Source organism: Streptopelia decaocto, assembly GCF_964273445.1.
Source record: "Streptopelia decaocto genome assembly, contig: HAP1_SCAFFOLD_150, whole genome shotgun sequence".
In the NCBI taxonomy this organism is placed as follows: domain Eukaryota; kingdom Metazoa; phylum Chordata; class Aves; order Columbiformes; family Columbidae; genus Streptopelia; species Streptopelia decaocto.
Window position 1 is genome coordinate 72846 of NW_028115833.1, and position 71826 is coordinate 144671.

Genomic DNA, 71826 nt, shown 5'->3' on the forward strand with positions numbered 1-71826 from the left:
GTTCAATGTCTATTTCCAGGAGACAGTTAATCCAAAGTGCCATGTTGGTATTATTACAGTTTGTTGCAATGCCTTTATGCCAACCACTATTTTGAAACAGTTGTGTGATGCTGCTGTAGTCATCAAGGGCGATGCCAACCAAGCATATATGGAACGGTCTTACCGGAGACATCGTAGTTAGGCATATAGAGTCCTGGTCAGTCACGTTGGCTAAAGTAATCCACATGTTAGTCCTTGTCTGTGCAGGCATTCAAAACACAGTAGCTGGAACACAGGTTTCACGTTTCGTGCCAGCAACCATTGCGGCCCTTGATCTGTAAAGACACAAGCACAACCTCTCCCCCAGGTTATCAATTGATGTGGCCTTTTTCATTGACTACTGATTTGACCATAACTAATGTAGGTTCTTTCTGATTTAGCATGGTTTTGGGTCACACTTGCAAAGTATTTCATCACATACAATGCTTTTGATAATTGGTTTTGTGATGTTTTCCCTACTTCTCCCCCCTTTTTCTTTTAAGAAGGAACAAAACTAAAACAAAAGCACAGTGCAGAATCAGATACGTGCATTGGATTTTGACTACGTACTCAGAATCACAAATCAAATTCAGTGGTTCCTCCTTAAAAAGCTCTAAGTAATTTAAAGCTGTGCCAAGTTCTGTTAATTGGGTTGAGCCTTCAATAATTTTTACAGAATGATGTCAATTGTTATCTTCACACCTCCCAGAATCATCAACAAAAACTTTGCAAGTATGTAAGATCAGACCAAATACAAGTATGACCTATGACCTGATGTTAAAGACTTTCAGGTTCTGCAGCAATTTACATTTTACATGCATGCCAAAAGCTGTGCTGTTAAGAAAACCAGGTAGTGCAATTTATAAAGACATAGATCACAAACTAAAGAAATCAGAATTACATTTCACAAATGGTACATATGGCCTATTAAGACTTAAAGTCATTTCCTGCATTTTCTTGATCAGAGTGACAATTGGCATATAACAGTGAGTATATCAGTGTGCTAGCAGTCTCATCATACTGTCCCACAATAGCCACAGGTTGTTTCTAGGTGGTAACTAGAAATAGACAAATCTGCAAGTCCAATCGAATGCAGTCAGCCTGTAAGGTTGTCATAAATTCATTCCTCAAAGTTCCTAACTCCATTTTGGCTGTCATAGTTATTGGATATTGCTTTCCCTTACCAGATCGAAGTCCTGTTTCAGATTTCTCAGCGTAGTATTTGCTTTATCGAAACATTGGCTGTTAATGCTAGTGGAAATACAGCATTCGAAATTTCCTTGGAGATTTCTCACTTGCAGCAAGCAGATCTGCATCGTCCCAACAGCTTCTTGTAGGCCATGCAACTAAACAGAATTCTCAGAAAACGTTATTGGAGCTTACAATTTACTTAACAAATCTTAACCTAAGAGAGGTATAGGACTTTCTGGCAACTATAAGTATTTATGTATTAAAACTTTGTTCCAAATTTGACATTCCATTTGTCTCAAAAAACAGCCTTTCTTTCGTTTTCTCCCATGACCTCAAACTGCACCCTCGGACTGCTCCATTCAGTACTACATCGCCACAGTGGGGGGGGACACCCCCTTTTCACTGCTTCAAAAGCAGGCAGCCAGGTTTTTCCATTTTTGTTTTTCTTTCTCTTCGTGCTGCAGTTTAGAGATAACCAAGGTCACGCAGCTGGCATAATGGCTGGTACGAAGTAGGAGGCTCTGGGAAACTTCTCAGTTACACATTGCTTAGCTCCATGTACCTTTTACAATTTAGAGATGTTAAAAAACAGTATAAACCAGTACAATAAACATCAATCCATTATTCTATTGTCCTAGATCCAAATCAGTTCATATTCCAGCAACCTTTAAATACAACTTCATACAATACCAAGTTCACATCCATTATAGCATTTAAAGTATCATTTCAAGTTTGTCTTTTTTTTTTTTTTTTTTTTTTTTTTTTTTTTTTTTTGGCAGAGTTTCACACTTTACACTAACACTTTAACACTAAGCAAGTACTCTAATGTGTAAGGATGCAATCCTAAGGTGAAGCAAGGCGGAATTTTAGCAATGGAACTGGTTCCCATTATAAATATGCAAATTAAAATACTGAGCTCAGACGTGAAAACCAAATACTGAGGCCAAATATGCAGATAGATCACAGTCACACTAATTTAAGACAATAGCTCAATTTTTTGCATTGCACCTTTGGACCGCTCACTGCTCAGGCAGGTGGAGGTACCTCTGGGTCTCCCTGACAAAACGGGTCAGTGGCGCCGGAGCCCATTAGTACTCGCCCCCCCGCCATCATAATGAGCTGAACCGGGCAAGGCCTTCCTTTTTGCTTTGTTTTGTTTTCAGTGTCTCATCTGGTGCGCTATAACTGTTATTCCAAAACCTGGATTCTTTACTTGATGTGCATATGAAAAAGCCAAATTTAGTGTACCGAGATGAGAGACAGCCTGTCACAGAGTTGTGCAAGTCTGGATATTGGAATAAGGCTAGTACGCTACAGAGAAAAACAACAGCTACTACACGCAAAATTTTTACAACCACATTCACGCAGCAAGGAATCAAATCACTCATGATCTTCCGAACCATCACAAAATGCACATTTTGAGTCAACGGATTCTCACGATTTAACAGAGTACGAACTTATCATACTATATAGCACAGACCTACCAAAATTGCAACATACTTAAACAGATACCCTCAAAGATAACAGGTTAATGTGGAGAGAATCTTGCCGACTTTAACAAGGTTGCTGTGACCTGTGTGTTATCAGTTAACGCTCTCAGCTGTCCGAAATGATTTAACGATCTCTTGTAGGGATTCATTTTGTCCTACTCTGCTGGCCTCAAAAACAACATTAATTGCAACAAGATTCTATCCTCCGGACACTTTTCCCAATCATTTAACTTATACAGCAACAAACACCGATGTCAACATTTAACAAGATCTTCCTTCCTCACAATTCCGAATGTTTTCCCAAGCCTTAAAACACCTTCCAACACTGATCTTCTAGGAACACAACTGAAAGCAATCATTCCTGACCCCATCTTGCAAGTAAAACCTTGAAAAGAGGGAGGGAGGGAAGGGGGGGGGAAGGGGGGGGGAACGCACATTCCTCACAAGCTGCTTGATTTTCAAAGAGGCAATACACAGGAGCACATAATACGTACTGTAAAACTTGCAAATAACATGTTGATAGCAAACATTAGCATTCTCTACTGCTAATCTCAACACTCGTGCTTCCTCAGCTTCTAAGTTTTCAACCTGCTTACTGACGGCCTCTTGGAGATAGTCAATAAATTGCGTGTAAGTCTCATTGGGACCCTGATTACGGTGTTTCAATTAGTGTCTCTTCCAGGAGTTGTGTGATACCTGCCCCTTTCAACGAATCCGCATAGTTCTGTCCTAAATGATCTATAGCTGTTACCTTTCACAGAGTTCTTTTGCCCAGTTCTCATCCAGCGACTCCTTCTGCTCTCTCGTAGGGGTTAGAGGGTTGAAAAACAGTAAAAGCAGACTGGTAAAATTGGTAAAAGGATTGACAGTACACTTGTTTACGACTTTAGCATTCTCAGCTTTCACAGGTCTTTTAAGCAAATTGTCCGACTCCAATCCTCCGGACTGGTTGTTAGATGATGGTACAGGAGGCCACCCGCTCGGCATTTTTCCTCCCCCCGCCCCGGACTGCAACGCTGCAAAAATTCCGGCAGCAGCAGATCGTTCAGCCTTAAGATCTTCTAAGACAGTCCCATGATTTCCATTGCTGACTCTATCCCATTTTTTCTGCTCTATATTGTCCCAAAGTTCAAATTTTGAATCACTAATGCTCATAACAGTCTTTTCAGGTTTTAATTGCTTCATTGTAGTAATTATCAGTTTCCAGGCAGTTACAAGGCCGAGAATATATCTTTCACGGTGACTTACTGCCTTCCACAACACAGTTCCCATGCCTCTGCACCAAATTAATAGTCCTTTGAGGTTCTCCATTGATTTATCATCATCTATAACCATATTCTATAACACATCTCCTAGTTTTCTCTACTCTCCCTGTTGCTACTAGACCAGCTAGCTGTTTAACGCAACTATTATTGACCCCTCGCTTTTCTGAAAAGCTCCGTAAAAGATCGCTTTCCTAAAAAGCTCCGTAAAAGATTGCTTTTCTAAAAAGCACTGTAAAAGATTTAGGGCTACTTCCTTTTATCCATGTTCCTTTTATCCGTGCCACCTTTATCCATAGTACTACTGGCACGGTCCCCTTCTGTATCCCCTTATGTATCCCCTTATGTATCCCCTTATGAACTACTTACAGCGATATCCTTTTTTGCCCTGCCCTTTAGTAGCCCCTCAGCAGCGAACTTTAATCGGTTCAGGCGTCGGAGACGACACACCGCAGCACAGTGTTCGGTCGCTCTGGCCCGCCAGTCGCTGTTTGTGGCGCCGCTGTCGTTTCCGTCGCTTTTGGGCCCGCGTGCGTTGCTAGTTCTTGTAAATCCCCGTTAATCCTTGTAAGTGCCTGGTAGTCCTCCAGGTCCCCGCTAGGTCTTCAGGTGCGGGTTCGGCCTTCAGGTGTTTTGTTCGGCCTGTTCGGGCGCCAAATGTCGGGGGTCAAGACCCCCGGCATGGGTCCGGGCCTACGGCGACGGAGGAAGAAATGTCACCAATTCAATGTGAATTATAGACATGCTTCCTTTATTGACACGAGCCACTGGCTTTTATAACAATTCTATTAATTATGCCTACTTGTCAAACACCGATTTGATAGCATACGTAATGAGCACATCCCAACATACATAATGAATCCATCCCCTTGAGTCCATCCCCTTCTGTGGCCCCCCCTGGTATGTGAGTTCCCTCGTTATCTCGGAGCTGCCTCCTGGTACTTGTTTATCCAGGCCTTTCTCAGGAGCTGCCTCCTGAGACTGTGAGACTTGTTTGTGCAGGCCTTTCCCAGGCAATACCTTCTCACCCACCCTTGCTCAGCTCATGCTAACTGAGGCCTACTCATGCTAACTAGAAGAGATCCTCTCCGTAGAGAGGGTCTCATGCCCTTTCTCTCTTGGCCATTCTCCAACAGCAATGCATTGGAGAGCTGGCAGGATGAAACTGGGAGTTGGATGAGGCCACCTCCTTTAGCAAGTGAGTCAGTGAACAGCTCACAAGTACTGTAAAAGCGCACCTTGGGAGAACCCTGGTTGTCACTAAAGGGGGAAACGGTAGATTCGATTGCTGAAAACGGACTGTGTGGTTTTGTGGATGTGGCTTCAGCCTTCTTCTTGAAAGGAGGCTCATACCTACTTAAGAAAACTCATGACGATCGTGTTGAAAACAAAGTATCAGTGTGGTGAGGCTGTAGAGTGGCCCTTGGTTTGTACTGCAAACAAGCTCTGAATGCGGATTCTTGCAGGTGCAGCGGAGCAGGCAGCAGCATCTGAGCAAAGCTCTGGAGGACGGGGTCCTGTGTGCTGGGGACAGCTTCCCTCACCATTCTCTGCTCCCTCCTCCTTCAAGCAGGGGCTGCCCCACGCCGCGCACAGGCAGTCCCAGCCGGGCCCGCAGGTGGGTGTCTCCGTGGCGACTGCCGGGCTCTGTGATGTGGGCACCTCGTCATAGCCAGAGGCCATTGTGACACGGGGGTCCCCGCCCTGACCGTGGGGGTATTTAAGGAGCGAGAGCCCTGGGGTGCTCACTCCCAGGAGAGCAGCTTCTCAGGAGCAGCAGCTTCTCAGGAGGCAGCATCTCCCCTGGGTGCCCGTTGCAGCTCTTTGGTAGACGAGACCCAAGATGCCCATCGACGAGGAGGCGAATGCCCACTCCCAGCCCTTTGGGCTTCCCCCCTTGCTCCACAGGCCACAGGGGAGGGACGGGACAGGGCAGGAGGGAAAGGCCGGTGGTTGGACGGGGCCGCAAGCAGCTGCTGCAGTGCCGGGACTGCCACCTCCATCCCCTGTGTCCTGCTCCTCCTCCTGCTCGGAGGTCAGACACAGCCTGGGCCAGCACAGCATCCAGAGCACCTCGGTCACCACCTCGGTCCGGGAGCGCGTCCAGGACCACCGTGAAGGTCCCCAGGAGGGGTCTGGCTGGCCTCGCAGCACCAACACCGAGGCAGCAGCAGAGGCAGAGTGCCCAGCACCTGCCCCACAGGGCCCCACAGCCTATGACGCAGCTCTGTGGGACACAGCCCAGCGCATCTTCAAGGAGAGCTTGCGCAGGGCTGTGGCTGAGATCATGGGAGCTGGCCAGGAACCGGAGGAACAGCAGGACCTGGCCCAGCGCATGGATGTGGAGGATGAGAACAACAAAGAGGGGTGCGAAGGCGGAGACATCTTCATCCCCAGCATCTGGATCAACCCCTTGTTCCAGGAGCACCTCCAGGACACCCCTGCAGGTCCCCAGGAGGGGTCTGGCTTGCCCAGCTGCACAGACACGGAGGCGGCAGCAGAGGCAGAGCGCCTGGAACCTGTCCAGCAGAGCCCTGCAGAGGACGATGTGGACCTGTCTGACATTGTGGAGCACATCATCAGTGAGGCCGTGCACAGGGCTGAGGCTGAGATCCAGGGACCTGGCCAGCAAGCGGTGGAACAGCAGGACCTGGCCCAATGCGTGGATGTTCCAGTGGCAGCACCAGCACCTGCAGGACTTGAAGCCACTGAGGCTCGTTTGGCAGGAGACAATGAGGGACAGGCCAGCACAGCCCCTCTCGTCCCAGCTGCAAAGGACGAAGAAGAGAACACAGTTTCTCCAATGTCTACAGAGCATGGAGGAGAGACCAGCACAGACATGGCCTGTCCAGCGCAGGGCCCAGCTCCACGGCGACGGCCTTCCCGGTTCCGGAGGGCGCTGCGGGCTCTGCGCAGGGCTTTCCGCTGCAGCTGCACCGCGGGACAGCAAGAGGAGTAGAGCCCGGCTGCCAGCGCCACGCGGGTGCCTGCACAGCGTCCACGCCAGGGATGGGTGCATGGACAGTGACCGCGGGATTCATCTGCCCTGAGGACATGGTGCTGCCAGCCTCTGCTCGGCCTTGGATTGTTTTTAGAAATCATTAAAGCCAATTAAAAAAATGACAGTTTTCCCCCTGTGCTCATCTGTTCCTGCTCCACCTCGGGACAAAGAAGGCTGCAGGAAATCTCTGTCCTCGGGGTGTCCCGGCATTGGTTACGGGAAGCCCTGGGCTGGTGCTGCCGCAAGCCGGCGGTTTGGCTGGATCCCCCTCAGGCTCCCTTCCCAACCACCTGTCTCCAATTCCAGTCAAGGACTTGGAACATTTGAGATCTACTGCCGACTTGGCCTGGTTGACCTGCACCGTACGGCATCCCCTTCGTCTAACAAGGAACCTCCCCATTGCGGGGGTGTTTCGGAGCACCTACATCAGCTGATACCGTTGAGACCCTCCAAACCCACACGTGGTCCCTCGCCTCCACTGAGGGTCTTCCAGGTCAGGAAGAGGTGGCTGCTCGCTCCCTTGCTGGAAATCTGAGCCATGATCCATCTCTGCACAAGGCTCTGATGCACAAGGCTTCCAGCGTCACGAGAGCACGTTCAGGCCTGAGAGACCGGGGAGAAGTGCCGCAAACAGTGCTGGTCTTGACAAGAAATCCACCCGCTCAGAGCTTCGTCTCAGATGCGAGTTACTCTGCCCTGGGTTTTTCTGGGGCCCAAAAATGGAGGGAGGCTCAGGTATAAACCCAGTTAGCCAAGAGCCGCAGCAGCTGCTGATCCCTGTGTGGCGCATTGCAAACCAGCCAGGGCTGTCTGTGGCTGCTGCATGCCCCGGGCTGCAGCCTTCGCAGCATCCTCCTCTTCCCCAGCACCCCCGTGCACTGCACAGAACCAGAGCTGATTGCAATGACTGGGTCAGCACCGGGCAGCAGCAGCATCTCTCTTCCCAGCCTCCAGCTGCCGAGTTGCCCTGCGGGGAATTTCTGCCTGGGAAGGGCACAGTTGATTGCGATCGGCCGAGGGCTCAGGACAAAGCACAGCACCGCCACGTCCCCGGAGCAGAGCCCTTCTTTTCCTGGCTTGGACTGGAGTATTCCTCCTGCTCACAGCGCGGTCCTTCTCTGGGATAAGGTGACGCCAGTGCTTTCAGGGAAATTGGAACGTCATGATGGAGTGGACGTGAAACAGCCACACTTCCCAAAAAAGCCAAAGGAGTAAAATCGACATGGAACAAAGCAAGTAACTTGCCACAGCTGTCCAACCTGCGCTCCTCAGGCGGGAGGTGACCGGCGACATGTTCTGGTGCTGCGGGGCTGTGCCGCAACAAGTCATTTGGGGCCGTGGCCAGAAAGGTAGTGATGTACATCTAGAGATGCCCCTATCGTTTTGTGGGAAGCATCTGTTTCCTCGGCATGATTTTGGAACACTTTTGGCACACGGGACTTGCTGGGCCCCAAATCACAGCTGCGTTGACTCCTCTAAGCCTCCCAGCTCCAATTCAGCAGGTGCCCAGTTCAAGGTGTTGACACAGCAATGTGTACTTCTCTTGAATCTGTATTATATGTTCTCTCTGAAATCAACACTTCCTTCCTAGGAGCAATCTGGGTCCCAATGTAGGCTACTAAGCCATTGGACTTGTTGACAGTAGTTTACCAACAGTAATTTGCCAACAGGAGGAGTTCTTGCTAAATTAACAGCAAAAGCCATGCTGAAAAGTGCAAGGGAGCAATCAGGGAGGGCTGGAGTCGTGCTCGGGAGCTGTGTCCGTGCGTGAAGGTTTACGTGTCTCGCTGGATAGTGCCCAGAGAGTTGGTCTGATCACGCTGCAGAGCTCCAGGAGACATCAATCTGTTTGCTTCTTTCCTACACCAAGCTTTGAAGGCTGGTTTGGATAGTCCAATGGGATTCAAACGTAACGTTCCTCCAAGAAGGCCTTGGGTAACTCATTTCCCAAAATTCAAACTTCTTTTCCCAGGGAGGCTGAATTTCCTCCATAGCAATCAAATGATCAGGTTTTGCACAGAAGAGCTGCTGTGGTTCCAAGCGTCTTTATTTTGTCTATGCTGCCTTAAAGAAGCAGGCTGTTCTGCCTTTTGCTTTTGGTGATGGAAGTCGGGAATGGCCAGCGCTGTGCTTCATGTCAGGATGGTTTCGTTCTCGTCTTATTGAAACGTTTGCTGGATGCAAAGAAAAGAACAACCCCTCCGTCTCTTCCAGGGCCCTGCTCTTTAGTCCGCTCTCAACATCACCGGCAAAGAGCTGCTGCTTCTCTTCTGCACTGGATGTTTGGACATCTCTTTGCTAGAGGGACAAGGTCCCTTCGCTCAAGAGACTGAAGCAGAAGCATCAGAAATTGACATTCCTCCAAGTTTTCCCCCAGTGCCTCAAGTTCCAAAGCAAAGAGAAGGGCATGGCGATGGTGCCATTTTCTACCTCAGGGATAAAGTCGTGGCAGGAATCGTAGTATGGAACATCTTCTACAGGATGCCTATTGGCGGCAAGGTCAGTGCAGGACTGGTGTGCTGAACAGTGAGTCTTGCTTAGATTGGGGATATTCTTGTGGAAAAATCCATCTGCCCATTTAAAATGATGAAAAAGAAATAGACATGCTCTGTGTGCGTTGGGACGAGACTTGCAAGAAACTTGTAGGTTGGTTGTGCTTTAGTTGTGTCGAGGGTTAAGATTGCGGGGTGACAATCAAACCCTGGCAGATGTATTGTTAAACTCCTCTCCCCCACGCACTTCCCCCTTGTGCCCCTCCCTCTCCCCTTTTCCCACTCAGCACAGGCGATCGGGAGGGAAAGAAGGACAGGGAGAAGTGAGTGGGAAAAATGAACGATGTTTTACTAATGCTACTAATAAGAATAGAGAAAATAATTGAAAATATACAAAACCAATCTTGAAAGTCTCAGCAACTGCAGAGCCGGCACCCCATGTCCTGGACTGGACTCTGCAGCCAACCGGAGCTGGATTCAGTCTGTCACTGGCCTCAGTTCGCAGGGACGACTTGCAAGGTCCTCTCCTAATGTCGGTCATAAGCAGAAGGGAAAAGGCAAAAAAAGGGACGAGATCCTCGTGATTTCCCACTTTTATATGAAGTATTCATGTGAATGGAATGTTATACACAGTGGGTCAGTTTCTTGGTCACCGGTTTCTCGTCGCCACTCTTGCGAGATGTCCATCCGTGCTTATCAATAAGTTTGCATTCCATTGCTATATTTACCAAAACATGTGTCTGGTGCTCCAGGAAAATGCAGCTAATAGGAAAGCTTTAGCTGACAGGCAAATTCACTAAAAATTCTGAGCAAAGCTCTGGGGGACGGGGTCCTGTGTGCTGGGGACAGCTTCCCTCGCCATTCTCTGCTCCCTCCTCCTTCAAGCAGGGGCTGCCCCACGCCGCGCACAGCCAGTCCCAGCCAGGCCCGGAGGTGGGTGTCTCCGTGGCGACCGCCGGGCTCTGTGATGTGGGCACCTCGTCATAACCAGAGGCCATTGTTACATGGGGTTGTCATAGCCAGAGGCCATTGTGACACGGGGGTCCCCGCCCTGACCGTGGGGGTATTTAAGGAGCGAGAGCCCTGGGGTGCTCACTCCCAGGAGAGCAGCTTCTCAGGAGCAGCAGCTTCTCAGGAGGCAGCATCTCCCCTGGGTGCCCGTTGCAGCTCTTTGGTAGACGAGACCCAAGATGCCCATCGACGAGGAGGCGAACGCCCACTCCCAGCCCTTGGGGCTTCCCCCCTTGCTCCACAGGCCACAGGGGAGGGACGGGACAGGGCAGGAGGGAAAGGCCGGTGGTTGGACGGGGCCTCAAGCAGCTGCTGCAGTGCCGGGACTGCCACCTCCATCCCCTGTGTCCTGCTCCTCCTCCTGCTCGGAGGTCAGACACAGCCTGGGCCAGCACAGCATCCAGAGCACCTCGGTCACCACCTCGCTCCGGGAGTGCGTCCAGGACCACCGTGAAGGTCCCCAGGAGGGGTCTGGCTGGCCTCGCAGCACCAACACCGAGGCAGCAGCAGAGGCAGAGTGCCCAGCACCTGCCCCACAGGGCCCCACAGCCTATGACGCAGCTCTGTGGGACACAGCCCAGCGCATCTTCAATGAGAGCTTGCGCAGGGCTGTGGCTGAGATCATGGGAGCTGGCCAGGAACCGGAGGAACAGCAGGACCTGGCCCAGCGCATGGGTGTAGAGGATGAGAACAACAAAGAGGGGTGCGAAGGCGGAGACATCTTCATCTCCAGTATCTGGATCAACCCCTTGTTCCAGGAGCACCTCCAGGACACCCCTGCAGGTCCCCAGGAGGGGTCTGGCTTGCCCAGCTGCACAGACACGGAGGCGGCAGCAGAGGCAGAGCGCCTGGAACCTGTCCAGCAGAGCCCTGCAGAGAACGATGTGGACCTGTCTGACATTGTGGAGCACATCATCAGTGAGGCCGTGCACAGGGCTGAGGCTGAGATCCAGGGACCTGGCCAGCAAGCGGTGGAACAGCGGGACCTGGCCCAATGCGTGGATGTTCCAGTGGCAGCACCAGCACCTGCAGGACTTGAAGCCACTGAGGCTCGTTTGGCAGGAGACAATGAGGGACAGGCCAGCACAGCCCCTCTCGTCCCAGCTGCAAAGGACGAAGAAGAGAACACAGTTTCTCCAATGTCTGCAGAGCATGGAGGAGAGACCAGCACAGACATGGCCTGCCCAGCGCAGGGCCCAGCTCCACGGCGACGGCCTTCCCAGTTCCGGAGGGCGCTGCGGGCTCTGCGCAGGGCTTTCCGCTGCAGCTGCACCGCGGGACAGCAAGAGGAGTAGAGCCCGGCTGCCAGCGCCACGCGGGTGCCTGCGCAGCATCCACGCCAGGGATGGGTGCATGGACAGCGACCGCGGGATTCACCTGCCCTGAGGACATGGTGCTGCCAGCCTCTGCTCGGCCTTGGATTGTTTTTAGAAATCATTAAAGCCAATTAAAAAAATGACAGTTTTCCCCTGTGCTCATCTGTTCCTGCTCCACCTCGGGACAAAGAAGGCTGCAGGAAATCTCTGTCCTCGGGGTGTCCCGGCATTGGTTGCGGGAAGCCCTGGGCTGGTGCTGCCGCAAGCCGGCGGTTTGGCTGGATCCCCCTCAGGCTCCCTTCCCACCCGCCTGTCTCCAATTCCAGTCAAGGACTTGGAACATTTGAGATCTACTGCCGACTTGGCCTGGTTGACCTGCACCGTATGGCATCCCCTTCGTCTCACAAGGAACCTCCCCATTGCGGGGGTGTTTCGGAGCACCTACATGAGCTGATACCGTTGAGACCCTCCAAACCCACACGTGGTCCCTCGCCTCCACTGAGGGTCTTCCAAGTCAGGAAGAGGTGGCTGCTCGCTCCCTTGCTGGAAATCTGAGCCATGATCCATGTCTGCACAAGGCTCTGATGCACAAGGCTTCCAGCGTCACGAGAGCACGTTCAGGCCTGAGAGACCGGGGAGAAGCGCCGCAAACAGGGCTGGTCTTGACAAGAAATCCACCCGCTCAGAGCTTCGTCTCAGATGCGAGTTACTCTGCCCTGGGTTTTTTTGGGGCCCAAAAATGGAGGGAGGCTCAGGTATAAACCCAGTTAGCCAAGAGCCGCAGCAGCTGCTGATCCCTGTGTGGCGCATTGCAAACCAGCCAGGGCTGTCTGTGGCTGCTGCATGCCCCGGGCTGCAGCCTTCGCAGCATCCTCCTCTTCCCCAGCACCCCCGTGCACTGCACAGAACCAGAGCTGATTGCAATGACTGGGTCAGCACTGGGCAGCAGCAGCATCTCTCTTCCCAGCCTCCAGCTGCCGAGTTGCCCTGCGGGGAATTTCTGCCTGGGAAGGGCACAGTTGATTGCGATCGGCCGGGGGCTCAGGACAAAGCACAGCACCGCCACGTCCCCGGAGCAGAGCCCTTCTTTTCCTGGCTTGGACTGGAGTATTCCTCCTGCTCACAGCGCGGTCCTTCTCTGGGATAAGGTGACGCCAGTGCTTTCAGGGAAATTGGAACGTCATGATGGAGTGGACGTGAAACAGCCACACTTCCCAAAAAAGCCAAAGGAGTAAAATCGACATGGAACAAAGCAAGTAACTTGCCACAGCTGTCCAACCTGCGCTCCTCAGGCGGGAGGTGACCGGCGACATGTTCTGGTGCTGCGGGGCTGTGCCGCAACAAGTCAGTTGGGGCCGTGGCCAGAAAGGTAGTGATGTACATCTAGAGATGCCCCTATCGTTTTGTGGGAAGCATCTGTTTCCTCGGCATGATTTTGGAACACTTTTGACACACGGGACTTGCTGGGCCCCAAATCACAGCTGCGTTGACTCCTCTAAGCCTCCCAGCTCCAATTCAGCAGGTGCCCAGTTCAAGGTGTTGACACAGCAATGTGTACTTCTCTTGAATCTGTATTGTATGTTCTCTCTGAAATCAACCCTTCCTTCCTCGGAGCAATCTGGGTCCCAATGTAGGCTACTAAGCCATTGGACTTGTTGACAGTAGTTTACCAACAGTAATTTGCCAACAGGAGGAGTTCTTGCTAAATTAACAGCAGAAGCCATGCTGAAAAGTGCAAGGGAGCAATCAGGGAGGGCTGGAGTCGTGCTCGGGAGCTGTGTCCGTGCGTGAAGGTTTACGTGTCTCGCTGGATAGTGCCCAGAGAGTTGGTCTGATCACGCTGCAGAGCTCCAGGAGACATCAATCTGTTTGCTTCTTTCCTACACCAAGCTTTAAAGGCTGGTTTGGATAGTCAAATGGGATTCAAACGTAACGTTCCTCCAAGAAGGCCTTGGGTAACTCATTTCCCAAAATTCAAACTTCTTTTCCCAGGGAGGCTGAATTTCCTCCATAGCAATCAAATGATCAGGTTTTGCACAGAAGAGCTGCTGCGGTTCCAAGCGTCTTTATTTTGTCTATGCTGCCTTAAAGAAGCAGGCTGTTCTGCCTTTTGCTTTTGGTGATGGAAGTCGGGAATGGCCAGCGCTGTGCTTCATGTCAGGATGGTTTCGTTCTCGTCTTATTGAAACGTTTGCTGGATGCAAAGAAAAGAACAACCCCTCCGTCTCTTCCAGGGCCCTGCTCTTTAGTCCGCTCTCAACATCACCGGCAAAGAGCTGCTGCTTCTCTTCTGCACTGGATGTTTGGACATCTCTTTGCTAGAGGGACAAGGTCCCTTTGATCAAGAGACTGAAGCAGAAGCATCAGAAATTGACATTCCTCCAAGTTTTCCCCCAGTGCCTCAAGTTCCAAAGCAAAGAGAAGGGCATGGCGATGGTGCCATTTTCTACCTCAGGGGTAAAGTCGTGGCAGGAATCGTAGTATGGACCATCTTCTACAGGATGCCTATTGGCGGCAAGGTCCGTGCAGGACTGGTGTGCTGAACAGTGAGTCTTGCTTAGATTGGGGATATTCTTGTGGAAAAATCCATCTGCCCATTTAAAATGATGAAAAAGAAATGGAGATGCTCTGTGTGCGTTGGGACGAGACTTGCAAGAAACTTGTAGGTTGGTTGTGCTTTAGTTGTGTCGAGGGTTAAGATTGCGGGGTGACAATAAAACCCTGGCAGATGTATTGTTAAACTCCTCTCCCCCACGCACTTCCCCCTTGTGCCCCTCCCTCTCCACTTTTCCCACTCAGCACAGGCGATCGGGAGGGAAAGAACGACAGGGAGAAGAGAGTTGGAAAAATGAACAATGTTTTACTAATGCTACTAATAAGAATAAAGAAAATAATGGAAAATATACAAAACCAATCTTGAAAGTCTCAGCAACTGCAGAGCCGGCACCCCATGTCCTGGACTGGACTCTGCAGCCAACCGGAGCTGGATTCAGTCTGTCACTGGCCTCAGTTCGCAGGGACGACTTGCAAGGTCCTCTCCTAATGTCGGTCATAAGCAGAAGGGAAAAGGCAAAAAAAGGGACAAGATCCTCGTGATTTCCCATTTTTATATGAAATATTCATGTGAATGGAATGTTATACACAGTTGGTCAGTTTCTTGGTCACCGGTTTCTCGTCGCCACTCTTGCGAGATGTCCATCCGTGCTTATCAATAAGTTTGCATTCCATTGCTATATTTACCAAAACATGTGTCTGGTGCTCCAGGAAAATGCAGCTAATATGAAAGCTTTAGCTGACAGGCAAATTCACTAAAAGAGTAACTTGTTTTAAAAAACAACAGGACAAGTCGTTAGCAGTGCAGGTCAGAGCGGCTTCCAATCATCTCCTTCTTTAGAAGTGCTGTTTCGTCTTAAGCTTTCAGACTTTTTTTCTAATTTTTGGTGCATGCTTTCTTCTACCTCTCCCAAAATCACTGAGTCGTGTATGAACTAGTGGCACATCATGCTGGGGGATGGTGGGGACACGTTGGCCTTCCACTTAGGGTGGTGTAGATGTTGAGACTTTGGGATTTTCTTCTTTTCCTGTGCTGACATAGGACATGAAAAGAATGCCTACTTTTTCCAAGGATTTGTCTGCTCCCTAGGCTGAAACCAAACTGCATGGAGGGGGGAAGAAGTGTGCTAGGGGAGCAAAAGGAGATTGAGAGCTTGCAAGGACCTTGTTAGGGTCCACTCAGCGATGGACTCGTGATGGTTCATTTACGTTCTTCTCGAGGCACAAAATTAAGGCATCTGAAACGCCAAGGGCTTAGAATGCAATCAAACAGTGTTACTTTATTATTTTGCCTGTAAAGCGGCACGCGATGGCGAGAGAGTAAGAAAACAGGAAAGGAAAAAGAAACAGGGAAAGAAGAAGGAAAAGAGGGGAATGAGGACTGGTTTACCAGCAGATGAGTTCCAAAGGTGTCCGTCCCTCTGGGGTCCAGTCCCGTGGAGTCCTGCCGGTCCTCCATGGTGGTTTGGGATCCTCTGGTGGGGAGATCTCAATGACGTCCAGTCAGGAACCATCTTTATACTTCTTCACCCCCCCTCACTCCCATTGTTTCAGGCCAATCTCCACCTTTGTTTCTCAACCCGGGCTTAACTGTGCAGGCTCGAAAAGTCTTTGCCTCTCTTGCCAGCGCTTGTCTGCGCCTGCGTGGCCTGCACTCAGGGCTATCTCTCTGGTCCATTGGGTGACCTCAGGACCCTTGGCCAGCTTCTGGGCATGCTCTTTTTTGTTGTCCTTTGTTCGAGGGAGCGGGTGAGGGACAAGGTGTGACTGAGGCTGCAGGTAAGAATCCATCTTCTGGACGGCAGCGATCGTCCCTGGGTCAGAGAGACCCATCTAACAATCCCTTTTAGGAGGTGGGGGCTAGCTTGGCTGAAGCAGCAGGCAAACTCCACACAGCAGCCATTGTTAGCAGTAGCCTTCCAGGCTGGAGACCCCTGTGCAACACAATGCTTCTCCTCAGGCCTCTGTCTAAGTCACTGTCAGTCTGTTCTGGATGGCGATGTTCAGGCAGATACTGGTTTTGGACCGACTCTTACAGACCTGGAGCAGATTCTGAGAGTTTGCTGTTCCAGAAAGGTTTGGCTGGTGCAGCAGCTGAGAGGAAATGGCCAGCTATGATGGGTCCCTAGAGCGATGCTTTGGGACCGGTGGCACGTGCATCTCCCTAACCAGGCAGTAGAATGCACTTTGGGCCCGGTAGAAGGAAGGTGGCGGAGGCAATGCATTGGAGAGCTGGCAGGATGAAACTGGGAGTTGGATGAGGCCACCTCCTTTAGCAAGTGAGTCAGTGAACAGCTCACAAGTACTGTAAAAGCGCACCTTGGGAGAACCCTGGTTGTCACTAAAGGGGGAAACGGTAGATTCTATTGCTGAAAACGGACTGTGTGGTTTTGTGGATGTGGCTTCAGCCTTCTTCTTGAAAGGAGGCTCATACCTACTTAAGAAAACTCATGACGATCGTGTTGAAAACAAAGTATCAGTGTGGTGAGGCTGTAGAGTGGCCCTTGGTTTGTACTGCAAACAAGCTCTGAATGCGGATTCTTGCAAGTGCAGCGGAGCAGGCAGCAGCATCTGAGCAAAGCTCTGGGGGACGGGGTCCTTTGTGCTGGGGACAGCTATCTTCGCCATTCCCTGCTCCCTCCTCCTTCAAGCAGGGGCTGCCCCATGCCGCGCACAGGCAGTCCCAGCCGGGCCCGCAGGTGGGTGTCTCCGTGGCGACCGCCGGGCTCTGTGATGTGGGCACCTCGTCATAACCAGAGGCCATTGTTACATGGGGTTGGCATAGCCAGAGGCCATTGTGACACGGGGGTCCCCGCCCTGACCGTGGGGGTATTTAAGGAGCGAGAGCCCTGGGGTGCTCACTCCCAGGAGAGCAGCTTCTCAGGAGCAGCAGCTTCTCAGGAGGCAGCATCTTCCCTGGGTGCCTGTTGCAGCTCTTTGGTAGACGAGACCCAAGATGCCCATCGACGAGGAGGCGAACGCCCACTCCCAGCCCTTTGGGCTTCCCCCCTTGCTCCACAGGCCACAGGGGAGGGACGGGACAGGGCAGGAGGGAAAGGCCGGTGGTTGGACGGGGCCGCAAGCAGCTGCTGCAGTGCCGGGACTGCCACCTCCATCCCCTGTGTCCTGCTCCTCCTCCTGCTCGGAGGTCAGACACAGCCTGGGCCAGCACAGCATCCAGAGCACCTCGGTCACCACCTCGGTCCGGGAGCGCGTCCAGGACCACCGTGAAGGTCCCCAGGAGGGGTCTGGCTGGCCTCGCAGCACCAACACCGAGGCAGCAGCAGAGGCAGAGTGCCCAGCACCTGCCCCACAGGGCCCCACAGCCTACGACGCAGCTCTGTGGGACACAGCCCAGCGCATCTTCAATGAGAGCTTGCGCAGGGCTGTGGCTGAGATCATGGGAGCTGGCCAGGAACCGGAGGAACAGCAGGACCTGGCCCAGCGCATGGATGTGGAGGATGAGAACAACAAAGAGGGGTGCGAAGGCGGAGACATCTTCATCCCCAGCATCTGGATCAACCCCTTGTTCCAGGAGCACCTCCAGGACACCCCTGCAGGTCCCCAGGAGGGGTCTGGGTTGCCCAGCTGCACAGACACGGAGGCGGCAGCAGAGGCAGAGCGCCTGGAACCTGTCCAGCAGAGCCCTGCAGAGGACGATGTGGACCTGTTAGACATTGTGGAGCACATCATCAGTGAGGCCGTGCACAGGGCTGAGGCTGAGATCCAGGGACCTGGCCAGCAAGCGGTGGAACAGCGGGACCTGGCCCAATGCGTGGATGTTCCAGTGGCAGCACCAGCACCTGCAGGACTTGAAGCCACTGAGGCTCGTTTGGCAGGAGACAATGAGGGACAGGCCAGCACAGCCCCTCTCGTCCCAGCTGCAAAGGACGAAGAAGAGAACACAGTTTCTCCAATGTCTGCAGAGCATGGAGGAGAGACCAGCATAGACATGGCCTGCCCAGCGCAGGGCCCAGCTCCACGGCGACGGCCTTCCCGGTTCCGGAGGGCGCTGCGGGCTCTGCGCAGGGCTTTCCGCTGCAGCTGCACTGCGGGTCAGCAAGAGGAGTAGAGCCCGGCTGCCAGCGCCACTCGGGTGCCTGCGCAGCGTCCACGCCAGGGATGGGTGCATGGACAGTGACCGCGGGATTCACCTGCCCTGAGGACATGGTGCTGCCAGCCTCTGCTCGGCCTTGGATTGTTTTTAGAAATCATTAAAGCCAATTAAAAAAAATGACAGTTTTCCCCCTGTGCTCATCTGTTCCTGCTCCACCTCGGGACAAAGAAGGCTGCAGGAAATCTCTGTCCTCGGGGTGTCCCGGCATTGGTTGCGGGAAGCCCTGGGCTGGTGCTGCCGCAAGCCGGCGGTTTGGCTGGATCCCCCTCAGGCTCCCTTCCCACCCGCCTGTCTCCAATTCCAGTCAAGGACTTGGAACATTTGAGATCTACTGCCGACTTGGCCTGGTTGACCTGCACCGTACGGCATCCCCTTCGTCTCACAAGGAACCTCCCCATTGCGGGGGTGTTTCGGAGCACCTACATCAGCTGATACCGTTGAGACCCTCCAAACCCACACGTGGTCCCTCGCCTCCACTGAGGGTCTTCCAGGTCAGGAAGAGGTGGCTGCTCGCTCCCTTGCTGGAAATCTGAGCCATGATCCATGTCTGCACAAGGCTCTGATGCACAAGGCTTCCAGCGTCACGAGAGCACGTTCAGGCCTGAGAGACCGGGGAGAAGCGCCGCAAACAGGGCTGGTCTTGACAAGAAATCCACCCGCTCAGAGCTTCGTCTCAGATGCGAGTTACTCTGCCCTGGGTTTTTCTGGGGCCCAAAAATGGAGGGAGGCTCAGGTATAAACCCAGTTAGCCAAGAGCCGCAGCAGCTGCTGATCCCTGTGTGGCGCATTGCAAACCAGCCAGGGCTGTCTCTGGCTGCTGCATGCCCCGGGCTGCAGCCTTCGCAGCATCCTCCTCTTCCCCAGCACCCCCGTGCACTGCACAGAACCAGAGCTGATTGCAATGACTGGGGCAGCACCGGGCAGCAGCAGCATCTCTCTTCCCAGCCTCCAGCTGCCGAGTTGCCCTGCGGGGAATTTCTGCCTGGGAAGGGCACAGTTGATTGCGATCGGCCGGGGGCTCAGGACAAAGCACAGCACCGCCACGTCCCCAGAGCAGAGCCCTTCTTTTCCTGGCTTGGACTGGAGTATTCCTCCTACTCACAGCGCGGTCCTTCTCTGGGATAAGGTGACGCCAGTGCTTTCAGGGAAATTGGAACGTCATGATGGAGTGGACGTGAAACAGCCACACTTCCCAAAAAAGCCAAAGGAGTAAAATCGACATGGAACAAAGCAAGTAACTTGCCACAGCTGTCCAACCTGCGCTCCTCAGGCGGGAGGTGACCGGCGACATGTTCTGGTGCTGCGGGGCTGTGCCGCAACAAGTCAGTTGGGGCCGTGGCCAGAAAGGTAGTGATGTACATCTAGAGATGCCCCTATCGTTTTGTGGGAAGCATCTGTTTCCTCGGCATGATTTTGGAACACTTTTGACACACGGGACTTGCTGGGCCCCAAATCACAGCTGCGTTGACTCCTCTAAGCCTCCCAGCTCCAATTCAGCAGGTGCCCAGTTCAAGGTGTTGACACAGCAATGTGTACTTCTCTTGAATCTGTATTGTATGTTCTCTCTGAAATCAACCCTTCCTTCCTCGGAGCAATCTGGGTCCCAATGTAGGCTACTAAGCCATTGGACTTGTTGACAGTAGTTTACCAACAGTAATTTGCCAACAGGAGGAGTTCTTGCTAAATTAACAGCAGAAGCCATGCTGAAAAGTGCAAGGGAGCAATCAGGGAGGGCTGGAGTCGTGCTCGGGAGCTGTGTCCGTGCGTGAAGGTTTACGTGTCTCGCTGGATAGTGCCCAGAGAGTTGGTCTGATCACGCTGCAGAGCTCCAGGAGACATCAATCTGTTTGCTTCTTTCCTACACCAAGCTTTAAAGGCTGGTTTGGATAGTCCAATGGGATTCAAACGTAACGTTCCTCCAAGAAGGCCTTGGGTAACTCATTTCCCAAAATTCAAACTTCTTTTCCCAGGGAGGCTGAATTTCCTCCATAGCAATCAAATGATCAGGTTTTGCACAGAAGAGCTGCTGTGGTTCCAAGCGTCTTTATTTTGTCTATGCTGCCTTAAAGAAGCAGGCTGTTCTGCCTTTTGCTTTTGGTGATGGAAGTCGGGAATGGCCAGCGCTGTGCTTCATGTCAGGATGGTTTCGTTCTCGTCTTATTGAAACGTTTGCTGGATGCAAAGAAAAGAACAACACCTCCGTCTCTTCCAGGGCCCTGCTCTTTAGTCCGCTCTCAACATCACTGGCAAAGAGCTGCTGCTTCTCTTCTGCACTGGATGTTTGGACATCTCTTTGCTAAAGGGACAAGGTCCCTTTGATCAAGAGACTGAAGCAGAAGCATCAGAAATTGATATACCTCCAAGTTTTCCCCCAGTGCCTCAAGTTCCAAAGCAAAGAGAAGGGCATGGCGATGGTGCCATTTTCTACCTCAGGGGTAAAGTCGTGGCAGGAATCGTAGTATGGACCATCTTCTACAGGATGCCTATTGGCGGCAAGGTCCGTGCAGGACTGGTGTGCTGAACAGTGAGTCTTGCTTAGATTGGGGATATTCTTGTGGAAAAATCCATCTGCCCATTTAAAATGATGAAAAAGAAATGGAGATGCTCTGTGTGCGTTGGGACGAGACTTGCAAGAAACTTGTAGGTTGGTTGTGCTTTAGTTGTGTCGAGGGTTAAGATTGCGGGGTGACAATAAAACCCTGGCAGATGTATTGTTAAACTCCTCTCCCCCACGCACTTCTCCCTTGTGCCCCTCCCTCTCCACTTTTCCCACTCAGCACAGGCGATCGGGAGGGAAAGAAGGACAGGGAGAAGAGAGTTGGAAAAATGAACAATGTTTTACTAATGCTACTAATAAGAATAGAGAAAATAATTGAAAATATACAAAACCAATCTTGAAAGTCTCAGCAACTGCAGAGCCGGCACCCCATGTCCTGGACTGGACTCTGCAGCCAACCGGAGCTGGATTCGGTCTGTCACTGGCCTCAGTTCGCAGGGACGACTTGCAAGGTCCTCTCCTAATGTCGGTCATAAGCAGAAGGGAAAAGGCAAAAAAAGGGACGAGATCCTTGTGATTTCCCACTTTTATATGAAGTATTCATGTGAATGGAATGTTATACACAGTTGGTCAGTTTCTTGGTCACCGGTTTCTCGTCGCCACTCTTGCGAGATGTCCATCCGTGCTTATCAATAAGTTTGCATTCCATTGCTATATTTACCAAAACATGTGTCTGGTGCTCCAGGAAAATGCAGCTAATATGAAAGCTTTAGCTGACAGGCAAATTCACTAAAAGAGTAACTTGTTTTAAAAAACAACAGGACAAGTCGTTAGCAGTGCAGGTCAGAGCGGCTTCCAATCATCTCCTTCTTTAGAAGTGCTGTTTCGTCTTAAGCTTTCAGACTTTTTTTCTAATTTTTGGTGCATGCTTTCTTCTACCTCTCCCAAAATCACTGAGTCGTGTATGAACTAGTGGCACATCATGCTGGGGGATGGTGGGGACACGATGGCCTTCCACTTAGGGTGGTGTAGATGTTGAGACTTTGGGATTTTCTTCTTTTCCTGTGCTGACATAGGACATGAAAAGAATGCCTACTTTTTCCAAGGATTTGTCTGCTCCCTAGGCTGAAACCAAACTGCATGGAGGGGGGAAGAAGTGTGCTAGGGGAGCAAAAGGAGATTGAGAGCTTGCAAGGACCTTGTTAGGGTCCACTCAGCGATGGACTCGTGATGGTTCATTTACGTTCTTCTCGAGGCACAAAATTAAGGCATCTGAAACGCCAAGGGCTTAGAATGCAATCAAACAGTGTTACTTTATTATTTTGCCTGTAAAGCGGCACGCGATGGCGAGAGAGTAAGAAAACAGGAAAGGAAAAAGAAACAGGGAAAGAAGAAGGAAAAGAGGAGAATGAGGACTGGTTTACCAGCAGATGAGTTCCAAAGGTGTCCGTCCCTCTGGGGTCCAGTCCCGTGGAGTCCTGCCGGTCCTCCATGGTGGTTTGGGATCCTCTGGTGGGGAGATCTCAATGACGTCCAGTCAGGAACCATCTTTATACTTCTTCACCCCCCCTCGCTCCCATTGTTTCAGGCCAATCTCCACCTTTGTTTCTCAACCCGGGCTTAACTGTGCAGGCTCGAAAAGTCTTTGCCTCTCTTGCCAGCGCTTGTCTGCGCCTGCGTTGCCTGCACTCAGGGCTATCTCTCTGGTCCATTGGGTGACCTCAGGACCCTTGGCCAGCTTCTGGGCATTCTCTTTTTTGTTGTCCTTTGTTCGAGGGAGCGGGTGAGGGACAAGGTGTGACTGAGGCTGCAGGTAAGAATCCATCTTCTGGATGGCAGCGATCGTCCCTGGGTCAGAGAGACCCATCTAACAATCCCTTTTAGGAGGTGGGGGCTAGCTTGGCTGAAGCAGTAGGCAAACTCCACACAGCAGCCATTGTTAGCAGTAGCCTTCCAGGCTGGAGACCCCTGTGCAACACAATGCTTCTCCTCAGGCCTCTGTCTAAGTCACTGTCAGTCTGTTCTGGATGGCGATGTTCAGGCAGATACTGGTTTGGGACCGACTCTTACAGACCTGGAGCAGATTCTGAGAGTTTGCTGTTCCAGAAAGGTTTGGCTGGTGCAGCAGCTGAGAGGAAATGGCCAGCTATGATGGGTCCCCAGAGCGATGCTTTGGGACCGGTGGCACGTGCATCTCCCTAACCAGGCAGTAGAATGCACTTTGGGCCCGGTAGAAGGAAGGTGGCGGAGGCAATGCATTGGAGAGCTGGCAGGATGAAACTGGGAGTTGGATGAGGCCACCTCCTTTAGCAAGTGAGTCAGTGAACAGCTCACAAGTACTGTAAAAGCGCACCTTGGGAGAACCCTGGTTGTCACTAAAGGGGGAAACGGTAGATTCGATTGCTGAAAACGGACTGTGTGGTTTTATGGATGTGGCTTCAGCCTTCTTCTTGAAAGGAGGCTCATACCTACTTAAGAAAACTCATGACGATCGTGTTGAAAACAAAGTATCAGTGTGGTGAGGCTGTAGAGTGGCCCTTGGTTTGTACTGCAAACAAGCTCTGAATGCGGATTCTTGCAAGTGCAGCGGAGCAGGCAGCAGCATCTGAGCAAAGCTCTGGGGGACGGGGTCCTGTGTGCTGGGGACAGCTTCCCTCGCCATTCTCTGCTCCCTCCTCCTTCAAGCAGGGGCTGCCCCACGCCGCGCACAGGCAGTCCCAGCCGGGCCCGCAGGTGAGTGTCTCCATGGCGACTGCCGGGCTCTGTGATGTGGGCACCTCGTCATAGCCAGAGGCCATTGTGACACGGGGGTCCCCGCCCTGACCGTGGGGGTATTTAAGGAGCGAGAGCCCTGGGGTGCTCACTCCCAGGAGAGCAGCTTCTCAGGAGCAGCAGCTTCTCAGGAGGCAGCATCTCCCCTGGGTGCCCGTTGCAGCTCTTTGGTAGACGAGACCCAAGATGCCCATCGACGAGGAGGCGAGCGCCCACTCCCAGCCCTTTGGGCTTCCCCCCTTGCTCCACAGGCCACAGGGGAGGGACGGGACAGGGCAGGAGGGAAAGGCCGGTGGTTGGACGGGGCCGCAAGCAGCTGCTGCAGTGCCGGGACTGCCACCTCCATCCCCTGTGTCCTGCTCCTCCTCCTGCTCGGAGGTCAGACACAGCCTGGGCCAGCACAGCATCCAGAGCACCTCGGTCACCACCTCGGTCCCGGAGCGCGTCCAGGACCACCGTGAAGGTCCCCAGGAGGGGTCTGGCTGGCCTCGCAGCACCAACACCGAGGCAGCAGCAGAGGCAGAGTGCCCAGCACCTGCCCCACAGGGCCCCACAGCCTATGACGCAGCTCTGTGGGACACAGCCCAGCGCATCTTCAATGAGAGCTTGCGCAGGGCTGTGGCTGAGATCATGGGAGCTGGCCAGGAACCGGAGGAACAGCAGGACCTGGCCCAGCGCATGGATGTGGAGGATGAGAACAACAAAGAGGGGTGCGAAGGCGGAGACATCTTCATCCCCAGCATCTGGATCAACCCCTTGTTCCAGGAGCACCTCCAGGACACCCCTGCAGGTCCCCAGGAGGGGTCTGGCTTGCCCAGCTGCACAGACACGGAGGCAGCAGCAGAGGCACAGCGCCTGGAACCTGTCCAGCAGAGCCCTGCAGAGGACGATGTGGACCTGTTAGACATTGTGGAGCACATCATCAATGAGGCCGTGCACAGGGCTGAGGCTGAGATCCAGGGACCTGGCCAGCAAGCGGTGGAACAGCAGGACCTGGCCCAATGCGTGGATGTTCCAATGGCAGCACCAGCACCTGCAGGACTTGAAGCCACTGAGGCTCGTTTGGCAGGAGACAATGAGGGACAGGCCAGCACAGCCCCTCTCGTCCCAGCTGCAAAGGACGAAGAAGAGAACACAGTTTCTCCAATGTCTGCAGAGCATGGAGGAGAGACCAGCACAGACATGGCCTGCCCAGCGCAGGGCCCAGCTCCACGGCGACGGCCTTCCCGGTTCCGGAGGGCGCTGCGGGCTCTGCGCAGGGCTTTCCGCTGCAGCTGCACCGCGGGACAGCAAGAGGAGTAGAGCCCGGCTGCCAGCGCCACGCGGGTGCCTGCGCAGCGTCCACGCCAGGGATGGGTGCATGGACAGTGACCGCGGGATTCACCTGCCCTGAGGACATGGTGCTGCCAGCCTCTGCTCGGCCTTGGATTGTTTTTAGAAATCATTAAAGCCAATTAAAAAAATGACAGTTTCCCCCCCTGTGCTCATCTGTTCCTGCTCCACCTCGGGACAAAGAAGGCTGCAGGAAATCTCTGTCCTCGGGGTGTCCCGGCATTGGTTGCGGGAAGCCCTGGGCTGGTGCTGCCGCAAGCCGGCGGTTTGGCTGGATCCCCCTCAGGCTCCCTTCCCACCCGCCTGTCTCCAATTCCAGTCAAGGACTTGGAACATTTGAGATCTACTGTCGACTTGGCCTGGTTGACCTGCACCGTACGGCATCCCCTTCGTCTCACAAGGAACCTCCCCATTGCGGGGGTGTTTCGGAGCACCTACATGAGCTGATACCGTTGAGACCCTCCAAACCCACACGTGGTCCCTCGCCTCCACTGAGGGTCTTCCAAGTCAGGAAGAGGTGGCTGCTCGCTCCCTTGCTGGAAATCTGAGCCATGATCCATCTCTGCACAAGGCTCTGATGCACAAGGCTTCCAGCGTCACGAGAGCACGTTCAGGCCTGAGAGACCGGGGAGAAGCGCCGCAAACAGTGCTGGTCTTGACAAGAAATCCACCCGCTCAGAGCTTCGTCTCAGATGCGAGTTACTCTGCCCTGGGTTTTTCTGGGGCCCAAAAATGGAGGCTCAGGTATAAACCCAGTTAGCCAAGAGCCGCAGCAGCTGCTGATCCCTGTGTGGCGCATTGCAAACCAGCCAGGGCTGTCTGTGGCTGCTGCATGCCCCGGGCTGCAGCCTTTGCAGCATCCTCCTCTTCCCCAGCACCCCCGTGCACTGCACAGAACCAGAGCTGATTGCAATGACTGGGGCAGCACCGGGCAGCAGCAGCATCTCTCTTCCCAGCCTCCAGCTGCCGAGTTGCCCTGCGGGGAATTTCTGCCTGGGAAGGGCACAGTTGATTGCGATCGGCCGGGGGCTCAGGACAAAGCACAGCACTGCCACGTCCCCGGAGCAGAGCCCTTCTTTTCCTGGCTTGGACTGGAGTATTCCTCCTGCTCACAGCGCGGTCCTTCTCTGGGATAAGGTGACGCCAGTGCTTTCAGGGAAATTGGAACGTCATGATGGAGTGGACGTGAAACAGCCACACTTCCCAAAAAAGCCAAAGGAGTAAAATTGACATGGAACAAAGCAAGTAACTTGCCACAGCTGTCCAACCTGCGCTCCTCAGGCGGGAGGTGACCGGCGACATGTTCTGGTGCTGCGGGGCTGTGCCGCAACAAGTCATTTGGGGCCGTGGCCAGAAAGGTAGTGATGTACATCTAGAGATGCCCATATCGTTTTGTGGGAAGCATCTGTTTCCTCGGCATGATTTTGGAACACTTTTGGCACACGGGACTTGCTGGGCCCCAAATCACAGCTGCGTTGACTCTTCTAAGCCTCCCAGCTCCAATTCAGCAGGTGCCCAGATCAAGGTGTTGACACAGCAATGTGTACTTCTCTTGAATCTGTATTATATGTTCTCTCTGAAATCAACACTTCCTTCCTCGGAGCAATCTGGGTCCCAACGTAGGCTACTAAGCCATTGGACTTGTTGACAGTAGTTTACCAACAGTAATTTGCCAACAGGAGGAGTTCTTGCTAAATTAACAGCAAAAGCCATGCTGAAAAGTGCAAGGGAGCAATCAGGGAGGGCTGGAGTCGTGCTCGGGAGCTGTGTCCGTGCGTGAAGGTTTACGTGTCTCGCTGGATAGTGCCCAGAGAGTTGGTCTGATCACGCTGCAGAGCTCCAGGAGACATCAATCTGTTTGCTTCTTTCCTACACCAAGCTTTAAAGGCTGGTTTGGATAGTCCAATGGGATTCAAACGTAACGTTCCTCCAAGAAGGCCTTGGGTAACTCATTTCCCAAAATTCAAACTTCTTTTCCCAGGGAGGCTGAATTTCCTCCATAGCAATCAAATGATCAGGTTTTGCACAGAAGAGCTGCTGTGGTTCCAAGCGTCTTTATTTTGTCTATGCTGCCTTAAAGAAGCAGGCTGTTCTGCCTTTTGCTTTTGGTGATGGAAGTCGGGAATGGCCAGCGCTGTGCTTCACGTCAGGATGGTTTCGTTCTCGTCTTATTGAAACGTTTGCTGGATGCAAAGAAAAGAACAACCCCTCCGTCTCTTCCAGGGCCCTGCTCTTTAGTCCGCTCTCAACATCACCGGCAAAGAGCTGCTGCTTCTCTTCTGCACTGGATGTTTGGACATCTCTTTGCTAGAGGGACAAGGTCCCTTCGCTCAAGAGACTGAAGCAGAAGCATCAGAAATTGACATTCCTCCAAGTTTTCCCCCAGTGCCTCAAGTTCCAAAGCAAAGAGAAGGGCATGGCGATGGTGCCATTTTCTACCTCAGGGATAAAGTCGTGGCAGGAATCGTAGTATGGACCATCTTCTACAGGATGCCTATTGGCGGCAAGGTCAGTGCAGGACTGGTGTGCTGAACAGTGAGTCTTGCTTAGATTGGGGATATTCTTGTGGAAAAATCCATCTGCCCATTTAAAATGATGAAAAAGAAATAGACATGCTCTGTGTGCGTTGGGACGAGACTTGCAAGAAACTTGTAGGTTGGTTGTGCTTTAGTTGTGTCGAGGGTTAAGATTGTGGGGTGACAATCAAACCCTGGCAGATGTATTGTTAAACTCCTCTCCCCCACGCACTTCCCCCTTGTGCCCCTCCCTCTCCACTTTTCCCACTCAGCACAGGCGATCGGGAGGGAAAGAAGGACAGGGAGAAGAGAGCTGGAAAAATGAACAAAGTCTTACTAATGCTACTAATAAGAATAGAGAAAATAATTGAAAATATACAAAACCAATCTTGAAAGTCTCAGCAACTGCAGAGCCGGCACCCCATGTCCTGGACTGGACTCTGCAGCCAACCGGAGCTGGATTCAGTCTGTCACTGGCCTCAGTTTGCAGGGACGACTTGCAAGGTCCTCTCCTAATGTCGGTCATAAGTAGAAGGGAAAAGGCAAAAAAAGGGACGAGATCCTCGTGATTTCCCACTTTTATATGAAGTATTCATGTGAATGGAATGTTATACACAGTTGGTCAGTTTCTTGGTCACCGGTTTCTCGTCGCCACTCTTGCGAGATGTCCATCCGTGCTTATCAATAAGTTTGCATGTCATTGCTATATTTACCAAAACATGTGTCTGGTGCTCCAGGAAAATGCAGCTAATATGAAAGCTTTAGCTGACAGGCAAATTCACTAAAAGAGTAACTTGTTTTAAAAAACAACAGGACAAGTCGTTAGCAGTGCAGGTCAGAGCGGCTTCCAATCATCTCCTTCTTTAGAAGTGCTGTTTCGTCTTAAGCTTTCAGACTTTTTTTCTAATTTTTGGTGCATGCTTTCTTCTACCTCTCCCAAAATCACTGAGTCGTGTATGAACTAGTGGCACATCATGCTGGGGGATGGTGGGGACACGTTGGCCTTCCACTTAGGGTGGTGTAGATGTTGAGACTTTGGGATTTTCTTCTTTTCCTGTGCTGACATAGGACATGAAAAGAATGCCTACTTTTTCCAAGGATTTGTCTGCTCCCTAGGCTGAAACCAAACTGCATGGAGGGGGGAAGAAGTGTGCTAGGGGAGCAAAAGGAGATTGAGAGCTTGCAAGGACCTTGTTAGGGTCCACTCAGCGATGGACTCGTGATGGTTCATTTACGTTCTTCTCGAGGCACAAAATTAAGGCATCTGAAACGCCAAGGGCTTAGAATGCAATCAAACAGTGTTACTTTATTATTTTGCCTGTAAAGCGGCACGCGATGGCGAGAGAGTAAGAAAACAGGAAAGGAAAAAGAAACAGAGAAAGAAGAAGGAAAAGAGGGGAATGAGGACTGGTTTACCAGCAGATGAGTTCCAAAGGTGTCCGTCCCTCTGGGGTCCAGTCCCGTGGAGTCTTGCCGGTCCTCCATGGTGGTTTGGGATCCTCTGGTGGGGAGATCTCAATGACGTCCAGTCAGGAACCATCTTTATACTTCTTCACCCCCCCTCGCTCCCATTGTTTCAGGCCAATCTCCACCTTTGTTTCTCAATCCAGGCTTAACTGTGCAGGCTCAAAAAGTCTTTGCCTCTCTTGCCAGCGCTTGTCTGCGCCTGCGTGGCCTGCACTCAGGGCTATCTCTCTGGTCCATTGGGTGACCTCAGGACCCTTGGCCAGCTTCTGGGCATGCTCTTTTTTGTTGTCCTTTGTTCGAGGGAGCGGGTGAGGGACAAGGTGTGACTGAGGCTGCAGGTAAGAATCCATCTTCTGGACGGCAGCGATTGTCCCTGGGTCAGAGAGACCCATCTAACAATCCCTTTTAGGAGGTGGGGGCTAGCTTGGCTGAAGCAGCAGGCAAACTCCCCACAGCAGCCATTGTTAGCAGTAGCCTTCCAGGCTGGAGACCCCTGTGCAACACAATGCTTCTCCTCAGGCCTCTGTCTAAGTCACTGTCAGTCTGTTCTGGATGGCGATGTTCAGGCAGATACTGGTTTGGGACCGACTCTTACAGACCTGGAGCAGATTCTGAGAGTTTGCTGTTCCAGAAAGGTTTGGCTGGTGCAGCAGCTGAGAGGAAATGGCCAGCTATGATGGGTCCCCAGAGTGATGCTTTGGGACCGGTGGCACGTGCATCTCCCTAACCAGGCAGTAGAATGCACTTTGGGCCCGGTAGAAGGAAGGTGGCAGAGGCAATGCATTGGAGAGCTGGCAGGATGAAACTGGGAGCTGGATGAGGCCACCTCCTTTAGCAAGTGAGTCAGTGAACAGCTCACAAGTACTGTAAAAGCGCACCTTGGGAGAACCCTGGTTGTCACTATAGGGGGAAACGGTAGATTTGATTGCTGAAAACGGACTGTGTGGTTTTGTGGATGTGGCTTCAGCCTTCTTCTTGAAAGGAGGCTCATAGCTACTTAAGAAAACTCATGACGATCGTGCTGAAAACAAAGTATCAGTGTGGTGAGGCTGTAGAGTGGCCCTTGGTTTGTACTGCAAACAAGCTCTGAATGCGGATTCTTGCAGGTGCAGCGGAGCAGGCAGCAGCATCTGAGCAAAGCTCTGGGGGACGGGGTCCTGTGTGCTGGGGACAGCTTCCCTCGCCATTCTCTGCTCCCTCCTCCTTCAAGCAGGGGCTGCCCCACGCCGCGCACAGGCAGTCCCAGCCGGGCCCGCAGGTGGGTGTCTCCGTGGCGACCGCCGGGCTCTGTGATGTGGGCACCTCGTCATAACCAGAGGCCATTGTTACATGGGGTTGTCATAGCCAGAGGCCATTGTGACACGGGGGTCCCCGCCCTGACCGTGGGGGTATTTAAGGAGCGAGAGCCCTGGGGTGCTCACTCCCAGGAGAGCAGCTTCTCAGGAGCAGCAGCTTCTCAGGAGGCAGCATCTCCCCTGGGTGCCCGTTGCAGCTCTTTGGTAGACGAGACCCAAGATGCCCATCGACGAGGAGGCGAACGCCCACTCCCAGCCCTTGGGGCTTCCCCCCTTGCTCCACAGGCCACAGGGGAGGGACGGGACAGGGCAGGAGGGAAAGGCCGGTGGTTGGACGGGGCCGCAAGCAGCTGCTGCAGTGCTGGGACTGCCACCTCCATCCCCTGTGTCCTGCTCCTCCTCCTGCTCGGAGGTCAGACACAGCCTGGGCCAGCACAGCATCCAGAGCACCTCGGTCACCACCTCGCTCCGGGAGCGCGTCCAGGACCACCGTGAAGGTCCCCAGGAGGGGTCTGGCTGGCCTCGCAGCACCAACACCGAGGCAGCAGCAGAGGCAGAGTGCCCAGCACCTGCCCCACAGGGCCCCACAGCCTACGACGCAGCTCTGTGGGACACAGCCCAGCGCATCTTCAATGAGAGCTTGCGCAGGGCTGTGGCTGAGATCATGGGAGCTGGCCAGGAACCGCAGGAACAGCAGGACCTGGCCCAGCGCATGGATGTGGAGGATGAGAACAACAAAGAGGGGTGCGAAGGCGGAGACATCTTCATCCCCAGCATCTGGATCAACCCCTTGTTCCAGGAGCACCTCCAGGACACCCCTGCAGGTCCCCAGGAGGGGTCTGGCTTGCCCAGCTGCACAGACACGGAGGCGGCAGCAGAGGCAGAGCGCCTGGAACCTGTCCAGCAGAGCCCTGCAGAGGACGATGTGGACCTGTCTGACATTGTGGAGCACATCATCAGTGAGGCCGTGCACAGGGCTGAGGCTGAGATCCAGGGACCTGGCCAGCAAGCGGTGGAACAGCGGGACCTGGCCCAATGTGTGGATGTTCCAGTGGCAGCACCAGCACCTGCAGGACTTGAAGCCACTGAGGCTCGTTTGGCAGGAGACAATGAGGGACAGGCCAGCACAGCCCCTCTCGTCCCAGCTGCAAAGGACGAAGAAGAGAACACAGTTTCTCCAATGTCTGCAGAGCATGGAGGAGAGACCAGCACAGACATGGCCTGCCCAGCGCAGGGCCCAGCTCCACGGCGACGGCCTTCCCGGTTCCGGAGGGCGCTGCGGGCTCTGCGCAGGGCTTTCCGCTGCAGCTGCACCGCGGGACAGCAAGAGGAGTAGAGCCCGGCTGCCAGCGCCACGCGGGTGCCTGCGCAGCGTCCACGCCAGGGATGGGTGCATGGACAGTGACCGCGGGATTCACCTGCCCTGAGGACATGGTGCTGCCAGCCTCTGCTCGGCCTTGGATTGTTTTTAGAAATCATTAAAGCCAATTAAAAAAATGACAGTTTCCCCCCCTGTGCTCATCTGTTCCTGCTCCACCTCGGGACAAAGAAGGCTGCAGGAAATCTCTGTCCTCGGGGTGTCCCGGCATTGGTTGCGGGAAGCCCTGGGCTGGTGCTGCCGCAAGCCGGCGGTTTGGCTGGATCCCCCTCAGGCTCCCTTCCCACCTGCCTGTCTCCAATTCCAGTCAAGGACTTGGAACATTTGAGATCTACTGTCGACTTGGCCTGGTTGACCTGCACCGTACGGCATCCCCTTCGTCTCACAAGGAACCTCCCCATTGCGGGGGTGTTTCGGAGCACCTACATGAGCTGATACCGTTGAGACCCTCCAAACCCACACGTGGTCCCTCGCCTCCACTGAGGGTCTTCCAAGTCAGGAAGAGGTGGCTGCTCGCTCCCTTGCTGGAAATCTGAGCCATGATCCATCTCTGCACAAGGCTCTGATGCACAAGGCTTCCAGCGTCACGAGAGCACGTTCAGGCCTGAGAGACCGGGGAGAAGCGCCGCAAACAGTGCTGGTCTTGACAAGAAATCCACCCGCTCAGAGCTTCGTCTCAGATGCGAGTTACTCTGCCCTGGGTTTTTCTGGGGCCCAAAAATGGAGGGAGGCTCAGGTATAAACCCAGTTAGCCAAGAGCCGCAGCAGCTGCTGATCCCTGTGTGGCGCATTGCAAACCAGCCAGGGCTGTCTGTGGCTGCTGCATGCCCCGGGCTGCAGCCTTCGCAGCATCCTCCTCTTCCCCAGCACCCCCGTGCACTGCACAGAACCAGAGCTGAGTGCAATGACTGGGTCAGCACCCGGCAGCAGCAGCATCTCTCTTCCCAGCCTCCAGCTGCCGAGTTGCCCTGCGGGGAATTTCTGCCTGGGAAGGGCACAGTTGATTGCGATCGGCCGGGGGCTCAGGACAAAGCACAGCACCGCCACGTCCCCGGAGCAGAGCCCTTCTTTTCCTGGCTTGGACTGGAGTATTCCTCCTGCTCACAGCGCGGTCCTTCTCTGGGATAAGGTGACGCCAGTGCTTTCAGGGAAATTGGAACGTCATGATGGAGTGGACGTGAAACGGCCACACTTCCCAAAAAAGCCAAAGGAGTAAAATTGACATGGAACAAAGCAAGTAACTTGCCACAGCTGTCCAACCTGCGCTCCTCAGGCGGGAGGTGACCGGCGACATGTTCTGGTGCTGCGGGGCTGTGCCGCAACAAGTCAGTTGGGGCCGTGGCCAGAAAGGTAGTGATGTACATCTAGAGATGCCCATATCGTTTTGTGGGAAGCATCTGTTTCCTTGGCATGATTTTGGAACACTTTTGGCACACGGGACTTGCTGGGCCCCAAATCACAGCTGCGTTGACTCCTCTAAGCCTCCCAGCTCCAATTCAGCAGGTGCCCAGTTCAAGGTGTTGACACAGCAATGTGTTCTTCTCTTGAATCTGTATTATATGTTCTCTCTGAAATCAACACTTCCTTCCTCGGAGCAATCTGGGTCCCAATGTAGGCTACTAAGCCATTGGACTTGTTGACAGTAGTTTACCAACAGTAATTTGCCAACAGGAGGAGTTCTTGCTAAGTTAACAGCAAAAGCCATGCTGAAAAGTGCAAGGGAGCAATCAGGGAGGGCTGGAGTCGTGCTCGGGAGCTGTGTCCGTGCGTGAAGGTTTACGTGTCTCGCTGGATAGTGCCCAGAGAGTTGGTCTGATCACGCTGCAGAGCTCCAGGAGATATCAATCTGTTTGCTTCTTTCCTACACCAAGCTTTAAAGGCTGGTTTGGATAGTCAAATGGGATTCAAACGTAACGTTCCTCCAAGAAGGCCTTGGGTAACTCATTTCCCAAAATTCAAACTTCTTTTCCCAGGGAGGCTGAATTTCCTCCATAGCAATCAAATGATCAGGTTTTGCACAGAAGAGCTGCTGTGGTTCCAAGCGTCTTTATTTTGTCTCTGCTGCCTTAAAGAAGCAGGCTGTTCTGCCTTTTGCTTTTGGTGATGGAAGTCGGGAATGGCCAGCGCTGTGCTTCATGTCAGGATGGTTTCGTTCTCGTCTTATTGAAACGTTTGCTGGATGCAAAGAAAAGAACAACACCTCCGTCTCTTCCAGGGCCCTGCTCTTTAGTCCGCTCTCAACATCACCGGCAAAGAGCTGCTGCTTCTCTTCTGCACTGGATGTTTGGACATCTCTTTGCTAGAGGGACAAGGTCCCTTCGATCAAGAGACTGAAGCAGAAGCATCAGAAATTGACATTCCTCCAAGTTTTCCCCCAGTGCCTCAAGTTCCAAAGCAAAGAGAAGGGCATGGCGATGGTGCCATTTTCTACCTCAGGGATAAAGTCGTGGCAGGAATCGTAGTATGGACCATCTTCTACAGGATGCCTATTGGCGGCAAGGTCCGTGCAGGACTGGTGTGCTGAACAGTGAGTCTTGCTTAGACTGGGAATATTCTTGTGGAAAAATCCATCTGCCCATTTAAAATTATGAAAAAGAAATGGAGATGCTCTGTGTGCGTTGGGATGAGACTTGCAAGAAACTTGTACGTTGGTTGTGCTTTAGTTGTGTCGAGGGTTAAGATTGCGGGGTGACAATAAAACCCTGGCAGATGTATTGTTAAACTCCTCTCCCCCACGCACTTCCCCCTTGTGCCCCTCCCTCTCCACTTTTCCCACTCAGCACAGGCGATCGGGAGGGAAAGAACGACAGGGAGAAGAGAGTTGGAAAAATGAACAATGTTTTACTAATGCTACTAATAAGAATAGAGAAAATAATTGAAAATATACAAAACCAATTCTGAAAGTCTCAGCAACTGCAGAGCCGGCACCCCATGTCCTGGACTGGACTCTGCAGCCAACCGGAGCTGGATTCAGTCTGTCACTGGCCTGAGTTCGCAGGGACGACTTGCAAGGTCCTCTCCTAATGTCGGTCATAAGCAGAAGGGAAAAGGCAAAAAAAGGGACGAGATCCTTGTGATTTCCCACTTTTATATGAAGTATTCATGTGAATGGAATGTTATACACAGTTGGTCAGTTTCTTGGTCACCGGTTTCTCGTCGCCACTCTTGCGAGATGTCCATCCGTGCTTATCAATAAGTTTGCATTCCATTGCTATATTTACCAAAACATGTGTCTGGTGCTCCAGGAAAATGCAGCTAATAGGAAAGCTTTAGCTGACAGGCAAATTCACTAAAAGAGTAACTTGTTTTAAAAAACAACAGGACAAGTCGTTAGCAGTGCAGGTCAGAGCGGCTTCCAATCATCTCCTTCTTTAGAAGTGCTGTTTCGTCTTAAGCTTTCAGACTTTTTTTCTAATTTTTGGTGCATGCTTTCTTCTACCTCTCCCAAAATCACTGAGTCGTGTATGAACTAGTGGCACATCATGCTGGGGGATGGTGGGGACACGTTGGCCTTCCACTTAGGGTGGTGTAGATGTTGAGACTTTGGGATTTTCTTCTTTTCCTGTGCTGACATAGGACATGAAAAAAATGCCTACTTTTTCCAAGGATTTGTCTGCTCCCTAGGTTGAAACCAAACTGCATGGAGGGGGGAAGAAGTGTGCTAGGGGAGAAAAAGGAGATTGAGAGCTTGCAAGGACCTTGTTAGGGTCCACTCAGCGATGGACTCGTGATGGTTCATTTACGTTCTTCTCGAGGCACAAAATTAAGGCACCTGAAACGCCAAGGGCTTAGAATGCAATCAAACAGTGTTACTTTATTATTTTGCCTGTAAAGCGGCACGCGATGGCGAGAGAGTAAGAAAACAGGAAAGGAAAAAGAAACAGGGAAAGAAGAAGGAAAAGAGGGGAATGAGGACTGTTTTACCAGCAGATGAGTTCCAAAGGTGTCCGTCCCTCTGGGGTCCAGTCCCATGGAGTCCTGCCGGTCCTCCATGGTGGTTTGGGATCCTCTGGTGGGGAGATCTCAATGACGTCCAGTCAGGAACCATCTTTATACTTCTTCACCCCCCCTCGCTCCCATTGTTTCAGGCCAATCTCCACCTTTGTTTCTCAATCCGGGCTTAACTGTGCAGGCTCGAAAAGTCTTTGCCTCTCTTGCCAGCGCTTGTCTGCGCCTGCGTGGCCTGCACTCAGGGCTATCTCTCTGGTCCATTGGGTGACCTCAGGACCCTTGGCCAGCTTCTGGGCATGCTCTTTTTTGTTGTCCTTTGCTCGAGGGAGCGGGTGAGGGACAAGGTGTGACTGAGGCTGCAGGTAAGAATCCATCTTCTGGACAGCAGCGATTGTCCCTGGGTCAGAGAGACCCATCTAACAATCCCTTTTAGGAGGTGGGGGCTAGCTTGGCTGAAGCAGCAGGCAAACTCCCCACAGCAGCCATTGTTAGCAGTAGCCTTCCAGGCTGGAGACCCCTGTGCAACACAATGCTTCTCCTCAGGCCTCTGTCTAAGTCACTGTCAGTCTGTTCTGGATGGCGATGTTCAGGCAGATACTGGTTTTGGACCGACTCTTACAGACCTGGAGCAGATTCTGAGAGTTTGCTGTTCCAGAAAGGTTTGGCTGGTGCAGCAGCTGAGAGGAAATGGCCAGCTATGATGGGTCCCCAAAGCGATGCTTTGGGACCGGTGGCACGTGCATCTCCCTAACCAGGCAGTAGAATGCACTTTGGGCCCGGTAGAAGGAAGGTGGCAGAGGCAATGCATTGGAGAGCTGGCAGGATGAAACTGGGAGCTGGATGAGGCCACCTCCTTTAGCAAGTGAGTCAGTGAACAGCTCACAAGTACTGTAAAAGCGCAGCTTGGGAGAACCCTGGTTGTCACTAAAGGGGGAAACGGTAGATTCGATTGCTGAAAACGGACTGTGTGGTTTTATGGATGTGGCTTCAGCCTTCTTCTTGAAAGGAGGCTCATACCTACTTAAGAAAACTCATGACGATCGTGTTGAAAACAAAGTATCAGTGTGGTGAGGCTGTAGAGTGGCCCTTGGTTTGTACCGCAAACAAGCTCTGAATGCGGACTCTTGCAGGTGCAGCGGAGCAGGCAGCAGCATCTGAGCAAAGCTCTGGGGGACGGGGTCCTGTGTGCTGGGGACAGCTTCCCTCGCCATTCTCTGCTCCCTCCTCCTTCAAGCAGGGGCTGCCCCACGCCGCGCACAGGCAGTCCCAGCCAAGCCCAGAGGTGGGTGTCTCCGTGGCGACCGCCGGGCTCTGTGATGTGGGCACCTCGTCATAACCAGAGGCCATTGTTACATGGGGTTGTCATAGCCAGAGGCCATTGTGACACGGGGGTCCCGGCCCTGACCGTGGGGGTATTTAAGGAGCGAGAGCCCTGGGGTGCTCACTCCCAGGAGAGCAGCTTCTCAGGAGCAGCAGCTTCTCAGGAGGCAGCATCTCCCCTGGGTGCCCGTTGCAGCTCTTTGGTAGACGAGACCCAAGATGCCCATCGACGAGGAGGCGAACGCCCACTCCCAGCCCTTTGGGCTTCCCCCCTTGCTCCACAGGCCACAGGGGAGGGACGGGACAGGGCAGGAGGGAAAGGCCGGTGGTTGGACGGGGCCGCAAGCAGCTGCTGCAGTGCCGGGACTGCCACCTCCATCCCCTGTGTCCTGCTCCTCCTCCTGCTCTGAGGTCAGACACAGCCTGGGCCAGCACAGCATCCAGAGCACCTCGGTCACCACCTCGGTCCGGGAGCGCGTCCAGGACCACCGTGAAGGTCCCCAGGAGGGGTCTGGCTGGCCTCGCAGCACCAACACCGAGGCAGCAGCGGGGGCAGAGTGCCCAGCACCTGCCCCACAGGGCCCCACAGCCTATGACGCAGCTCTGTGGGACACAGCCCAGCGCATCTTCAATGAGAGCTTGCGCAGGGCTGTGGCTGAGATCATGGGAGCTGGCCAGGAACCGCAGGAACAGCAGGACCTGGCCCAGCGCATGGATGTGGAGGATGAGAACAACAAAGAGGGGTGCGAAGGCGGAGACATCTTCATCCCCAGCATCTGGATCAGCCCCTCGTTCCAGGAGCACCTCCAGGATGCCCCTGCAGGTCCCCAGGAGGGGTCTGGTGGCACGGAGGCAGCAGCAGAGGCAGAGCGCCCAGAACCTGTCCAGCACAGCCCCACAGAGGACGATGTGGACCTGTCTGACATTGTGGAGCACATCATCAATGAGGCCGTGGAAAGGGCTGAGGCTGAGATCCAGGGACCTGGCCAGCAAGCGGTGGAACAGCAGGACCTGGCCCAATGTGTGGATGTTCCAGTGGCAGCACCAGCACCTGCAGGACTTGAATCCATTGAGGCTCATTTGGCAGGAGAGAATGAGGGACAGGCCAGCACAGCCCCTCTCGTCCCAGCTGCAAAGGACGAAGAAGAGAACACAGTTTCTCCAATGTCTGCAGAGCATGGAGGAGAGACCAGCACAGACATGGCCTGCCCAGCACAGGGCCCAGCTCCACGGCGAAGGCCTTCCCGGTTCCGGAGGGCGCTGCAGGCTCTGCGCAGGGCTTTCCGCTGCAGCTGCGCCGCGGGACAGCAAGAGGAGTAGAGCCCGGCTGCCAGCGCCACGCGGGTGCCTGCGCAGCGTCCACGCCAGGGATGGGTGCATGGACAGTGACCGCGGGATTCACCTGCCCTGAGGACATGGTGCTGCCAGCCTCTGCTCGGCCTTGGATTGTTTTTAGAAATCATTAAAGCCAATTAAAAAAATGACTGTTTTCCCCTGTGCTCATCTGTTCCTGCTCCACCTCGGGACAAAGAAGGCTGCAGGAAATCTCTGTCCTCGGGGTGTCCCGGCATTGGTTGCGGGAAGCCCTGGGTTGGTGCTGCCGCAAGCCGCCAGTTTGGCTGGATCCCCCTCAAGCTCCCTTCCCACCCGCCTGTCTCCAATTCGAGTCATGGGTGTGGAACATTTGAGATCTACTGCCGACTTGGCCTGGTTGACCTGCACCGTACGGCATCCCCTTCGTCTCACAAGGAACCTCCCCATTGCGGGGGTGTTTCGGAACACCTCCATGAGCCAATTGCCCCTCCATTTTTAAGTCCCTCGCCTCCACGGTGCTGGTGCTCTTCCATCAACGGCAGCAAGTGCAGCACTGTACCCTGTTAGTGAGTCCGTCCCGGCAATGCATAATCTTGGCTTTCGTTTCAGTCCCACCATCAGGGCATTCCCACTGCCCTTGGTCTCTCCTTTCACAGCCATGTCAATAACTTGCCAGGAGCAATCACAAGCCTTGTGTCTCTCATTCTCTGGACCACCACACAGCTCGGGGATGCCAGCAGCCCCTTCCCTTAGGGACTGCTGCATGGCAGGGTGCTGAGCTCTTTCATGGATTCTCTGAATTAGTTTCACTTGTTTTTCTTCACAGCTGATGAGAATTTTCTCTGTACAGCCCATCCAGGGTCCTTTGCCCTAGAGGCTGGAGGTCGTAGGTGTGTTCTGCTTCCCCTAGCCCAGCTGTGGGGCCCAGGAACAGCTGCACTGTGTGTCCTTCTGCACTTGCCTGACTTTTTTTCCTCCAAAGCTCAGCTGTTTGCCCCTCTCCCACAGGCTCTAGTTCCTGGAGGCTCTGCACTCCAGGTGGAGCAGCAGCAGCTGGGTGTTGACAGAGGGTAACGTGTGGCCCTTCTTTAGCTTATCAGGCGGCCCTGATTGCTCGTCTCCAGGCTGGTGGGGCCGTGACTGCTGCCCTGGGAACTGCTCACTGCCATGCTCTGACTCCTGCCTGACACCAGCTTGCTGCCATGTCGTACTTGCTGCCTGCAGCCCTTCTTGCTGCCTCGCCGTCGTGCCTGCCTTGTTTGCTGCCTCACTGTTTCCATCTCTTTTACCCACCTATTCTGTGTATTGATGCTCCTCTCAGATTCTTCAGCAGGGGACACAGAATCACAGAATCGACTGGGTTGGAAAAGACCTCAGAGATCATCGAGTCCAACCCTTGGTCCAACTCTAGTCCGTTTATTAGATCATGGCACTAAGTGCCATGTCCAATCTCAGTTTAAAAACCTCCAGGGACGGCGAGTCCACCACCTCCCTGGGCAGCCATTCCAATGCCTGACCACTCTCTCTGTAAAGAATTTCTTTCTAATATCCAGCCTAAATTTCCCCTGGCAGAGTTTAAGCCCATGCCCCCTTGTCCTATTGCTAACTGCCTGGGAGAAGAGACCAATCCCCACCTGGCTAGAACTTCCCTTCAGGTAGTTCTAGAGAGTGCTGAGCTCACCTCTAAGCCTCCTCTTCTCTAGACTAAACAACCCCAGCTCCCTCAGCCTCTCCCCATAGGTCTTATGCTCAAGTCCCTTCACCAGTCTTGTTGCTCTTCTCTGGACTCGCTCCAGCACTTCAATGTCTTTCCTGAACTGAGGGGCCCAGAACTGAACACAATACTCCAGGTGTGGCCTCACCAATGCAGAGTACAGGGGAAGGATCACTTCCCTTGTCCTGCTGACCACACTATTTTTGATACAGGACAGGATACCATTGGCCTTCTTGGCCACCTGGGCACACTGATGGCTCATGTTGAGCTTCCTGTCCATTAGTCCCCCAGGTCCCTTTCTGTCTGACTGCTCTCCAGCCACTCTGCGCCCAGCCTGTAGCGCTGCAGGGGGTTGTTGTGACCAAAGTGCAGCACCTGGCACTTGGCCTTATTGAATTTCATCCCATTGGAATCAGCCCATTTTTCCAGTCTGTCCAGATCCCTCTGCAGAGCCCTCCTGCCTTCCAGCAGGTCGACACTCCCTCCCAACTTGGTGTCATCAGCAAACTTGCTGATGATGGTCTCAATCCCTTCATCCAAATCATCAATAAAGACGTTAAATAGGACTGGACCCAACACCGACCCCTGGGGAACACCACTAGTGACCGGCTGCCAGCTAGATGCAGCCCCATTCACCAGCACTCTCTGGGCCCAGCCCTCCAGCCAGTTCTTAACCCAGCGTAGAGTACACTTGTCCAAGCCATGGTCTACCAGCTTTTGCAGGAGTATATTATGGGAGATAGTGTCAAAGGCCTTGCTGAAGTCCAGATAGACCACATCCACGGCTTTCCCCTCATCCACCAGGTGAGTTACCTGATCATAAAAGGAGATCAGGTTGGTCAGACATGACCTGCCTCTCCTAAACCCATGCTGGCTGGGTCTGATCCCTTGTTCATCCTGAAGGTGCTATGTGATTCCATTCAGGATGATCTGCTCCATAACCCTGCCAGGCACTGAGGTCAGGCTGACAGGCCTGGAGTTGCCAGGGTCAGCTTTGCAGCCCTTTTTGTGGACTGGGGTAACATTGGCCAATTTCCAATCATATGGGACCTCCCCAGTGAGCCAGGACTGTTGGAAGATGATAGAGAGAGGCTTGGCAAGTTCTTCTGCTAGCTCCCTCATCACCCTAGGATGGATCCCATCTGGTCCCATTGACTTGTGAGGATCCAGATGGCTCAGTAAATCACCAACTATTTCCTCCTGGAATACAAGGGGCCTATTTGGGTTCCTATCTCTGTCTGCTTGAAAACAAGTAACTCACATTCCTGACAAGCTGCTTGATTTTCAGAGGCGCAATACACGGAGCACATAATATGTACTGTAAAACTCACAAATAACATGTTGATAGCAAACATTAGCATTCTCTACTGCTAATCTCAACACTCGTGCTTCCTCAGCTTCTAAGTTTTCAACCTGCTTACTGATGGCCTCTTGAAGATAGTCAATAAATTGCATGTAATTCTCATTGGGACCCTGATTAACAGTTGCAAATTATTTGGCTGCTTTGTTGGTTTCAGGCACCTCTCTCATAGCTTTATATGCAAAATCTGTTGACTGCCTCAGGATTTCGGAACTAATCGTGCCTGTAGTTGTGGCGTGTCAGTTAGTGTCTCTTCCAGGAGTTGTGGGATACCTGCCCCTTTCAACGAATCCGCATAGTTCTGTCCTAAATGATCTCTAGCTGTTACCTTTCACAGAGTTTTTTTGCCCAGTTCTCATCCGGCGACTCCTTCTGCTCTTTCGTAGGGGTTAGAGGGTTAAAAGACAGTAAAAGCAGATTGGTAAAATTGGTAAAAGGACTGACAGTACACTTGTTTACGACTTTAGCATTCTCCTCTTTCACAGGGTCTTTGAGTAAGTTGTCTGACTCCAATCCTCTGGACTTGCTGCTCTCACTAGGGTTAGATGATGGTACAGGAGGCCACCCGCTCAGCATTTTTCCTCCCCCCGCCCCGGACTGCAACGCTGCAAAAATTCCGGCAGCAGCAGATCGTTCAGCCTTAAGGTCTTTTAAGACAGTCCCATGATTTCCATTGCTGACTCTATCCCATTTTTCCTGCTCTATATTGTCCCAAAGTTCAAGTTTTGAGTCACTAATGCTCGTAACAGTCTTTTCAGGTTTTAATTGCTTCACTGTAGTAATTATCAGTTTCCAGGCGGTTACAAGGCCGAGAATATATTTTTCACGGTGACTTATTGCCTTCCACAACACAGTTCCCATTTTTTTTTCCAAGTCCCTATTTGAAAAACTCCTGACAGGTCAGCAGGATACCCATTGCCTCTGCACCAAGTTAATAGTCCTTTGAGGTTCTCCGTTGATTTATCATCATCTATAACCATATCCCATAACACATCTCCTAGTTTTCTCCACTCTCCCTCATCAAACAATAAATCAGGATCCTGAAAACACCCTTTAGTTCCCTGTTGCTACTAGACCAGCTAGCTGTTTAACGCAACTATTATCAACCCCCTGGTTTTCTAAAAAGCTCCGTAAAAGATTTAGGGCTACTTCTAAATCCATGCCTCTATTATTCATTATGACGGATTACAATACCTCCGTTCCTCCTCCTCCTCCTCCTCCTCCTCCTTGTAAAAACGATATCCTTGCAGCCCTTCAGCCTTGTAGCCCTGCAGAAGCGAACTTCAATCGGTTCAGGCGTCGGAGACGACACACCGCAGCACAGTGTTCGGTCGCTCTTTGCCCGCCGGTCGCTGCTCCCGGCGCTCTGTTCTCTGTCCGTCACTCAGGCTCTGCGGTCTTTGCTAGTTCTTGTAAGTCCCCGTCAATCCTTGTAAGTCCTCGTTAGTCCTTCAGGTCCCTGTTCGGGCGCCAAATGTCGGGGATCGAGACCCCGGCATAGTTTCTGGCCTGCGGCGACGGAGGAAGAAATGCGGCCAATTCAATGTGAATGATAAGCATACTTCTTCCCTTTATTGATACAGAGCACAGACTTTTATAGTGGTTCTATTAGTTATGCCTACTCGTCAAACACCGATTTGATAGCATACGCAATGAGCCCATCCCAACATACATAATGAGTCCATCCCCTTCTGTGGCCCCCCTGGTATGTGAATTCCCTCGTTATCTCGGAGCTGCCTCCTGAGACTTGTTTATCCAGGCCTTTCTCAGGAGCTGCCTCCTGAGACTTGTTTATCCAGGCCTTTCTCAGGAGCTGCCTCCTGAGACTTGTTTATCCAGGCCTTTCTCAGGCAGTACCTTCTCACTTACCCTCAGCTCATGCTAACTGAGGCCTACTTATGCTAACTAGAAAAGACCCTCCTCGTAGAGAGGGTCTCATGCCCTTTCTCTCTTAGCCATTCTCCAACACTAGTCCTATCCCCCTGCTGGAGCAGGAATGCCCAGGTGAGGTTGCACAGGAACATATCCAGGCGGGTTTTGAATGTCTCCAGTGAAGGAGACTCCACAACCTCCCTGGGCAGCCTGGTCCAGTGCTCTGTCACCCTCACTGAGAAGTAGTTTTTTCTCAAATTTAAGTGGAACCTCTTGTGTTCCAGCTTGATCCCATTACCCCTTGTCCTATCATTGTTTGCCACCGAGAAGATCCTGGCTCCATCCTCATGGCACTCACCCTTTATATATTTATAAACGTTAATAAGGTCACCCCTCAGTCTCCTCCAAACTAAAGAGACCCAGCTCCCTCAGCCTTTCTTCATAAGGGAGGTGCTCCACTCCCTTAATCATCTTTGTTGCCCTATGCTGGACCCTCTCCAGCAGTTCCCTGTCCTTCTTGAACTGAGGGGCCCAGAACTGGACACAATATTCCAGATGTGGTCTCACCAGGGTGGAGTAGAGGGGAAGGAGGACCTCTCTCGATCTACTGACCACCCCCCTTCTAATCCACCCCAGGATGCCATTGGCCTTCCTGGCCACAAGGGCCCAGTGCTGGCTCATGGTCATCCTGTTGTCCACCAGGACCCCCAGGTCCCTTTCCTCTACACTGCTCTCTAATATGTAATTTCCCAACCTATACTGGAACCTGGGGTTGTTCCTGCCAAGATGCAGGACTCTACACTTTCCCTTGTGAAATTTCATTAGGTTATTCCCCGCCCAACTTTCCAGCCTGTCCAGGTCTCGCTGGATGGCAGCACAGCCTTCTGGCGTGTCAGCCACTCCTCCCAGCTTATTGTCATCAGCGAACTTGTTGATAGTACACTCTATTCCCTCGTCTAAATCGTTAATGAATATATTGAATAATACTGGCCCCAGTACTGACCCCTGAGGCACTCCACTAGATACTGGCCTCCAACTAGACTCCGCACCATTGACTACCACTCTCTGGCTTCTCTCCTTAAGCCAGTTTGCAACCCACCTCACTACTCTATTGTCTAGACCGCACTCCCTCAGTTTAGCTGTGAGGATGCTGTGGGAGACTGTGTCAAAGGCTTTACTGAAGTCAAGGTAGACCACATCCACCGCTCTGCCATCATCCATCCACCTTGTTACATTCTCATAAAAGGCTATGAGGTTGGTCAAGCATGACCTACCCTTGGTAAAGCCATGCTGGCTGCCCCTAATAACCCTCTTATCCTTGATATGCCTTGAGATGGCACCAAGGACAAGCTGTTCCATTACTTTCCCAGGGACAGAGGTGAGGCTGACCGGTCTATAATTACCCGGGTCCTCCTTCTTGCCCTTTTTGAAGACTGGAGTGACATTTGCTTTCTTCCAATCCTCAGGCACCTCTCCCGTTTCCCAAGACTTGGCAAAGATGATGGAGAGCAGTCCAGCAATGACTTCAGCCAGCTCCCTCAGCACCCGCAGATGCATCCCATCTGGACCCATGGATTCATGGATGTCTAGACTATTTAATTGCTCCCTAACCCAGTCCTCATCGACTAAAGCAAACTCCTCCATTGACCTGGACTCTGACTGAGACTATTTGACTGTCACACTGAGACTCTATGACATAGTGGCACTGTGACTCTGTGAAACTGTGACTCTGTGACTCTGTGACTGTGACTCTGTGACTCTAACACTGTGACTCTGTGACACCGTGACACTGTGGCTATGACTCTGTTACTCTGACCCTGTGACTCTGTGACTCTGTGATTATGTGACAGTGACTCTGTGACTCTGTTACTCTGAGATTATGGCTGAGTGACTCTGACTCTGTGACTCTGATTCTGTGACTCTGTGACTATGTGACACTGTGACTGTGACTGAGACTCTTTGACTCTGACACTGTGTCTCTATGACACTGTGACACACTGTGAATCTCTGACACTTTGACACTCTGACTGTGACTCTGTTACTCTGACTCTGTTACTCTGTGACTGTGACGCTGTGACTCCGTGACTCTCTGACACTGTAACTGTGACTCTGTTAGTCTGACTCTGTTACTCTGTGACTGTGACTCTGATTTTGTGACACTGTGACCATGACTGAGACTCTCTGACTGAGAATCTGTGACTCAGTGACTGAGACTCTGTCACTCAGTGACACTGTGACTCTGTTACTCTGACTCTGTGACTCTGCGATTCTGTGACTGTCACTCTGGGTCACACAGTGACCCTGTGACTCTGTTATTCTGTGACTGTCACTGTGTGACACAGTGACCCTGTGACTCTGTGACTGTGAACAAGACTGTCACTGTGACACTGTGACACTGTGACACAGTGACTGTGACTCTGTGACTCTGTGTCTTTGTGAATCTGTTACTGCGACTCTGTGACTAAGTGACTGTAAATGTGACTCTTTGACTCTTAATCTGTGAGTCTGTGACTTTGTAAAACACTGTGACTGTGACTGAGACTCTTTGCCTATGACACTGAGACTCTGTGACACAGTGACCCTGTGACTCTGTGACTGTGATGCTGTGACTGTTATTGTCAGTCTGTGACTCTGTGACTGTCACTGTGATTTTGTGACTCTGTGACACTGTGACTCTGACTCTGTGACTCTCTGATTCTGTGATTCTGACTCTGTGACTCTGCGATTCTGTGACACTGTGACACTATGCCTGTGACTCTGTTACTCTGACTCTGTGACTCTGATTCTGTGACTGTGTGACACTGTGACATTGTGACTATGACTTTGTTACTTTGATTCTGTGGCTCTATGACCCTGTGACTGTGACACTGTGACTCTGTCACTCTGTGACACTGTGTCTCTGTCATTCAGTGACACTGTGACTCTGTTACTCTGACTCCGTGACTCTCTGATTCTGTGACTGTCACTCTGACACAGTGACCCTGTGACTCTGTGATTGTGAACGAGACTGTCACTGTAACACTGTCTCTCTATGACTCTGTGACACTGTGACACAGTGACTCTGTGACTCTGACTCGACGTCTTTGTGAGTCTGTGACTGTGACTCTGTGACTGTTATTGTGATTCTGTGACTAAGCAACTATGACTAAGACTCTATGACTGTGACACTGTGACCATGAATATGACTTTGCCTCTGTGACTTTGTGACACTGTGACTGTGACTGAGACACTTTGACTGTGACACTGTGTCTCTATGACTATGTGACACTGTGACACTATGACTGTGACTCTGTGACTGTGAATTTTACTCTATGACTCTGTGACTCTGCGACTCTGACTTTGTGACACTGTGACAGTGACTGAGACTCTTTGACTGTGACGCTGTGCCTCTATGACTCTATGACACTGTGACACAGTGACTATGACTCTGTGACCCTGTGACTCTGTGACTCTGTGACTATTACTCTGTGACTCTGTGATTCTGTGACTCTGACACTGTGACACAGTGACTGTGACTCTGTGACCCTGTGACTCTGTGACTGTGACTCTGTGACTGTTACTGCGACTCTGTGACTGTGACTCTGACTCTGTGACTAAGTGACTGTAAATCTGACTCTGACTCTGTGAGTCTGTGACTTTGTGACACTGTGACTGTGACTGAAACCCTTTGACTGTCACACTGAGACTCTGTGACACAGTGACCCTGTGACTCTGTGAATCTGTGACTCTGTGACTATTACTCTGTGACTCTGTGACTCTGTGACTCTGACACTGTGACACAGTGACTGTTACTCTGTGACTGTTTCTTTGTGAGTCTGTGACTCTGTGACTGTGATGTGACTCTGTGTACTAAGCAACCATGACTAAGACTTTATGAATGTGACACTGTGACTGTGAATATGACTCTGTGACTCTGTGACTGTGACTCTAACTCTGTGACTCTGACTTTGTGACACGGACTGTGGCTGAGACACTGACTGTGACACTGTGTGTCTATGACTGTGACACTGTGACACAGTGAGCCTGTGACTCTGTGACTCTGACACTGTGACTGTGAATTTGACTCTGACTGTGACTCTGTGACTCTGATATCGTGACACTGTGACTGTGACTGAGACTCTTCGACTGTGACACTGAGACTCTGTGACACTGTGACCCTGTGACTCTGTGACACTGTGACACTGTGACTGTGACTCTGACTCTGTGACTCTGTGACACTGTGACACTCTGTCTGTGACTGAGACACTTTGACTGTGACACTGTGTATCTATGAGCCTGTGACTCTCTGACTCTATGACTGTGACTCCATGACTCTGTGACTCTGACTCTGTGACCCTGTGACTGTTAATGTGTATCTGTGACTCTGTGCCTCTGATTTTGTGACACTGTGACTGTACTCAGACTCCTTGACTGTGACTCTGTGACTGTGAACCTGTGACATATTGACTGTGACTCTGTGACTGTGACTCTGACTCTTTGACTCTGTGAGTATTAATGTGACTCTCTATCTCTGTGATTCTGCAATTGTGTGACTCTGTGACTCTGACTCTGTGTCTCTATGAATCTATTACTGAGACTCTGTGACTGTGATTCTTACTCTGTGATGCTGTGACTGTGACTGAGACCCTTTGACTGTCACACTGAGACTCTTTGACACAGTGAGCCTGTGACTCTGTGACACTGTGACACTGTGAATATGACTCTGTTACTCTGACTCTGTGACTCTGATTATGTGACCGTGAATCTGTGGCTGTTATTGTGACTCTGTGACTACGTAACTATGACTGAGACTCTATGATTGTTACTCTGTGATTCTGTGACTGTGACTCTGTGACTCTGACTCTGTGACTCTGTGACTGCTAATACGACTCTGTGACTCTGATTCTGTGACTCTGTGACTTTGTCACGCTGTTACTGTGACTGAGACTCTTTGACTGTCACACTGAGACTCTGTGACACTGTGAGTCTGTGAATCTGTGACTGTGACTCTGTGACTTTGTGACACTGTGACTGTGACTGAGACTCTTTGACTGTGGCACTGTGTCTTTATGACTCAGTGAGTCATTGACTATGACATTGTGCCTCTGTGACTCTGTGACACAGTGACTGTGTCTGTGTGACTATGTGACTTTGTGACTGTGACTCTCTGACTGTGACTATATGATCTGTACGTTTTTAGGCTTACATTTTATAAGCCTACATTTTTAGGCCTACTTTTTCAGGCCTACTTTTTTAGAAGGTGAGGTTCAAACAGCAGTGACTCTTCAGATGATTCAACTGGGTTTGTTCTTGGGGCTGGTTGTTCTGAGACTCAAGTTCTAGATCCCATTTCCTGAACACGGAGAGATTCCTTGGTTTATGTTTTTGCTTTTATAGTAAAAACATTGTAGCATAAACTTGGAATTTGTTCCCATCTGGGTAGAGTCTCATTCTCAGTGTTTGACTGTTTCTATCATTTGGGTGAGGGGGGGATATAGCAGGTATTCGTAGGCCTCAAATCTGAGGGTTTTTGCACACTAAAGATTAAGACCAAATAAATATGAAAGAACGAAGTGGCAGTTCAATGAGTATGTGGAATCTCAACAAGTTTTCAAGTGTCGTAAATATTTCCTAAAATATCGCAGTGCTTTCAAGATTACTTTAAAGCACTTAATGCAGTTTCTGGTAATTAAGACCTTTTATTTGGTTTCTTTTTGGTCTGTTGCAGGGCTCCAAAATAACACAAAACCCTTGTAACTGCTTTCAAATGACATTTCTACTGCTATTTTCAGTCAATACGGCATATATTTTATGACATATTATGTATTTTGGTGCTTTCGTGGCTGAACATGGCAAAGACTTGATCACAGTGCTTGGGCTTCCACAAAGAAACACTCTTCTAAAGAGATTTTAGTTGTGTTTTCCTCAGATGACTAATTAGAGTGATTAGTCACCAAATACAAATGTGATTTTGGTGTGGTTTATTTTTCAGTTGCACTGAATGCACCTGGAGAGAAGAGTTTATGCATAAGAATAAATTTCCACATTCCTTAGGCAATCAGAACATAAAGTTTGATGTTCAAGCTTTAGAATCTGGTTTCACTGCTTGTTGTTGTTTCCGGATGCTTTATTTAAGTTCTGATCACCTTTATTTCTCCTTCTAGAAGTCAAAAGGAGCCAGTGAGCGGAACATCAAAAGCAGTATGTAAAAACATAATCTCACCCTTTTTCCTACACACCGTGCTGAATTTTAACCAACACAGCCTTGTATGAATTTTCCAAGCATTAACATAATGTATTTTCCAGTAAATGTTTAAAATATTGGACTCAACAAGGTAAAAAGTGAGTCACGCTGTTGTTGTGAGGACAGCTCTGTGCAGCTCCGTGCTTCCTTGTTGTGCCCTTAAGTACTTGGGGATTTGTTCCTAAAACTGTGTAATTGCAGTGATTTTGTTGGGGCCCCTCTGAGTAAAAAAATGTCTTTAATAGATTGCTGTGAATTTAAATATCATTGCTACACAACTATGAATTTACATTTGGGAAAGATGTGGTGTTTTTCTTCAGGTTTGCAAACACTGTTAATCTGCTACTAAAATATTGTATAAATGCGAAACACAAGGAAACACTTGACTGGTTTGGATCTGGATCTGGATTTGCCGCTTTTGTCGAATACTATGTGTCACTCACTTGGTTTTTATATTTTGTCTTGATTTTAATGTAAATTGCATTTATTGTATTGCAACTAAAACAGATGAGTTTTTATTTCTTGAAAACAGTTATTTTTCTCTCTCTCTTTTTTTGTTTTTTTTTTTTTTTTTTTTTTACTAGCATGTGTATCCACACAAAATCAGTCTTCATAAATACAGTTTATTTGGCTTTTTTCCATGTTTCTGTATGTATTTCAAAGCAGAAGTTAGTCTGATAGGAATAAATCACTGGAAAGTTTGTCCATAATTGTGGAACAGTAAGACAACAACATTTGAATTTGTTACAGATTTGTTGTGCTGCTGTCCCGCTGTCCCGCTGTTACTACGCTCTGTCTTGAATGTACAATTGAACATGTGTCTAATTTTTTGTGAACAGATCAATGACTCTCCTGCATCTCTTTCTCTGGCACACCTTATTAAGGTATTACAATAGAATATAAGGTATAAATTCTTGTCAAATACTTTAATAATTTCTGGAAGAGAAAATGAAAAGAAACCAACCAAACCAAATCTGAGAGGAAAAAGCTGGGGAGAGTGACAGCTTTGAAATAATGTAATTATTTTTCTGTGTTGTGCTTTCTTAAGGTCCAAGTCTCCCTGTAGTGCTTTGTCTTACCCTAGAAGTTCGTATACCCACTGCAAGTCACGATCAGGTTCTTCCTGTGCTCGCTCCAGCTCTCGATCACGGAGTCGTTCCCGTTCCCATTCCTACTCGCCATTGCTGCCATCTCCAAGAAGAGGCAAAGGGAAGAGTCATAACTATCGTTCTAGGTCAAAGTTGCATGGTGATCACCACTCATGGTCAAGGTGTTCTTAAAAGACATGAAGCGAGATGAGGCCAGCCCCATCGCTGAGGAACTGGCCGAAGAGCTCCGGCCCCTATTTGACTCTGTCAGACCCTGTCAGGCTCTTTCAGGCTTTTTCATGCTCTGTCAGGTCTGTTTGGGCTCTGTTGGTCTCTGTCAGGCTTTGAAAGGACCTGTTGGGCTCTGTTGGGCCCTGCTGGGCTCTGTCAAGCCTTGTCAGGCTCTTTCGGTCTTTGTTGGGCTCTATCAGGCTCTGTCGAGCGCTGTCTGGCTCTGTTGGGCCCTGTTGGGCTTAGCCAGGATCTGTCAAGCCTTGTCAGGCTGTGTCGGGCTCTGTTGGGCTCTGTCAGGCTGTGTCAGGCTCTGTTGGCTTTGTTGGGCCCTGTCCAGGTTTGAGGCTTTGTACAGGCCCTGCCAGGCTTTGTCAGGTGTTGTCAGGCTCTCTCATGCTCTATCGGGCTCTGTTGAATCCTCTTGGGCTTTTTTGGGCCCTGTCAGGTGCTATGGGGTTTTGTCAGGCTCTGTCCAGCCCTGTCAGACTTTGTCTGGCTTTGTCAGGCTTTGTCAGTTGCTGTTGGGCTTTGTTGTGCTCTGTCAGTCACTGTTGGGCTTTGTCGGGCTCTGCTGGGCTTTGTCAGTCTCTGTCAGTCTTTATTGGGCTTTATCAGACTTTGTCTAGCTCTGTTGGGCTCTGTCAGGCCCGGTTAGTCTCTTTCAGGCTTTATTGGGCTTTCTTCAGCTCTGTTGGGCTTTACCAGGCCCTGTTGGGCTCTGTCAGGCTCTGTTGGGCTTTGTCAGATTTTTCTGGGCTCTGTTGGGCTCTACAGGTCTTTGTCGGGCTTTATTGGGCTTTGTCAGTCTTTGTCAGGCCCTGTCAATCTCTTTTTGGCAAAGCTCAACTTTTGGCAAAGCTCAACACAGCCCAACAAACCTTGAAAGAGCCTGACAGAGCCCGACACAGCCCGACAGAGCCAGAGCCCGACAAAGACCAACAAAGCCCGACAGATCCTGACAAAACCCAACAGAGCCCAATAAAGCCTGACAAAGACCTATAGAGCCTTACAGAGCCCAAAAAAGTCTGACAGAGCTCGACAGGGCTTGACCAAGCCTGACAAATCCCAATAAAGCCCAACAAAGCCCCTTAAAGCCCGACAGAGCCCCCAAAAGCCGAAGAGAGCCCAACAAAGCCTAGCAGAGACCAACAGAGACCAACAAAGCTCAAACAAGACCAACAGAGCCTGACAGAGGCTGACAGAGGCCAACAGAGCCCAACAGGGCTGGACAAAGCCCAGCAGAGCCCAACAGAGCCCAACAAAGCCCCAAAGAGACCATCAGAGCCTGACAGCCAGGCAAAGTCTGACAGGGCCGGACAGAGCCCGACAAAGCCCAATAAAGACTGAGAGAGCCTGACAAAGCTTCAGAAAGCCCCACAAAACCCCATGGAGCCTGACAAAGCTTGAAAAAACCCAACAGATCCTGACAGGGCCCAACAGTGCCTGACAGAGCTTAAGAGAGCTCAACAAGGCCTGACAAAGCCTGACAGACCCCAACAGGGCCCAACAGAGCCCGACAGAGCCCAACAAAGCCCGACAGAGCCCGACAGGTCCTGACAGGGCCTGACAGAGCCCAACAAATCCTGAAAGCACCCAACAAAGCCTGAAAGCACCCGGAAGACCCCCAATAGAGTCCAAGAGGACATGAAAAAGCCTGACAGAGCTTGACAGAGTCCGACAGGGCCCAACAGAGCCTGACAGAGTTTCACAAAGCCTGACAGGGCCCAAAGAACCTGATCATGACTTGCAGTGGGTATATGAACTTCTAGGGTAAGACAAAGCACTACAGGGAGACTTGGACCTTCAAAAAACACAACACAGAAAAAAACCAATTACATTATTTCAAAGCAAGCACTCTCCCCAGATTTTTTTCCTCTCAGATTTGGTTTGGTTAGGGTTTTTTTTCTCTTCCAGACAGCAAGTCCCAAGGGCTATAGTGCAGTATCACATAGCAAGAAAACATGATTTAGCCTGCAGACAGTCACTCCTGATTTTAAAATGCTAGTCTAGTCTGTTTAACTTTACTACTTATTTGGCAATCTGTAGAGGATGCAAAGCACTTGTACTGCAGTCCTATATACTATTTAATCCTATGTACTATTTAATCCTCCATACTGTTTAATCAAAACTTCCAGCCAGATGTCCTAGCAAAATCTTGCACCTACCCTGATCTCTGACCAGGAACGGTGACCACATGTTGATCAAATCACCTCTAAAAGCTTCTAAACTCAGTTTCTAGAAACATGAGAGATCCTGGCACCATGACTAATAGAGAGCTCTTCAGACTCCTGCCCAAGGGATTTGGGGGATAGAAAACATCAGCTGCCCTGATTCTTTTTTTTTTTTTTTTTTTTTTTTTTTTCCACAAACTTTCCCTTTATTATTTTTTGAAGAGTCATTTCACATTATTCCACATATGTTCATTAGCATCATTCCTCCTCTAAATGTCCTTCACCAACTGAAAATTTCTTTACAAACAAGTCTGATGTTTTAATTCCTAAGTTAACCATGTCAGCAAAAGACTAGTGGAAGTCACCAGTCTGCAGTCCATGTTAAAATCTCTCTGGGTATCCATGTGAGAGAAAAGAAAAATGAAATGAGGACAGTTTCTCTGACCATATTTGAGCTGTAAATCACACAGGAAACTCCTGTCCCTGCAAACCCTGAAGTCATCCAATCCACCCAATGACAGAGATGTGGAATGGAACTCCTCTGGCTTCTCCTAGACAATCTTCTTCTCCATTACAGACATATAAAGCAGTTACTTGGAAAATGAATATGTACACTTTGGACTCCTTTCCTATTCCATCAATTCCTGGGAACAGGCTAAAAAGATTTGTGGTATTACGAACAGAAATCCAGACGTCTCTCACCGTAAGACCCACACTTGCAATGATATTTCATTGATTACTTTAACTAGCAAAAGCATTTAATCCTCTCCTTTTGCCAAGCATAAGGGCTGCAAGGCAAGGCAAGGAAAGGCTAGGCTGCAGGACATTTATTTGCTTTATATTTTCTACCACATCCACCTTCAGAGGAGGAGGAAAGCCATCAGACCTTATGGATTAGGCCCAAACAAAACCCCAGCTACTTGAGACACTTAGACTAAGCCTAAAATGCAAAGATCTCTCCATAAAGATGGTTTTTATACTGTACTTCCACAATCTGCTGGCAGTACAAAAAAATCAGCTGCAGATCTCCTTAGGCTGAATCATGGTGGTTTGGTGCAGGGATCATGCATATCATGGGAATATTTCACCATTTCTGCTCTGGTTTTCAGTGTATTACACCAAAACACCCACCTGATGACATCATTTCAACAGCAAAGGCAGCAATGTGCAGAATTCAGCTTCTTTGGGGAACTGAGAAATTGCTGAGCTGACACCAAGTCCTGCAGTGTCCCTGTCACCTGCAGAGTCACCCCATCCTCGCCACGGTAGCGGGCATTGTGACAAAGGCTCTATGTCAGCTGGGTGTGGCAGCTGAGCACCCCCTAGGGGAGGAGGAGCCTGTCAGCCCCGGGCCTGTCACTGCCTGCTGTCCCTGCTGTCACCAGCGAAGCCTCTGAAAACTGGCCAAACCATCCCCAGACTTGGGGCCAAAGTGGCCCAAAGTCTCCAACAGACAAGTCGGGAAGAAAGATATGGGACAGAGGGAGAAAGCGAAGGGAGCAGGAGAAAGGGAAGAAAGAATAAAAAGTAGTGTTGGGCTGCAGGACTGAAATGGAGAATTTGAAAGAAAAGAGGCAGGAAGCAGGAGAGTGAGAGAAAAGGAAAGAAGAGCGGTGTCCTGGTTTTGTTAAAAACAAGTTTCTCTTTCAGTGAATTTTGCCTGTCAGCTAAAGCCTTCATATTAACTGCATTTTCCCGGAGAACCAGAGACAAGTTTTGGTAAACCTAGCAATGGAATGCAAACTTATTGATAAGCATGGATGGACATCTCGCGAGAGGGGCGACGAGAAACAAGTGACCAAGAAACTGACCAACTGTGTATAACATTCCATTCACGTGAATACTTCATATAAAAGTGGGAGATCACGAGATTCTCGTCCCTTTTCCCTTTTGCCTTTGCTTCTTCCCTTCTGCTTATGGCCGACATTAGGAGAGGACCTTGCTAGTCGTCCCTGCGAACTCAGGCCAGTGACAGACTGAATCCAGCTCCGGTTGGCTGCAGAGTCTAATCCAGGACTTTGGGTGCTGGCTCTGCAGTTGCTGAGACTTTCAAGATTGGTTTTGTATATTTTGTATTATTTTCTCTATTCTTATTAGTAGCATTAGTAAAACATCTTTCATTTTTCCAACTCTCTTCTCTCTGTCCTTCTTTCCCTCCTGATCACCTGTGCTGAGTGGGAAGGGGGGAGAGGGAGGGGCAAAAAGGGGAAGTGGGGGGAGAGGAGGTTAACAATACATCTGCCAGGGTTTTATTGTCACCCCGCAATCTTAACCCTCTACAGATAATTGGCGCCCAACGTGGGGCAAAGAGAAAGCGGTAAATTTGGAGATTTTTTGGCTTTTCTACTGCTCTGACATAATTTTCAATTTTCTTGCCACAGTGCCAGCTCATAGAGTTGTGATACTCCACGTCTGTTTGCTTCGGACTTTATTTAGTGGTATTAAGGCAAAGTGAATTACACTGATTTAAAGATGTTATGGCATAAGTTGTATCAGTTGTTTTCTACATTGTGCTCGCTGATTCCATATCTGTGTTGGGCTTTCTTTTTAAATCAAAGTATTCATTATATAACAACAAGGAACTGGACAATGATCATGATGATACTGTGTGGTTTGTCACTGGTTTATTTCGTTATACTGCAGCTGCTAATGAATTTCTACTCGCTTCTGCTTTACCTTGAAAAGCCTCCAGGAGAGATTAAAGAGCAGTATGGCTCTGTGTTTGTTAATTGGTCGAGTGAATCTTTAGAAAGGCTGACTAACAATACTTTCGTTTTTTCACTAGGACAGTTCGCAAATGTTTTAGAGAGCTTTGAATATCCTTGGAGTTTTGATAGAACTGTGATGGTGTTATCAGTTTTGATGAATGTGTGTCAGTTTCTGTTAATGTTAATAGACATGGGGTTCAACAGGAGGTTTGCGTCTCTTTTTAGTCCTAAGATTTGCGGTGCGTCTTTGGGAGCTTTAACAAAAAGCACTCCTGGCCTCTCGAGAAAGAGCAAAACAGCGAAAGCTGCCGCTGCAGCCACTGCCCCCCAACGGCGGCTTCTCAGGCTGAAGCTACAACTCCTCCGCAGAGTTCCTCTGCCAAGGTCGCTGCAGATAACATTACTTCTCCAGCCTCAAAGGCCAACAAGGCAGCCCCCCCTTCTTCACACACTGGTCACTGTTGCTGCTGTAACCACAGCAATCACTGTGACAGTCATTCAGACTCTGGAAATGAATCAAATGATGGCAAACCCATACCAGCATCAGTTGCCGGTTGTAAGAAAGTCACTAGAAAGACTACCCGTGCAGCAGATGATGGCACAGGGCCACCATCAACCCAAGGGGCACCATCAGGACAGGGAGGAGATGAAGTGACCACCACTCGGTCCTTTTCTCCAGGTGAACTGAGAGATCTGCGAAAAGACTTTAGTCGTCGTGAAGGCGAGAATATTTTAACCTGGCTGCTCCGATGCTGGGACAATGGGGCAGAAACAATTGAATTGGAAGGTGGTGAAGCCAGGCAGCTGGGATCTCTGTCAAGAGATTCCACCATTGATAGGGCAATTTCAAGAGAGTCTAACGCCACTAGTCTCTGGACCCGACTCCTGGCAGCTATGAAAGTAAGATTTCCCTACAAGGAAGATTGTATATCCAAGTTAGGGAAATGGAATACTATGGAGAAAGGTATTCAGTTCCTGAGAGAATTAGCTGTGCGAGAGATCATTTATTTTGGACCAAACAGCCAAGAGGGGACAGACCCAGATAGAATCAATTGTACACGACCTCTGTGGCACAGATTTGTACAAAGTGCACCACCTGCATATGCTCAGTCATTGGCAGGAATGGTCTGGTCAGCTGGAGGTGCACAAGATATTACTGAAGTGATTGAGCAGCTCCGGAACTTTGAGGACAGCCTTGCTGGTTCTCTATGGGCTTGTGTCTCTGCTGTGGAGAAACTGTGAAAAATCTGATGACCGGTTTGAAAAGCTGTTGCAAGAAATCAAAGAACTCAGAGAAGACACATACCATTCACGACCTGCACAAACCTGTGTTTCAGCTATTAGGAAAAGGCGTTTCCAATCTCGAGAGAGAGGACAGAGGCAGCCCACAAAAAGAGGTTCACTGTGGTTCTTCCTACATGAGCAGGGAGAAAACATGAATAAGTGGCATGGAAGACCTACCTCAGAACTTCAAGAACGCGTACGTGAGATCAAAGGAAAAACTCCTAGGAAGGTGGCTGCTCCAGTTTACTAAAGGAACAGAAGAGATTCTGATGCTTTTGAAGGAACCTCTAATTCACACCCAGAGACTGTGCAAAACAGAAATTAGAGGTGCCCTGCCTCCAACCAGGTGGAGGAAAGGGATAACAGAGTTTATTGCACTGTACAAATATGATGGCCTGGTACAACACACCCCCAGGAGTACAAAGCTTTAGTGGACACTGGTGCTCAGTGCACGATAATTCCATCAATCCATCAATATTGTTGGAGTGACTGGGGGATCCCAGGAACTGACTGTTGTAGAGGCTGAAATGAGCCTAACTGGAAAAAACTGGCAAAAGCATCCCATTGTGACTGGTCCAGATGCTCTGTGCATCCTTGGCATAGACTACCTCAAGAGAGGGTATTTTAAGGACCCAAAAGGGTATAGGTGGGCATTTGGTATAGCAGCTGTGGACACTGAGAAAATTGAACATCTGTCTGATTTGCCTGGTCTTTCAGATAATCCTTTGTGGAGTTTTTGGGCTGTATGCTGTGAACAAGCCAGGGCTTGAGGTGGCTGGGGTGCACTAGGACCGCACGGAAGTAAACAGAAGCTGGTCTGCCCTCGACCCAGGCTGCAGGAGGGCGCTGTCGTTGTCGCTGCGCATGTGGACAGTGCCCTGCAGCTAATCACCATCGTGGTGGGGGGAAGAATGACTGCAAGTGTAACCAATCGTAGCCCGTGCTTGCCGCATGGCCTTTTGGGTATAGAGTATATAAGGGTTGGAAAAACGTGGTCTTGGGGACATAGATATTCAGTGTTGTTAAGAGTTCATTAAAGGGTATTGATGTTAAATTCATATTGAATTAGACTCATTACTCTCGCCGGCCCGCCCGTCGTGCTCAAAGAGCTCCTGCCGGCAATTTTGCATTCTCCACATCATCTCACGACAATCCTTCTGTTGTAGGACTGCTGATGGTTGACGATCAGCAGGTGCCAATTGCTACCACGTCGGCAATATCGCACCAATCGAGACTCTTTGATTCCTATCCAGAAGTTGATCCGTCAATTGAAAAGCCAGGGTGTGATCAGTAAGACTCGCTCACCTTTTAACAGCCCAATCTGGCCAGTGCGTAAGTCTAGTGATGAGTGGAGACTAACTGTGGACTATCGTGGCCTGAATGAAGTTATGCCACCACTGAGTGCTGCTGTGCCTGACATGCTAGAACTGCAATTTGAACTGGAGTCAAAGGCAGCTAAGTGGTATGCTACAATTGACATTGCTAATGCATTTTTCTCTATTCCTGTAGCAGCAGAGTGCAGGCCGCAGTTTGCTTTCACCTGGAGAGGCATCCAGTACACGTGGAATCGCTTGCCCCAGGGGTGGAAACACAGTCCTACCATCTGCCATGGACTGATCCAGACCACGCTGGAGCAAGGTAAAGCGCCAGAACACCTGCAATATATTGATGACATCATCGTATGGGGCGACACAGCGAAAGAAGTCTTCGAGAAAAGTGAGAGAATAATTCAGATTCTTTTGGATGCTGGTTTTGCCATAAAACGAAGCAAGGTCAAGGGACCTGCACGAGAGATCCAGTTTTTAGGAATAAAATGGCAAGATGGCCGTCGTCAGATCCCAATGGATGTGATCAACAAAATTGCTGCAATGTCTCCACCTACTAATAAAAAGGAGACACAGACTTTCTTGGGCGTTGTAGGTTTTTGGAGGATGCATATCCCTGACTACAGCCACATTGTGAGCCCTCTGTATCGAGTGACTCGTAAAAAGAACCAATTTGAGTGGGGCCCTGAACAACGACAAGCCTTTGAACAAATTAAGCGTGAGATAACTCATGCGGTGGCCCTTGGACCAGTTCGGACTGGACTAGATGTTAAAAATGTGCTCTACACCGCAGCCGGAGATAATGGACTTACCTGGAGCCTCTGGCAGAAAGCACCAGGAGAAACCCGAGGTCGACCCTTAGGTTTTTGGAGTCGAGGATACAAAGGATCTGAGGCCAACTATACTCCAACTGAAAAAGAGATACTAGCAGCATATGAAGGAGTTCGAGCTGCTTCTGAAGTGATCGGTACTGAAGCACAGCTCCTCCTGGCACCTCGACTGCCAGTGCTGAGCTGGATGTTCAAAGGGACGGTTCCCTCTCCACATCATGCAACCGAAGTTACGTGGAGTAAATGGATTGCATTGATCACACAACGAGCTCGAATTGGAAGTCCCAATCGCCCAGGGATCTTAGAAGTGATTACAGATTGGCCAGAAAGCAAAGACTTTGGGATGTCTCCAGATGAGGAAGTAAAACGTGCTGAAGAAGCACCACCGTATAATACTCTTTCAGAGACTGATAAGCAGTATGCACTGTTCACAGATGGATCCTGTCGTCTTGTAGGAAAACATCGAAGGTGGAAAGCTGCTGTGTGGAGTCCCACACGACAAGTTACAGAAGCCACTGAAGGACAAGGTGAATCTAGTCAGTTTGCAGAAGTGAAAGCCATCCAGCTGGCTTTGGACATTGCTGAACGAGAGAAGTGGCCAATACTTTATCTCTATACTGACTCATGGATGGTAGCAAATGCCTTGTGGGGGTGGCTACAGCAATGGAAGAAAAGCAACTGGCAGCGCAGAGGTAAACCCATTTGGGCTGCCACACTGTGGCAAGACATTGCTGCTCGGCTAGAGAGCCTGCCTGTGAAAGTTCGTCATGTAGATGCTCATGTGCCTAAAAGTCGAGCCACTGAGGAACATCTAAACAACCAACAAGCGGATCAAGCTGCTAAGATTAAAGTAGCTGAGGTGGACTTGGACTGGCAACATAAAGGTGAACTTTTCCTAGCTCGGTGGGCCCATGATGCTTCAGGGCATCAAGGTAGAGATGCAACATATAAATGGGCTCGCGATCGAGGGGTGGATTTAACTATGGACACTATTTCACAGGTTATTCATGAATGTGAGACTTGCGCCGAAATCAAACAAGCGAAACGGTTAAAGCCTGTATGGTATGGGGGGCGATGGTCAAAGTATAAGTATGGAGAAGCTTGGCAGATTGATTATATTACACTTCCACAAACACGTCAAGGTAAGCGTTATGTACTTACAATGGTGGAAGCAACCACTGGATGGTTGGAAACATATGCTGTACCTCATGCTACAGCCCGAAATACTATCTTGGGCCTTGAAAAGCAAGTCTTTTGGCGACATGGTACGCCAGAAAGAATTGAATCAGACAATGGTACTCATTTCAAAAACAGTATTATAGACAATTGGGCCAAAGAACATGGTATTGAGTGGGTATATCATATTCCATATCATGCACCAGCCTCTGGGAAAATTGAAAGGTACAATGGTTTGTTAAAAACTACACTAAAGGCACTTGGTGGTGGAACCTTTAAAAACTGGGATTCACATTTAGCAAAAGCCACTTGGTTGGTCAACACCAGGGGATCAACCAATCGAGCCGGGCCTGCCCAATCAGAAATTCTACGGACTGTAGAAGGAGATAAAATCCCTGTAGTACACATGAAAAACATGTTAGGAAAGGCAGTCTGGGTTACTCCTGCCTCAGGCAAAGGCAAGCCCATTCGTGGGATTGTTTTTGCCCAGGGACCTGGCAGCACCTGGTGGGTGATGCTTAAGGATGGAGAAGTTCGGTGTGTACCTCAAGGGGACTTGAGTTTAGGTGAAAATGTTCAATACTGAACTGCATGATGTGAATTGCCGTACTAACAGTATTTAATAAGTGTCTTTCAGATCAAGACAGTGATGATGAAACCAGAGCTATCTTCTTCGAGTGGCGCCTGACAAATTCCTCGAAGTTGATGTCTTTAACCCACAAACAGTGGTCATGAGATGCACTTGTACCATTTTTCCTGCCCTGGGAGACTGTTGTGACAAAATGAACTTAATGAACTTCTTAAAGGATGGTCCACTAATTAAGTACTCCTGTGTATATATGTACATATGTATATATATATATAGTAGTAATGATTAATTAGATTGTGTTGATAGATTGTATTGATAAGGTTTAAGTATTCAGTGAATAGCATATTATAAGGGGTGGAATGTCCTGGTTTTGCTAAAAAAACAAGTTTCTCTTTCAGTGAATTTTGCCTGTCAGCTAAAGCCTTCATATTAACTGCATTTTCCTGGAGAACCAGACACATGTTTTGGTAAACCTAGCAACGGAATGCAAACATATTGATAAGCATGGATGGACATCTCGCGAGAGGGGCGACGAGAAACAAGTGACCAAGAAACTGACCAACTGTGTATAACATTCCATTCACGTGAATACTTCATATAAAAGTGGGAGATCACAAGGATCTCTCCCCTTCTGCTTATGGCCGACCTTAGGAGAGGATCTGGCTGGTCGTCCCTGAGAACTGAGGCCTAGTGAGAGACTGAATCCAGCTCCGCTTGGTTGCAGAGTCTAATCCAGGACTTTGGTGGCCGGCTCTGCAGTTGCTGAGACTTTCAAGACTGGTTTTGTATATTTTGTATTATTTTCTCTATTCTTATTAGTAGCATTAGTAAAATATCTTTAATTTTTCCAACTCTCTTCTCTCTGTCCTTCTTTCCCTCCCGATCGCCTGTCCTTAGTGGGAAGGGGGGAGAGGGACGGGCAAAACGGGGGAAGTGGGGGGGAGAGGAGGTTAACAATACATCTGCCAGGGTTTTATTGTCACCCCACAATCTTAACCCTCGACAGCACTATAAGGTTTCCTACCTCATCCACAAGCACACATCTAAGTGGTTCAGATGAAGGGTGGTGTGGCACATGTCACCCTTTGTGTCCCCAGGTGATGGAGACTGCTCATGTGCCTCTGCAGAGAGTGGCAGGAGCTGGATCCCCTTCTCGAGACAGACTCCTTCCAGGAGAGACACAGACACAGGGGGAACTCATCAGGGCTTTATGGCATTTCACTCGGCATCAGATTCAATATATTGGGTGCTGTCCTGTGACTGCCCTTTCTGCACAAATGATCATACAAACACAACCATTTAGTAAGACATGGTCATAAAGAGGCTGTTATGGACAAGAAAGCTCATCGTGAACTCTGGAGAGAGCCAGGAAGTTCATAATAAGCACCAGGAAGAACCAAGAAGCTCAAGGCCTCTTCTGAAGAGCGGGATGCCCTGAGCAGCAATGATTGGCCATTGTAGGTGTGGGAGAGGGTCAGGGCATGTCAGGGAGAAGCAATGAGATGGCTGATGGCTTTAGTGAACCCTTCCAGCCATGTCTGAGCCCAGAAATGGGAAGCAGTTGATGTCTGCAGGTGGAGAAGGAACAGGAGGAAGATCTTCCTGGGAATACGGAAGGAAGAAAGGCCTCTCTTGGGCTAATAATGTATGGCAGTGCCATTTCCATCCTGTGGGCATGGCTGTGCCTAGGAGATGGGGAATGGCTGCTGCTGGGGTGGCTGTGCTCAGTCATGGCCCAGGAGCTGACCCTGCTCTGCTCCTCTCTTACACTGACCACACTTGTGTTGGACAAGCATCAAGGTCTGGCATGGCATCAGAGCCACCTCCACATGGCACTCACCACCTGGAACCAGTGTCTCCAAGTCTTCCCTTCACCAGCCTCCGGGACAGGGATCTGCACTGGTTGTTTCTTTCACAGCTCTGTCAGTGATGGCCCTTCATGGGGTCCAAACACCCTCAGAACTTGGGGTTTGCTTCTGTCTTTTACTTCATTAGAGGTTTGTTCATTGTTTCAGTAGCTGCAGTTCAAGATCATGGCACCAGAGGGCTCATTAACATCTAAAATTCTCTTACAAGCCAAGGCTCTGTGCATCATTTTCCTAAAGGCTTCAATCCGGGTGTGGATGATTAGAGAAATTTCAGGAATAGCCAAACAGAGAGCATTTCCATAATAAATAGCAATAAAGCCAAATTTCTTCTATTTCCTTCCCTCCTTGCCCTTCCCTCCCTTTCCAGAACACGTGGCATCAGCAGCCTCCAGTTCATATTGGTGTGTTGCATCTCCTGATAAAGACTGAATATGTCAGAAAAATGCGTAACTAAATCACCATGTGAGTGAGGAGACAGGCCAGGACAGCTCAAGAGGAGTTGCAGTCCTCTGGACCAAGAGTCCCTGGCAATCTCAGGTGCCACAGCACAGCGATACTTGTGTTTGGGGAGCTGGTCAAGTGACCCACCTCCTGTTCTGTAATGGTGTCTGAGTTTGCTAAGGTCACCCCTGACTTGAGCCCCATCCACTGCTGGGTGTTCTCCAGACTCCTGCCGTCAGGAACAAATTCCCAGGAGACCTTGCTGGTGAAGATGGAGGCAAAGAAGCCATGAAGAACTTCAGTCCTGTCTGATTCTACTCTTATGAAGTTCAGCAGCAGGCCCACGATCAATTCTTTAACTGCAAAGGAAGCTATATCAGGTCATCTTCCTGCTCCTAGCCTCACCTGCAGGTGTCAAGTCCAGAGTAGCTTTGGCATCACCCCCACATTCATGGACAAGGTTTCTAAATTCCTCCTTTGCATCTTCCCCTGCTTCCACCTCCTGTGTGCTGCCTTTGGGCCCTGGAGCTCCAACAGTGCAGAGGGGCAGCCTCACAAGATAAATGCTTCATTTCACGGGTTCTCGGATAGATCATTCTTGTGCTTGGAGCAGCCTGTCCTGTAAGGCTGATCAGATTTCCTGAGCTCCTTCACCCTTCAGATCTACTTCCATGTCACCACCTTGCCCACCATCCCCCAGTATGTCCAAGCCTTCTTCTCTGGAGCCCACCAGCCTGTGCTCTGCTGCTGGCCTTCCTCCCTCCCCTCTGGTGCCAGGCACCCCTCTGTGTCCTGCTCATAACAGCCAAGGTGAACACTGATGTTCACATCCCTCACGAGCTCTTCCTTGTTTCCCAGTTCCAGATCCAGGTGAACATCACCCTTGTTGGCCCACCAGGAAAACATGTTAAGCATTTGGCCCAAGATCCTTTGGACTGTTGGCAGCTGCCGCTTTGCCTGGCCAGTGAATGTCAGGGCAATTACAGTTCCCCATAGGAATGTGATTATTCACTGGTAACTTCCTCAGGTTACTGACAGAAGATCTTTTCCATTTCTTCTCCATGATCGAGTAGTTTGTAACACCCAACATGTTATCACCCTGTACTGGGTTTACATGGCAAAGTCTTGGAACTGGGGGTGAGTGTGGGTGTGCTACAGTTGTCAGCACTCTGAGAGACAACAGGAGTTTGACCAATGTCAGGCAGAGCTGATTTCAGCTGCTCCAGGATGGACCCATATCTTGCCCAATCTGAGCCACTCAGCGATGCTGGCAGCACCTCTGGGATATTGTATTTGAGAAAGAGTAAAAAACGCTGCACAACAGCAGGTGGGAGAGAGGAGGGAGGAGATGGGAGAGAAAAGCTCTGCAGACACCAAGGTCATATCCCATAGGACCCAAGCAGGTCCCTCAGCAGGCCAAATCCTGCTCTGCTGAAATCCTGCTCTTGGCCTTGTTCTCATCTCCCAGGAGCCTCAGCTCCACTTACCCATCCCTGACTGTTCCATCCTGACCAACTCTTTCTAGTTTGTAAGTGTGGAGTCCCACAGGACACCTCACCCCACTGACTCCTCAGTCACCCGTGTCAGGAAGATGTCAATAAGATCCAAAACCTTCCTTGTCCCCAGCCAGGAACCTGGGAGGTGTGGGACCATAGTCCTGCCCTTGGCCTTGCACAGCCTCACATCACACTGTCCCAGGAAGGGCCCTGGGCAACGTGGGAGGGACAGGATCTGACTCCCCAGGGTTGGGGATCAGGACTTGGCCCTTTGGTTAATGAAACACATCCAGGTTTACTGAGCATCACAGATACCTTTACATTGCTTTTCCTGACCTGTCATCACTGTCTCCACTTTTCTGCTCTAACCAAACTCTGGGGTCAGTTGTTCAGTTGTGTCCCTCAGTGGGACGCATTAATATTACAGGAAACTTTGGAGTTTGCATCTGAGTTTGACTTCCTGAGAAGTTTCTTCAGCTTCCCCTCAGGATCTGAGGTCCATGGACTCAGCACCAAACCCACCAGAGGGGTCATTAAAGCGCCTTGGGCTGCTCCTGTGCTGCTGAGCTGGGCTGGGCTCCTGGGACACAGGGAGTTCATGGCAGCGGCAGCGCTGCAGAGACACAGCTCTGCCCAGGAGCAGCTCCTCTGCACACGCAGCAGGGCTGAGGGCTCTGCCTGGGGATCTCAGGAGACGAGCAAGGCAGAGAGAGATTAAAGGTGGTCAGGACTGGGAGGATGACTGAGAGCTCACTGGAGGAGAAACCTTTGCAGCCCTTGCCACGGTAAGTCTCTGGGTGCAGGGCAGTGCAGCTGTAGCTCCTGGAGACATCTCCTAAAACTGGCACAGGCACAGCTGGTGGGATCTGTAAGGACGGGGCTCTTGTCAGGCCATGTTGAACAGCTGTGAAGCCTGGTGAGCACCCAGGGGTGCCCAGGGCTGTCCTGCAGAGCAGGGTCCCTGCACCCCAGGGCTGTGCCGGGCAGGGACTCTGCCGCCTGCCAGGGTCAGCGCTCAGCCTGCCCGGGAGATCCCATGGCAGCAGCTGTGGGTGGAAGGAGCGACCCCCGGCAGGGCAGGCAGGGAGCTTGTGGGGTTGAAGGGGGCTGGGTGGGTCAGGGCTGCTCAGAGCTCCAGATCCCCCCACAGACATGGCAGAGGGTCCTTCTGAACAACAACATCAAGGCAGCAACAGCTGCAAGGGAAGGAATCTGTGCTTTCAGTTTTCCACTCTTGGTTGTCTGGGTGTGCAGTGGGAGATGGGGATTTATTTCTCTAATTGGACCAGACACTGAGACCCCATTTCTCATTAGGACTTGTCTGAGCTGCTCCTGAGCCCCTGCACACACAGAGCTGCCCTTGGGCAGTGCCAAGAGGTGTGAGAAGGACAGAGCTGAGCACACAGCGGGTGGGACGTCGTCTGTGACACTGACAGGGAGTAGACCCAGGGAGAGACACACAGTTGCAGGCAGCACAGACATGGGCAGGGAGAGGGAGCTACAACCTGAAATGCTTAAGACGGGATTCAGGACCCCCCTACCACCCCCCGCAGTTCAGACACATTTCCCAGTGCAACCCCTGGTCTCCTCTCCTCCCCAGCAGACCCTCTGCCCCAAAGCCATGGGGTCCAGGTCACCAGTCTCCACCTCAGCAGCTGGACCTCCAGGTGAAGGGGTCCTGGAACGTGGTACACAAAAAAGGTGCTAAAAGTACTTGCTCTACAGTGTCATTATGTGAGTAGCAGCAGCACAGCCAGGTCAGGAGAAGGTTCCACAGCATGCCCATCTGCCTTTCTGTCCTTGCTTTATTTTCTGGTAGCACTGCAGTGTCCTCCCCTGTTTCTCCACCTGTCCCTGGTACTCTTGCTCTCTGGGGTTGGGGTGCGAGTGCAGGTCAGTTTTTGTTCTGACATCAATTCAGGGGGTCTTGCCCCAGAGATATGTTCATGGAAACCAGATGCCCAAGCTGCATTTTAAACTGTGATGAACTGTTTTTCTCAATTGGTAGAAAGAGAGAATGAGCTGAAACATCCCTCCATCAGGGAGGGGGTTTTCCATGAGAAACAGCATGTTTATTTTCCTCAGAGAAGTCACCCCTAAATGTAACTGTCTTTCCTCCTTGCACAGGTCCTCACGCCCACAGGCAGCCAATGTCCAACAGCAGCTCCATCACCCAGTTCCTCCTCCTGCCGTTCACAGACACACGGGAGCTGCAGCTCTTGCACTTCTGGCTCTTCCTGGACATCTACCTGGCTGCCCTCCTGGGCAACGGCCTCATTATCACCACCATAGCCTGGGACCAGCACTTCCATACCCCCATGTACTTCTTCCTGCTCAACCTCTCCGTCTTTGACCTGGGCTCCATCTCCACCATTGTCCCCAAATCCTTGGCCAAGTCCTTCTGGGACACCAGGGCCATTTCATACTCAGGATGTGCTGCACAGATCTTTTCATTTGCCTTCTTTATCACAGCAGAGTATTGTCTCCTCACAGTCATGTCGTACGACCGCTACATTGCCATCTGCAAACCCCTGCACTACGGGACCCTCCTGGGCAGCAGAGCTTGTGTCCACATGGCAGCAGCTGCCTGGGCCACTGGGTTTCTCACTGCTCTGCTGCACACGGCCAATACATTTTCACTGCCCCTGTGCAAAGGCAATGCCCTGGGCCAGTTCTTCTGTGAAATCCCCCAGATCCTCATGCTCTCCTGCTCACACTCCTACCTCAGGGAGATTCGCCTTACTGCGATAGGTTTCTCGGTAGTATTCGGGTGTTTTGTGTTCATTGTGGTGTCCTATGTGCAGATCTTGAGGGCCGTGCTTAGGATTCCCTCTGAGCGGGGACGACACAAAGCCTTTTCCACCTGCCTCCCTCACCTGGCCGTGGTCTCTCTGTTCGTCAGCACTGTCATGTTTGCCTACCTGAAGCCCCCCTCCATCTCTTCCCCATCCCTGGACCTGGTGGTGTCTGTTCTGTACTCTTTGGTTCCTCCAATAGTGAATCCCCTCATCTACAGCATGAGGAACCAGGAGCTCAAGGATGCTCTGTGGAAACTCATATCTTAGTGTTTTCTGAAGCAATAAACTGCTCATCTGCTTCTACATAGAAGTTTTAATGTAACTTGTTACAGTTCCAGCTTGTCATCTGTATTTGCTGTTGTTCTTGGCATTTTTTTATTCTGATAATGTTGTCATCTCCTTTCTAAATCACTGTCTGCTTTTCTTTTATAACCCCTGGTTGTGTAAATGATGAATCTGTGTGTATTTAAACAAAGTAATGGGTCCTGTAGTGACTTGATTTTCACTATATCCTTCCTGCAAGGCCTTTTGGAGTTGCAGGGAACGTTCCTGTCCATGGGAGGAGGGGAAAAGAGTCCAGCATGTCAGCCCTGCCAGGCAGCACCAGTGCTTGTACTTCCAGAGCTGTTCTGGTTCCACTCCCACACTCTCCTTCTCATCCCTTGTGTTGGTGAAAGGCCTGAGTGCTCTGGCAGCTTGGTCACTGTCCTGCTGTGTGTCAGTCCTGTGAGTGCAGGCAGGGACAGGCAATGGGCACTGCTGTGACAGAGCTGGCCTCACAACAGCCTTTCCAGATAGAAAGGTGATCTCCTCAGGGCAGTGCATGATGGTTTATATCTTCTTGCAAAGTTTCTCTCAAGCATATTCCTACAAAAGTCACCCACAGATTAAACACTAGAGTACAGCTGAACAGCGTGTGTGTGCAGGGCTGGCACACAGCAGTGTCCTCCCACAGCCAGGCCTCCTGCCAGAGACCTGCAGGACCAGCAGAGCAGGGGCTGGGCTGTGCCCCTGTGCACTGGACACCCCATGGAAGGAGCCTCAGGTCAGTCATCATGGACTGGCCCCTCACAACCACCATTTTCAGTACTGGCCTTCACTCAGAGAATCTGTTCTTCCCTCCATGGATGGACACTCAATGAATAGTTCAGCAGTCTGTGTTGCTTTGTACAGATGAGATGTGAGCATGCACATCATGGATGTGAGGTGACATGAACGTGAGTGAGCACAAACACCATCAACTGTTCCTTGGGGTTCCATGAAAACCTGTGGCACACACAAGGTCCTGAGGTCACTTCCTGTTGGAAGTAACACCCCATGGGAAACTGCCTGAATGCAGCACTGGGTTGTGCTTCCTTAATTGAGCTCCCCGTGTCCATTCCTCATGACGTGGGACATCTCAGATTAGTGCAGAGCAGGGTGACACACCACAGGGCTGAGGTGTCTCCTACCCCTTTGGAGTGGCAACAAGAGGCCAGAGGGACACTGTGACTCCTGCCTCTGTGTGTAAAAGGGACAGACTCTGTCTCTGAGCATCCCTGGGTGCACAAGGAGTCCTGAGACCAACTCAGATGTGGATGCTTGATGGAACCCTGGCATTTCTGTGTGTGACTCCAGGAACAATCCTCAGTGGCCCAGTGAGATTCATCTCAGCTGCTGGGACAGGCTCATTGCAAGTGCTCCTGTCTGCTCTGTCACCCTTGCCTGTGATTCTGGGTTGTGCTCTCAAAAGTAAGACAAAGTGGTAAGAGGGTTTCCGAGGTCTTTGGAAAAGGCAGATATCGAACCCATCTGCATGAAAAGCATGAAGGAGAATTAACAGCTGGTCAACCTGCCGCCATACCCGGAATTTTGCAGGGTCACAGACATGGTGTTCCTTGGTGTCCTAGGAGCCAGATCAGTGATCTCTGGGCTGGAGAATTGGAAGCTGGGTGGGAAGTTGGCTGGACAATCAAGCCAAATGTCATCAGCAGTACAAAGCCCTCCATGCAGCCAGTTACTAGTAGTGACCAGCACTTGGACCAACACTGTTAAATGTCTTTATTCTCCCTCTGTATGATGTGACAAGTGCACTTTCAGCTTCTCTGTGGACGATGCATAGTTGTGAGGAACCCTTTAACAACCTCACCTGGTTAACCCTGCCTGGAGCAGAACAGTGAGACAAGTGAGACAAGGGCTCTCTTCAAACCTGAAGTTATTCTGTGATTCAATGAATATTTCCCTTGGAGAGGATTTTGAAGGCAGAATAGGCAGAGGAAGAATAAAAAGAATAAAAGACAGAAAAGGAGTTCTAAATGTTGTCAACAAAAATACAGCAGTTCCTCTGAAGAGTGTTTTTCAACTCAAATCTCTAGTAGGGAATATATTTGATAAATTTGATAAAACAAGTATACTTTTATCTGATCAGGTCCTGGGCCATAAAAAAGGTGATGGATAGTTATGGTATTATGAGTTCAGTTGTGTCTCAGACACTCATAATTCAGTAAGAATCATGTGGCTGTGAAGGGGACAGTGAGGCCAGTTCTGTCTCTGGAGGTGACAGCCCAGCATCAGGGACATGGCTGGGAAAGAACCTCTGCCTAAGTATGACACATCCTACCCAGGAAGAGAACTTGGAGACAGGTTGTCACATCCATCCCACCTGAGGACATGACGGGACAGCAGCAGGGACATGGTCCTGTCTGTCAGAGAAGCTGAAAGGCCAGCAGCACTCATGGGATTTAGGAGATCACGGTGAGGTTACTTCTCTCTGGTCAAGTGGAAGACCACATGAAGAATAACAGGTTGGGATCTCTGCTTGATGGGCAGTATCTGAGGTGGTAAATCTTCCAAAGTAGTGGGAAAAAGCAGCAGAGAAATAAAAAAACAAAGCCACCAAGTGCAAATGGGGAAGTAGAGACTGGTTATCAGGAGGAAAAGATGTCACTGGAAGAGTAGTGCTGTGGGGCAAGAGGTGACCCAGAGGGAGCTGGATCAGCCCATGGTTTGTGTGCCAAAGAGCAGCCAGTGAAGGTGCAGACACAGCAGTGAAGGTGCAGAAATGCTGGGGTGAGAGCAGGTGGGGAAGCGAGATGGGTGTCTGCAGCCTGCAGGGAAAGAGGGGCAGGGGTAGCACCGTGTAGAACAGCCTGGGATGGAGATGGCAAAGGGCGCTGGCGAGGCTGTAAGGGACCCACAGAACCCAGGTCTCTGTCCCCTTGGCCATGGCAGTTGTGTCTGCAAAAAGGTCTAAGAGAAGACATGTTGTCCTCATGGCACTGGGGCCTCGTTGCCTCTTTGCAGCCCCATGGGGAAGCTGGAAGTTGTACCAGTGTTGTCCTTCCCTGGGCCTTGCACAACCACATGCCATGGTCCCAGAAAGAGCCCTGAGCCATGTGTTTACATCTCATCTGTACAATGAAAACTTGAACTTCTGATCTAGTGTTTCATAGAATCTTAGAATGTCCTGAGTTGGAAGGACTCACAAGGATCATCAAATCCAACTCCTGTCCCTGCACAGGACACCCCACAGGTCACACCGTGTGTCTGAGGCTGTTGTCCAGTCTCTTCTTGAACACTGTCAGGTTGGGGCCGTGACACCTCCCTGGGGAGCCTGTTCAGTGTCCAGCACCTCTGGGGGAAGAACCTTTTCCTCATGTCCAACCTGACCCTCCCCAGGCACATCTTCCTGTCATTGAGTAGAGCAGGAATTTCAAGGATGTTTGAGGAGGTGCCTTTAAGATTTCACAAGTCTATGTTCTATAAAGACAGAGGTTCAACTTGTGAAGCACACAAGGCTAAATCTAAATTAGTGGGATTTGTGTTTTCTAAACTCTGGGTACAGTCACTTAAGAGTATTTACAAATCTCCTTCTTGCCAATCTTCCCTTATATTCCCACACCTACAATTAGTGTCATGCCCAGTATAAAGCTGGAGCTGACATTTCTGCCTGGTTACTTCCGTTAGTTCAGATTTGCCAGGTACTTTAGTTAGTTTAGTTTGGAAGTTCTGTTCTGTTGGGAGTTCTGAGTGAGTTTTTTGCTGTTCTGCCATTTTGCAGTTGGCCCTTGGGCCTTTTTGCTCTGTCTTTCTGGGATTGGTTGTTTGGGACCAAGGTGCTCCTTTCTCCAGGACTGGCTGTTCCGTGTGACTGGAGTTACATGATGGATTGCACTGAGTATATTTTCTTAATGTAATTTAGTTTGATTTTTTATATTTCATTTTAGTTTTTAAATTTCATTTCATTTAATTATATACATAGTAGTAGTAGTATATTATACTATTTTTATTGTCTTATTAAAATGCTATTTCTGAACCCACAGGTTTCTCCATTCCCTTTGGTTATCTTCCATAACGCACTTATTAGGTTGGGGGACT